The sequence below is a fragment of the Rattus norvegicus genome, chromosome 2 (genome assembly GCF_021556685.1).
Source record: "Rattus norvegicus strain SHRSP/BbbUtx chromosome 2, alternate assembly SHRSP_T2T, whole genome shotgun sequence".
Taxonomy (NCBI): Eukaryota; Metazoa; Chordata; class Mammalia; order Rodentia; family Muridae; genus Rattus; species Rattus norvegicus.
This window is the reverse complement of record NC_141535.1, coordinates 180062501-180130623: the sequence shown is the minus strand read 5'-3', so window position 1 is coordinate 180130623 and position 68123 is coordinate 180062501. Positions and strand designations below refer to the sequence as shown.

At 38.9% G+C, this 68123-nt stretch overlaps 3 protein-coding genes and 1 pseudogene across 3 annotated transcripts; 1 reads left to right on the top strand and 3 right to left on the bottom strand.

The window, feature by feature from the left end:
• Nucleotides 1-1722: 1722 nt before the first annotated feature.
• Sprr2f (small proline rich protein 2F) lies at nucleotides 1723-1953 on the bottom strand. The gene is given in 1 exon segment (NM_001408912.1): nucleotides 1723-1953. A coding segment is annotated over 1 exon segment (231 nt).
• A 25906-nt stretch (nucleotides 1954-27859) lies between these two features.
• Cox11-ps1 (cytochrome c oxidase copper chaperone COX11, pseudogene 1) lies at nucleotides 27860-29435 on the top strand (annotated as a pseudogene).
• A 17151-nt stretch (nucleotides 29436-46586) lies between these two features.
• LOC102552542 (small proline-rich protein 2D-like) lies at nucleotides 46587-47896 on the bottom strand. The gene is given in 2 exon segments (NM_001408875.1): nucleotides 46587-47216; nucleotides 47855-47896. A coding segment is annotated over 1 exon segment (258 nt). The 5' UTR covers nucleotides 47198-47216; nucleotides 47855-47896; the 3' UTR covers nucleotides 46587-46939.
• A 14145-nt stretch (nucleotides 47897-62041) lies between these two features.
• On the bottom strand, nucleotides 62042-63348 carry LOC102550512 (small proline-rich protein 2D-like). The gene is given in 2 exon segments (NM_001408877.1): nucleotides 62042-62647; nucleotides 63307-63348. A coding segment is annotated over 1 exon segment (231 nt). The 5' UTR covers nucleotides 62629-62647; nucleotides 63307-63348; the 3' UTR covers nucleotides 62042-62397.
• Between the last annotated feature and the right edge of the window lie 4775 nt (nucleotides 63349-68123).

The window sequence follows — 68123 nt, the reverse complement described above, 5'->3', positions numbered from 1 at the left end:
TACAATGCTTTAAAATTTATGTAAGTGAAGTGCTTAGCTCTCTCTAATATCTTTCCAGGCATTATCATCTCCAATTTTTCAAATTGCTAGATAAAAACAAAGTACTTCTTCAAAAGGGGAACAAGAATACCCTTGGGAGGGGATAGGGAGGCAAAGTTAAAACAGAGGCTGAAGGAACGCCCATTTAGACCCTGCCCCACATGAGACCAATACATATACAGCCACCAAACTAGATAAGATGGATGAAGAAAAGAAGTGCAAGCTGACAGGAACCAGATGTAGATCTCTCCGGAGAGACTCAGACAGAATATGGCAAATTCATAGGCAAATGCCAGTAGCAAACCACTGAACTGAGAACAGGGTCCCCATTGAAGGAATCAGAGAAAGAGCTGAAAGAGCTGAAGGGACTTGAGACCCAATATGAACAACAATGCCAACCAACCAGAGCTTCCAGGGACTAAGCCACTATCCAAAGACTATACATGGACTGACCCTGGGCTCCAACCTCATAGGTAGCAATGAATAGCCTAGTAAGGCACCAGTGGAAGGGGAAGTCCTTGGGATTCCTGGAGAGAGGGCAGTAATGGTGGTAGGATTGGGAGGGGAACACCCATACAGAAGGGGAGAGGGAGCGATTAGGGGGATGTTGGCTCAGAAACCTGGAAAGGGAATAACATTTGAAATGTAAATAAGAAATAACAAATTTAATAAAGATGGAAAAAAATAAAAAAACCAAAAACCCCCAAAACACAAAAACACAAAGTACTAATTTTTCTATACATCGATATCATCTTCTAATTTTCTAATTTTTGTTTCCTCATCTTAGCAATTCCAAAGCTTCATGTACTCTTCCTATATTATTTATTTCTAAATCATATATATATATATATATATATATATATATATATATATATATATATGAGTTTTTCTATCCATACCTTTTCTTCCTCAGACCATTTTATCTTTCTATCCTTGATGGCCACAAGTTCATCCTGACTAATTAAAATAGTAGTCATTGGACCAGAGGGTACCTGTGTCTCCTAATGATTCCAAATTCAAGGCCAAGTCTGACAATGAATTACTTCTACAAAGGACCATGTAGGCTTTTATGGCCTCTGTGGTTATATTGTCTAGATCCTTTCCCGTGGCTCTAAAGACCTAGCAAAAGGACTGGTCCTTGTCCTCCATAGCCTCATACCACCTCCATACCTCATTCCTGAGAACTACATCTGTTTTATTTCTTATGACCTGATTTGCTCTGAGTATCTCATTACTATATTTCCTGGGAAGAAAGAAAGATTAAGAGCAAAATAATAAAGACAGAAGATCAGCTTCAGGGCCAAGAACTGTGTCATATGCAGCCATGCTGGATCAGGCAGAAAATAAACAAAAAAAAATGCCTTCAACAAGATAATTCTTTATTCAGGAAATAAAACAACAGTGATAACTACCCTGCCCAGGTGACAGAGAGAGTTGAAAAATGTCCTACTGAACCATGGAAGAAGGACAATTCTCAGCAGCCCCTTTGCAACAGCAGGATTATCATCTCAGGTAAATGCTTCTCCAATGAGAGATCATCACTGGCATGTAGAGAGAGGTGATACATGTAGCAAATTCTTCTGCATAGCTGACTGACTTTGAACAGAAGACGTAGGTGTGGCTATGGAGGTACATGGGATGGAGTTCCTTCTCTCCTTTGGGTCTTGATGAATATTGAGGTCTTCACTTGCTCTTGGGTGGGCACTTCTGCTGGCAAGGTGGAGGAGGTTGCACAGGAGGGCATTTCTGCTGGTGTGAGGGAGGGGGACATGGCTCAAAACAAGGCTCAGGACACTTTGGAGGAGGACAAGGCTCAGGGCACTTTGGAGGAGGACAGGGCTCTGGGCACTTTGGAGTTTGGCACACAGGAGGAGGTTGGCAGGGCTGCTTGCACTGCTGCTGTTGGTAAGACATTATGCTGAAGTCTCAGGACCTGAAAGAAATTACATGAAAGTGTTCAGAGGTGATCCCCACCAAGAAGATTAATGGACACTTGAACATCAAGTTCATTTCTCTCTCTGGGAATAAACATGATTTCTCAACTTTTGTTTTACGAGCCCTTGGCTTTTTCCTTTGTCAGTAATTGGTTGCATGTAGCCTTGGAAAATGCTCCTTTGGATCATTCCTTTTTTCAGGAGAAAGTATTTTGTTCCAATGAAACAAGAAATTCTGTTTATACAAAGAAACACTTTCAAAACAGGCAGTCACCCACTGGTGCCCTGAGGAATCTCAAAACCAATTCCTGTCCCCCTCAGTATCTGTATCACACCAACAGGTTTTCTGGGTTTGTACAGTGAAGGACAGTTCAGTAAAGTCTCAGGTTCTGTTACATGCATAAGGTATATGACATTTCAAACACACCAAAAGATGCTTGGGAAGGAAAAATGTACTATGTTCAACTACCGGCCAAATGAAAGGAAAAACCACTTGTCACAGTGGACTATTAGATCCATTGCTAAAGTTCTGACTGCTAGGTAGGTGTGTACTATCCATCTCAGAACAAAAACCTTACACACAACACTTACTTCCTCAAAACTGACGACAGTGCACAGAAGACCATAACAACAGACCAAATCAAGGAATGACACTCACCAGGACCTCCATAGTAGTCCAGAACTTGAATACCAGGTGTCTGCAGTCAAACAGCCAAGGATCTTTTTATACCATTGGCTATCCATCCCAATGGAAGCACAAATGCCAGATAGAGGCAGGTCCAAGAATTTCCCAACAAAATGCAAATTCGTGCATGACTGGCTTGCCTGGGGCTCTACAGAATAGAAATATCCTGTCCCTGAACATCCCCCTTGTTGAGTGCTGTGACTCAGTATCCCTCATGTCCTTCAGATTCAGTGTGACCTCACTAGATGCCTAAGTTGTCTTTCTTGAGTAAAGACAATATTATTTTCTTTAACTTGTGTCCTTTTGTTCTATTTCCACTCATTGGTATTCTATTGTACATTGGCCTATTTACATTTTTGTCTTTTAGGTTTAACTTGCCTATGGGCTTAATGATGGGAATTAAAGGGGACCATAGTCATGATTTCAGCATCACCTTTGACAATTCTGTTCCCTGAGACAGATCAGGTATACATTTATGTCCTCCAGACAGGAGGCTTATGGACTTGGCCCTCTTCAGAACTGCCATATTAAACGATATATTTGGAATGTATATTTGGATTCACACCTGAAAATGACCACAGGACTGCTTACATGACAGTAAAGGAAATAAAATTGTACATATCCTAAACAGTTCTTGCTTAGCATGAAAATTCACAGTCATTCATAGATCAACCGTTTGCGGATTCCTTGTGTTACAGCAATTAAATTTTATCTGAGAACTTCCAAAAGGTATAGTACATGGATCCTTTGAATATTGAAGGCATGAGCATCTCTCTGTCTCTGTCTTTCTCTCTGTCTGTCTCTGTCTCTCTGTCTCTCTCTGCCTCTCTCTATCTGTTTCTGTCTCATACATGCATATACACACACCTGCAAACAGAAACACAAACATGCTCATGCACACACACAAGCCCAGGCACATATACACTCAAAGAAAACCGACAGAGAGAAAGGGGAGAGGTAGGAACCTCAGGTCTTACATTATAACCTGTCATGTACTTATATAAATATTGTTTCCTAATATTCAAAGGTTTATTATTAAATCAATGCTGCATAAAACCTGACATAATTCAAATTTTGGGGTTTTGTAGTTTATCCCTTTTGGGAGGGAGAAGGGTCTTGGCACTTAGAGAATGTGCACACCAGAGTACAACAAACATTTTGTACTGCTCCTTTTGTTAGGAATTCTCTGGATCTAGAATATTATGTAAATTTCTCTACAAAGAGGGAACATTTTGTACATGAAATATTAGAACAACTCATCAATTCCAAACTTCTTCAGAACTTCGTGACTTTTCTTCCATGTCAGCTTTCTATTTGTTACCCTTAGATTTTTTCTTTTTCTTCACATTTCCATTAAGACATGTATTTGCCTAAAGGACAGAGAAATGGTACTTGGAGAAAATATCATCTATAAGACAGGCAGTCTGAAGTTTAAATTCTAAAACACTGAGTAATCTCAGTGATTATACAACTGCTGTCAATATTATCACTTGGTGGGTCTCAGGAATTTGACTAGAGTATAACCAAAAACCCAGAAAATCAAGGATCTAGACCTGCTAATTGGGACAACAAAAGTGTTCAGAAAGAGGGGAGCATTCTATTTAGTCCTGGAAAGGTGCTTTATATTTTGAAGTAAAAGAATAGAATGAAGAAAATGAAAAAGGGCCTTTAACTTCTCTCAGCTTTTGTCTGAGAAGCAGATGGACATTGAGTCAATGTCAGTGAAGCATGTCAGCTTCTTATGACTGTCAAAGCTTTTGACAGTAAGGAAGGGTTCAGCTGAGAATGCCACTAATTCATGTTCCTAAAGGGAAAGAGTCATCACAGTTCAGAACCTGAGGGCAGATGTTCACAAATACACCAGCAGTAGAAGGCTCATAAAGATTCTGCACATACCACCTATCCAGGCTAGTAGGAGACATACTACTCTCCATATTTGCATATAACACTTGAAGGACCATCCTAGGAAAATGACCAACTTTTGTCATGACAATTACACAATTATCTATTGCATTGAGATGCTAGTAGACTCATGCTAACTCAATTGTCCATGAGTCAGAGTCAGGTACACCCACATTCTTCTGAATGTAGCCCATTCAGAACGGTATAAAGGGTAAAAATGGTAAAACTGAAAAATGAAGGTTTAGATTGTGGTAGGAAATATGAAAGCAGAACACATCAGGACATAAGCAGAGGGATGATCAACATTAAAGGTCTGGAAAAAGGTGATGTACAAAGTCTACTACTAAGGGGTTGGGGATTTAGCTCAGTGGTAGAGCGCTTGCCTAGTAAGCACAAGGTCCTGTGTTCGGTCCTCAGCTCCGGAAAAAAAAAAAGAAAGTCTACTACTATGCAAGGTTATATGTGTTCTTATATAAAATATTTCAATACAATTATCTTACAAGTAAACTAGAGAGGGGGTATACTACTACAATAAGACACTATATACTGGGAAACATAAACCTCAGAATTAATAATACCTCTTTTTAGTTAACCAGTGGGGTCTCATAGATGGTCTTAATTATTGCCTATAATCTTGTCTTGACAATCTTGTTGTATCCTTAAAAGTTGAGTCATAGCATCCCGAGTCGTTATCCAGACTGAGGCTCTAAAATTGAGTTTTTTCCACATAATCTCCATGAAGAAACAGCTGCCAGGAACAAGGGAACACAACACACTTTCTTTATGCATGAGCCTTCAAGGCTCGAGAAATAGAACATTCCTGTGAATCCATGTGAATAAAATTGCAGGATCTTTAGTAACTGCCATCTACCATTGCACTAAACTTTCTAGAAATTTTTGGTAAAAACCTACTTGTCTAGTTATAACATGGTTAAGTTGAGAATATGGAGAAATCTAGGAAACCCTCACTTGGATACTTTATCTCTTATGGCTACCCCTATGATACTGGAAGATGCTATGTACTCTGCTGAAGGAGAGAAATAATCACCAGTTATCACAAAGGAATAGATCATGAAAGCTACAACAATGATTGCATTGAAAATGTATGACCAACCACCAGGAAGAATGTAGCACAAATGCATAGGAGAAACCATCCAATTTCTGTTTGGATTTACGATTCTTCTCCATGAAACTAAGTGCATCTATAGCTAGACAGGACATAAACTCTAGGGGATATTCCAAATGCTATTATTCTCATAATTGACAAATCAAGACAAAAATCCCTCAGGACATTGTTATAATTATATCTCTCATTCATGTGTGAAACCTACAATCTACACCGACTAGCCAAATAAGACATGTACACTGGTCCAATAGTGTAACTGACTACTTTCTGATTATATCTAAAGGCTTGGTCAATGAAATGGAACCAATATCTGCTATTGGCACTGTTAATGAAGCTGAGAACCTGAGGCTGGAAAGGGCAGAGTCCTTAGGGGAGAATGAAATATTATTGTATTTTTAAACATATTTAGCCTTAAAATAATTCCCTATGCCCAAGGACTCCCAAGATTGTAATTCTCTGTGCATTGACCAATGGAGATCTCTGTGTTAATTAAGTATACATGAGGAAACTTCTCTGATGAGGAATAAGTGATACATTATTCCATGGGTATAGCAATTTGCGTTTGATAGCTACTGGCAGAAAGAGAGTCAGTTTTCTTTAATTAGGGGACCCTGGCAGGTTAATCACACTGCTGGGTATGGCACACTACCATGACACCTTGAGAATTACAATCTTGGCTTATAGACAGCTGGAGGGAACTTCAAGGTGCTTTAGCAGTTAGGGTGTGACAGTGGACAGAGGCAGTAGAAGAGATAGTGGGTGAGGTGATTAATATAAAAATGTACAGTATGATACTATCAAAGAATTATTAAGTATTATGTTAAAGGTATCATATTAAGAAAAATAAGCAAATATCCAAAAGATAAATGTCATGGTTTTCCTCAGACATTGAATGAGTGTTAATGAAGGATGAATGAAGTTTTGAATGAGGTCTAATATGCTCTATTCTGTCTATTATAAATTAGCATAGTATATATTAAATATTTTTATTCACCTTACAACCCAAATCAGTCCTTTCTCTTCTACAAGTAACCTCCTCACACAAGCCCTTCCCCATTCCACATACCCCTTCTTTCTTGAGAAGGGGAAGCCCACTAAGATCCACCCCTTCACATATCCCCCACACTTCTCAACAAGATGATGTGGTAATAAGTGCATCCTCTCCTACTGAGGCTGGATAAGGTAGTCTATTTGGGTCTCAGGAGCCACAAGCAGGTAGGCAACAAGCTCATGGATTGCCCCTGCCCCAGACGTTTGGGACCAGCATGAAGACAAAGTTGCTCATTTACTACATGTGTCCTGGTACATAGGTCCAGTCCATGCTTGATCTTTTGTTGATGGTTCAGTCCCTACGAGTCCCAAAGGTCCAGGTTTCTGTCAGTCTTTCTGTGGAGTCCCTGTCCTCTTAGAGACACTCAATGCTTCTCACAACTCTTCCTTAGGATTTTTTGAGCTCCATCTATTCTTTGGATGTGAAAATTTGCATCTTTTTCTATTAGAGGCTGGGTGGAGTCTCTCAGAGGACAGTTAATGCTATGTTCCTACCTGAAAGCATAACAGAGTACTATTAATAGTGTCAGGGATTAGCTCTTGCCCATGAAGTGAGTCTCAATTTGGCGCATTCATTGGTTGGCCATTCCCTTGGTCTCTTCTCTATCTTTGTCCTTGAACATCTTTTAGGGAGGACACATTTTTGGTAGAAGGCTTTGTGGGGGTTTCTCTCCTTATTTGTCCACAGGAAGTCTTGCCAGGGTACGAACAGTGGGAGAGGATGAACCTAATCTTATAGAGTTATATAGGGGTTACCATGGTATCACCCTATGAGAGGTAAAGCAGATGTATGATGAAGGGAAGAACCCTGCGAGGAGGAACTGGGAGGCAAGGCAAAATTTTGGATGCAAATAAATAAAGTAATTAATAGTAAAAGAAAAAGCCATATGGAATTCCCTACTATAAAAGTTTTCTAAAACACATAAGATATAAATGGAATTTAAATAGTCATACCATGTAATGTGGAGACAATGTTTCAACTATACTGCTTATGCTCTAAAATAAAACTTCCAGTACATAGAATAAGTCACAATTCTTTTGATTTCTTGATCAAAGTGTGTCCCAGAGACTTTGCTTTCAAACATCATAGGCTATTGTTAATGCTGCTGGATAACTTCCAAAAAGTCTGATAGATGAAGATATTGCACATTTATGTCATTCAACATGTAGTAATAAAGCTTGGAGTCAACATTTTCCATAGAGTTGGAAATTATTATAATACGACTTCACCCAAAAATTTCATATTAAGTCCCACCCATATACAACCTTGAGATCTGCAATACAGACCTGTATGCAATATATAACCTTTAGTGCAGTAGTTACACAAATATTGGGGAAGTAAGTAATCACATTTTGATCAGATTTCAGGACAAAACCCTAATATGAAACCCATATCCAACACAAATGTAAACAAGAACCTGAGAGTTAGACAGTCCATATGGGCTCCAACAGAAATGTTACCATAGTTACTTTGCTAAATGTTCAGACAATAAAATTACACCTAATGATATTTCTATACTCATAGATAAGTGCATCACTCAATTCTTGACAGGGAAACTCCTAACAATAGATGAATGAACACTGAAACCCATGTTGTCCATCATGTAGAGGTTCAGGGTCTTTGGAACATTAAATCTTAATGGAATGTCTTTATCAAACAGATTTCTTCAAGGTTAAGGAACAGGTGAAAAGATTGTAAGAACCAGAAGTGAGAGATGACCCGAAAGAAAGAGCTTCTTACATTCGGAAACACAACAGGGCTGATACACATACAAATTGAGAAACTATGACGTGATGAAGATCTACATGCGTTAAAAGCAGACAAGACAAATAGAAGGGTAAATGGTCACAAAATCCCATGGCTAAGAAGTCATTAGAAATGTAAAGCCTCTTGAAGCACCTCTTGTTTTCCTGTATTTTCATCTCAGGTTTGACTCAGAAAATTACTATGACAGTTCTTTGCCATTGGTATCAAAATGGTGTTCACCTTGTAAAATTAATTGTGAAGCACGGAAATCTGTTGTCTAAAGGATACCACATAGGACTTGTATTATTTCATCCTTGAACTGCTCATGCAATTCTTCACCAAAGGGAGTCTAAAGGGTGGAAGTTTGTCAGGTTCTCCATACTGCTTTGCTTACAATGGATGTGTATGTGTGGGTACATGAAAGTGGGAAGAGTAGGAGACAGCTTCTATTTTTTCTGTGATGTTTCAATGGAGTAGGACAATTACTGCCTGTAAAATTCCCATCTTGTTAAAATGTTCATTTGTCCCATGGCACGAGAGAAAAACATTATGTTTAGATTTGGGGGATCCTTTGAATATTGAAGGCATGAGCATCCCTCTGTCTCTGTCTTTCTCTCTATCTGTCTCTGTCTGTCTCTGTCTCTCTATATTTCTCTGCCTCTCTCTGTCTCTGTCTCACACATGCACGTACACACACCTGCAAACAGAAACACATACATGCACATGTACACACACAAGCCCAGCCACATATACACTCAAAAGAACTGACAGAGAGAAAGGGGGGGTGGCAGGAACTTCAGGTCTTACATTTTAATCTGTCATGTACTTATATAAATATTTTTTCCAAATTTTCTAAGGTTTATTATTAAATCATTGCTGCATAAAACCTGACATAATTCAAATTTTGTGGTTTTGTAGTTTACCAATTTTGGGAGGGAGAACGCTTTTGGCACTTAGAGCATGTGCACACCAAGAGTACAACAAACCACTTTGTACTGATCCTTTTGTTAGAAATTCTCTGGATCTAGAATATTCTGTACGGTTTCTGTACAAAAGGGAACACCTAGTACATGAAATATTAGAACAACTCATCTGTTCCAAACTTCCTCTGAAATTCCTGACTTTTCCTTCCATGTCAGCTTTCTGTTTCATTATCCTTGGATTGTTTTTTTTTCTTTTTCTTCACATTTTCATTAAGAACTGTATTTTTCTAAAGGACAGAGCAATGGTACTTGGAGAAAATGTCATCTATAAGACAGGCAGTCTGAAGTTTAAATTCTAAAACACTGAGGAATCTCAGTGATTATACAACTGCTGTCAATATTATAACTTGGTGGGTCTCAGGAATTTGACTAGAGTATAACCAAAAACCCAGAAAATCAAGGATCTAGAACCTGCTAATCGGGACAACGAAAGTGTTCAGAAAGAGGGGAGGATTCTATTTGGTCCTGGAAAGGAGCTTTACATTTTGAAGAAAAAGAATAGAATGAAGAAAATGAAAAAGAGCCTTTAACTTCTCTCAGCTTTTGTCTGAGAAGCAGATGGACATTGAGTCAATGTCAGTGAAGCATGTCAGCTTCTTATGACTGTCAAAGCTTTTGACAGTAAGGAAGGGTTCAGCTGAGAATGCCACTAATTCATGTTCCTAAAGGGAAAGAGTCATCACAGTTCAGGACCTGAAGGCAGATGTTCACAAATACACCAGCAGTAGAAGGCTCATAAAGATTCTGCACATACCACCTATCCAGGCTAGTAGGAGACATACTACTCTCCATATTTGCATATAACACATTAAGGACCATCCTAGGAAAATGGCTGACTTTTGTCATGAAATATTACACAATTATCTACTGCATTGAGATACTAGTAGACTCATGCTAACTCAATTGTCCATGAGTCAGAGTCAGGTACACCCACATTCTTCTTCTGAATGTAGCCCACTCAGAAGAGTGTAAAGGGTAAAAATGGTAAAAAATGAAAAAGGAAAGTTTACATTGTGGTAGGAGATGTGAGAGTAGAGCACATCAGGACATATGCAGAGGAATGATCAACATTAAAGGTTTTGAAAAGGTGCTGTAGAAAGTATACTACTCTGCAAGTTTACTAAAATGTATTCTTATATAAAATATTTCAATGCAATTATCTTACAAGTGAACCAGAGAGGGTGTACACTACTACAAGAAGACACTATATACTAGGAAACATAAACTTCAGTATTAATAATACCTCTTTTTTGTTAACCAGTGGAATATCATAGATGGTCTTAATTATTGCCTATAATCTTGTCTTGACAATCTTGTTGTAGCCTTAAACGTTGCGTCATAGCATTCCAACTTTTTTTTTAATTAACTTGAGTATTTCTTATATACATTTCGAGTGTTATTCCCTTTCCCGGTTTCCGGGCAAACATCCCCTTCCCTCCTCCCCTTCCTTATGGGTGTTCCCCTCCCCATCTTCCCCCCATTGCCGCCCTCCCCCCACCAGTCTAGTTCACTGGGGGTTCAGTCTTAGCAGGACCCAGGGCTTCCCCTTCCACTGGTGCTCTTACTAGGATATTCATTGCTTCCTATGAGGTCAGAGTCCAGGGTCCGTCCATGTATAGACTTTAGGTAGTAGCTTAGTCCCTGGAAGCTCTGGTTGCTTGACATTATTGTTCATAAGGGGTCCCGAGCCCCTTCGAGCTCTTCCAGTTCTTTCTCTGATTCCTTCAACGGGGGTCCTGTTCTCAGTTCAGTGGTTTGCTGCTGGCATTCGCCTCTGTATTTGCTGTATTCTGGCTGTGTCTCTTAGGAGCGATCTACATCCGGCTCCTGTCGGTCTGCACTTCTTTGCTTCATCCATCTTGTCTAATTGGATGGCTGTATATGTATGGGCCACATGTGGGGCAGGCTCTGAATGGGTGTTCCTTCTGTGTCTGTTTTAATCTTCGCATCTCTATTCCCTGCCAAGGGTATTCTTGTTCCCCTTTTAAAGGAGTGAAGCGTTCACATTTTGATCATCCATCTTGAGTTTCATGTGTTCTATGCATCAAGGTAATTCAAGCATTTGGGCTAATAGCCACTAATCAATGAGTGCATACCATGTGTGTTTTTCTGTGATTGGGTTACCTCACTCAGGATGATACTTTTCAGTTCCAATCATTTGTCTATGAATTTCATAAAGTCATTCTTTTTGATAGCTGGTAAGTGTCAATTAACCTGAACCCTTGGAGGCTCCCAGAGACTGAATTACCAACCAAAGAGCAAGTGTGAGCTGAAGCTAGGCCGCTGAACATATGTAACAGATGTGCAGTTTGGTCTTCATGTACATCCCCTAGTAACTGGAGCCTGGGCTGTCCTTAACTCTGTTATATGCCTTTGGATCCTGTTTCCCTAACTGGACTTCCTTTTCTGGCCTCAGTGGGAAAGGATGCTCTGATTCCTGCAGTAACTTGATGTGCCAGGGTGGTTTGATATCCACAGAAGTGGGAGCTTCCCCTTTTCAGAGGAGAAAAAAAAAGGGAAGCATGGAGAAGAGCTGTGTGATGTCAGAAGCAGACTGGCAGTCCTTGGCTCTATATGTGTTGGGGGCCTCATATCAGCTGGTGTGCGCTGTCTGGTTGGTGGTTCAGTGTCTGAGAGATCTTGGGGGTCCAGGTTAGTTGAGAGTACTGGTCTTCCTACAGGGTCCTCCTCCTCAGCTTCGTCCAGCTCTTCCATAATTCAACCACAGGGATCACCATCTTCTGCCCATTGGTTGGGTGTAAATATCTGCATCTGACTCTTTTAGCTGCTTGTTGGGCCTTTCGGAGGGCATTAATGATGTCTCTGTTTGCTCACTTTCAACAGATGATAAATCAAAGCGAGGGATAATACTTCAAGGTACTAGAAATTAACCCTACCAGAACATATGAGATACAGCAACGGTAGTTATTGCTAAAAGTGCCTACAACATTGAATGAGGGATTAATATCTAAAACAGAAAAACAAAAAAGGTTACGTGACAAGAGAGATAGTTCACTAGTTAAGCATATTTAACTGCTAATAGAGCGGATCCAAGTTCATTTCCCAGCATACACTTCTAACACATCTGAAGTTCCTTGTCTCTATCAAGTGGAATCTGTCACCCACTTCTGGCTTCTATAGAAAACACAATCACATGTCTAAAAACATACAGAGACACATAGAAATATACATAATTAATATAATAATAGATAGGTGGCATCAACTGACAAATAGAAATGGAGATAAACATAGAAGGACAAAACGGGAAGAGGGACCAAAAACGCCAACAGTTTTTGATAAGTTTTTGTACTGTAAACAATGTGTGTATGTATGTATGTATATGTGTGATACTCTAAGAACACAAGACTCTCGTGTCTCCAGTTGGATCTTTTGTACAGTCTAGCTTCCATGGTTCCAGGAGCCAGTGGAAAGAAGCAATTAAAAAGTCCCACAAACCTATGCCACCTGGAAATCATAAAATCACAGGCATAGACAGGCATGCATAAGGATACAATCAGGAATCATTTATGTGGAGCAGCCAAGAACTGCCTAATCAGACTTAGACCTCACTGAACAAGAAGAAATTCATGACTGATACTGGAGAACTAACCAGCTTCCAGGACTGCTGAGATAACTTTTCTAAGAAAAAGAACCTACCCACTGTTACTTTGCTCGACAAGCATAGAGACTTATTACAGACTCATTTCATCTTTACACCTACAGATAAATGTGGCTACTATCTATCACCAATCAAGCCCCGTTTTACAAAAAAATGGAAACCACAAGACACCACAACTGGACAAAATTCAGAGACCATCAAGTAGTGGGGAATCCAACACAAATGGATACCTGTGGATACCTGTATCTATAATTTTGGGAACATCGTCAAAAAGAGGGCTTAAAGACTGTCTAAAGGGAAGTCTTCAATAAATTATATTCTCCTGGAAATGACTCCAAAAACAAGTCTTAACAATAGATGTATCTTTGTAGATATTAAGAAGGGGGCGGGGGTTGGGGATTTAGCTCAGTGGTAGAGTGCTTGCCTAGCAAACGCAAGGCCCTGGGTTCGGTCCCCAGCTCTGGAAAAAAAAAAGAAGGGGGCAATGTTCAATGGAATACTAATCTAAGACAAAGAACTACAGCCAGATAATAACTGCTGGGAGAAGGAAAATTAGCCTGTTGCCTGAATGAACACTCTAATTCATTGTCTGATGCAGGCTCAGACTTGAAACCATATATATAATAATAGCAAAATGAATCTACCTGGATACACTTACAAGTATCTTTATGCACACACACACACACACACACACACACACACACACACACACACACCTACCTTTTTAACTGACTACCAAGATACATGTGTTCTGTGGCCTACACAGGAGTTGTCACTCTAAATCCCTTGGCCAGTGCAAGATAACTCACCTGTTACTAAAATTATTTCATGACAAGGTATACCCACTGGCATGGCAATGATACAATTGTATGGGAGCAACCAGCCTCCTTCTGTTGGGATATCCGGCATTTCTCAATAAAATGAATGTCTACTTGGCACTGGTAAACAGGTCAAGAAACTGGCTAGATAGGTCCTAGGCCTTGTGGCATAAGACAGTCAATATAATTATTCTATTATTCTGCTAAAGGGACAAATCAACAAAACAACTCCTAATGACTTATTGCTATATGAAATATCAATTAACTGGCCATTCCTCATCAAAACAGCTCCTGGTAGTAGTACAGAGACATTCAATTCATCAGTGAAACAGAGGGTAAGAGACTGTGACTACTTAGTATTACCCTCATGGAAGAGTTGGCAGAAGGCTTGTAAGAGATTGGTAGAAAATGCTATTTTCTTCATATAACTTGTCAATTAAACAGTGAGCTCATTATTGAGACAGCGTGCACAAGTCTTGTGAAAGTTCTGTTTCCTTCAGGGTCCGGGGTGTCTCAGGCTGGGGTCCTGCCGCTCCTGGGCCCTCCCCCACGGGAGCCCAGAGGCCTTATACAGTTTCCTCTTGGGCCAGGGATGTGGGCAGGGGTGAGCAGTGTTGGTGGTCTCTTCCGCTCTGCAGCCTCAGGAGTGCCCACCTGACCAGGCGGTTGGGTCTCTCTCTCACCGGGTCTGGGAGCAGAGAGCTGCTGCGGGCCGGGATCCGCGGGTGTGGGACTTCCGGTAAACACAGAACGTGCCCGGTTCTAGAGAAATTCTGCTTCCGTGTGTCCCAAGCTCACCAGGCAGCTTTCTTGCAGCAGAAAATTTGGTCTTACCTGTGGTCCCGAGGCTCAGGTTTGCTCGTGGGGTGCTGTCCAGGGGCTCTCTGCAGCGGCAGCCTGAAAATTTCATACTAAGCATTTCAATGGTATTTACTTCACTGTCCACAATCATCCTTGTATCCACTTACTGTGCCTTCCCTTTTCATCCCAACCAACTTTAAAGTATTTTATTTTTATTGTTTTCTCCTAGCAAGTACAATTTGTATCATTCAACTTTCATCAAGAGTGAGGCCCACCCTGGAGTGCATTAAACCTAGCAAGGGTTACATCATTGAAGAAAAGTGACATCCCTCTCAAAAACTACCCACTGTCACGTATTGCTAAACAGTAGTAGATTTCATACATCCCTTCTTTCCCATGTTAAGTTTTTGCCTGTTTTGAACTTTCAATAAAAATTTTACTTGAGTTCCATAAAAATAATAACAAGTCTTTACAAAAGTTTGAGGAAAGTAAATACAAAATCTCAAACTTTGAGAGAGTAGATTAATTCATCAGTTACATAAATCAATGTGAAGTTTCCTCCAAAGGAATAAAAGCAGAACTAGCATATAATTGAAGGACATCAATTTGTACTTTAAAAATTAAAAGAGATCATACAAGCAACCAACATGTGTCTGATGCCAGAATATAGGTTAATAGGTAGGATTTATATGCAAGGTAGATGTTTAGTATTTTTTAGGAAAACTTTGAAATTAAACTATGTTTTTCAGAGTAGAACTAAGGTGTTTGTTTCTTTCTGTGCACTTCTCATGTGAAAGGAGAGGTTCTCAATATTGTGTTCAGCTCACTCTTGAACTCCCTGATTTTACTTTTGATTATTGCTCTTTTCTCATTTGCTCATGTTTTCCTACAGTGCCATTCGTTATTCACAAGATAAGCCTCTATTTCATGTTTATAAATTCATTATGTCTCACTGCCCTCATTTTTTTCTTGGACAAGGCCATAAATTCATCATGCACATTTTAAGATGAGTAGGTCTAAGCCTACGTTCCTTCACATTTCTTCTGCTATGGATATGTGTAGTAAAACAGGGTTAAAAGTGAGGAAGAACATCACAACTGAATATGTATAATCACTTTATGTACAAAATGAACAAAGCAGCGACATTTTCCCCTGAGGCGATCATAGGAAAAGCTATAAGCCCCAAAGAGCTTTGCTCTCAGCCTTCGTCTTTCTGCGATCAGCCATCATCTTCCTTGGGTAGCTGATGTTATAAACCCTGCCATATGCTTTTCATTTATAAGCATTGTAGAGATAGAACTGAATCTCTGGTTTTACTTTTTGAACAAATTTTCTCTTCAACTTTAAATACACAGTCTAAATTTCTTAGCAATCTCTATGGATGTGTTTGGGGAATACAGAATATTCAGTATGTTCCAACATAAAAAATTCACCTCCCTTTCCTGTTTCTTCAGCATTGATACTCAAGGATGCACTGGACCACCAACAATGTACAGAGGAACTGAGTGTGTTGTTGGGAGTCATCTCATGGTTCCCTTAAAAAAGAATCTCAGTCCTGAGTTATATTTTGGGAAGATGTTTGTAAAGGATGTTCCTTCAGCCTTGTTGCATTAAAAAAATAATACAGTGGACTGCCTGTATCTATATATCAGCATGACTCATACCTCATTAAGTCAAAAAACCAGCTTCTCATGAGTGGATGAATGGACTAAGAAAATATGGCATATATATATATATAATAAAAATATCAGTAATAAAAATGACATCATGTTGTGTTGTTTTCACGCAAATGACTGTAACTTCATATTATCATATTTAGAAAAATAAGAAAAATTTAAAGCAAGATTGGTTGGCATGTTTGTTTTAATTGTCTAAGCAGAAAGAAACATCAGCAACAGATTTTTGTGTGTGTGCAACTAGTAGGACTGAAGAAGGAGACTAGTGAGAATCAAACATGTAGAGTTTAAGAAGAAAATATGACTCAAGTGGCACATGCATATCACAATACCACATAGTCTTAATAAGTTGCTGGGGGCTAAATGAGAGATCGTATTTATGCAGAATGAAATAAGGTATCTCTCAAACAACCAAACACTTAGAAATAAAGGAACATGGGCATATCATAATGGGAATAAAGTGAGTTTTAGAAGAAAGCACACATACATCCAATCAATGTGATTGTAATTTTTATTCAGGAAATAAACAAAAATGACAACTACCATGGCACAATGTCAGACAGATTTGGAAAAATGTCCTCTTTGGGATCAGGGTAGACCAGTGCAACTCTTCCTTCTGTGCGGCTGAGATACTGAAGCATCGAGGAAGGACCATTCTCAGCATCCCCTTGACAGCAGAAGCAGGGAAATTCCTTTGCTCTCAGGAGTCATCACAGGCACATGAAGGTGGAAGGATGAAGTAAATTTTTTGCATCCCTGACAGGTTTTGGAGTGGAGATGGAGGTGTTGCTGTGGAAGTACATTAGGTGGATTCTCTACTCTTCCCCCTTGTCACAATGACTGCTGAAGACCTCACTTGCTCTTGGGTGGACACTTCTACTGGCATGGTGGGAAAGGTTGCACAGAAGGACATTTCTGCTGACATGGGGGTAGAGGACAAGGCTCAGGGCACTTTGTAAGAGGACAAGGCTCAGGGCACTTTGGGGGAGGACAAGGTTCTGGGCACTTTGGAAGAGGACAAGGCGCAGGACACTTTGGAGGAGGACACACTGGAGGAGGCTGGCAGGGCTGCTTGCACTGTTGCTGTTGGTAAGATATTCTACTGAAGTCTCAGGTTCTAAAAGAGATTGAATGATAGTTTTCAGTTAGAAGAGGCGATTCTCATCGAGAAAGCTCAAGTTTATAAAATATTGGACAGTAATTTTCTCATATATACACATTTATGCCCTAATGCTTCTCCTATTAGGATCTCTTGTATGTTCTTTCCAGTTTAGAGATTTGTTTTACTTAACTTTGAGAGTCCTTCTTTGGTTACATACCGCATACTCAGAAATATCTCTGTTTCAGAAAACAAGGTGGCATTGATTACACAAAATAATATATACAGGAATGTCAGACCCACTTTCTGAAACCATAAGTAGTTTCAATGCCAATCATTATTATATTAACACCTGTGAAATCCAAGAGGATGGCTCAAATTAGAGGATTCCTAAGAAAATTAAAAGTCTAATGTTGGCTAAGATGTAAGCCTTTGTAAAGGCAACAAAATGTAAGAAAATGAAAATTTGGTGTTCTGCCATTTTCTTCAAATCAACCCTTCTGATTGCTATGATTCTCCATATGGGCAACCACCTACCTTGAAAAGCAAAAAAAAAAAATCTAATATTGTGTGTCACTTTACTATATAGCTTAATTTCAGGCTGGTAACTAATATTTTTCTTGATATTTGCTTTTTTATTATATATATATATATATATATATATATATGGATTTTCTATCTGTTTAAATGCATGCATATCAGAAGAGGGCATTAGATAGCACTAGCATTGGTTGTAAGCTATCATGTGGTTGCTAGGAATTGAACTCAGAACCTCTGGATGGGTATAGTGCTCTAATCACTGAACCATGTCTCCAGCTCAGTACCTAACATTTAACACTTACTCAAAATTTGGAACCACCATGCTCTCTCCAAATGAAACCACATGAGAAGGCATAAACACAAATCAGTTTTGGAAGTCAGGCTCACCAGGTTATCCTTAGTCCAAAGTTTGAGTACCAAGTGTATTGTGCTCTAGCAGTTAGGATGTGACAGTGGACAGAGTCAGTAGAAGAGATAGTGGGTGAGGTGATTAATATAAAAATGTACAGTATGATACTATAAAAGAATTATTAAGTATTATGTTAAAGGTATCATATTAAGAAAAATAAGCAAATATCCAAAAGATAAATGTCATGGTTTTCCCCATATTTTGAATGAGTGTTAATGAAGGTTGAATGAAGTTTTGAATGAGTGCTAATATTCTCTATTCTGTTTATTTTAAATTAGCATTATATATAATAAATATTTTTATCCACCTTACAACCCGAATCAGTCCTTTCTTTCCTCCTAGTAACCCCCTCAAACAAGCCCTTCCCCATTCTACATACCCCTTCTTTCTTGAGAAGGGGAAGCCCTCTAAGACCCACCCGTCCACACATCCTCCACACTGCTCATCAATATGCTGTGGTAATACATGCATCCTCTCCTACAGAGGCTGGATAAGGTAGTCCATTTGAGTCTCATGAGCCACAAGCAGGTAGACAAGAAGCTCAGGGAGTGCCACTGCTCTAGACATTTGGCACCAGCATGAAGACAAAGATGCTCATCTACTACATGTGTCCTGGTACCTATGTCCAGTCCATGCTTGCTCTATGGTTGATGGTTTAGTCCCTAGGAGTCCCAAAGGTCCAGGATTCTGTCAGTCTTTCTGTGGAGTCCCTGTCCTCTTAGAGACACTCAATGTTTCTCACAACTCTTCCTTAGGTTTTTTTGACCTCCAACTATTATTTGGATGTGAAAATTTTCATCTTTTCATCTTTTTCTATTAGAGGCTGGGTGTAGCCTCTCAGAGTACAGTTAATGCTAGATTCCTATCTGAAACCATAACACAGTATTATTAATAGTATCAGGGGTTAGCTCTTGCCCATGGAATGAGTCTCAATTTGGCGCAGTCATTGGTTGGCCATTCCTTTGGTCTCTTTTCTATCTTTGTCCTTGAACATCTTTTAGGGAGAACACATTTTGGTAGATGGTTTTGTGAGGGGTTGCTGTTTTTATTCGTCCACAGGAAGTCATGCCTGGGTACAAGAAGTGGGAGAGAATGCACCTAATCTTATAGAGGCTTGATGCCCGTGGATGGGGGATACCAGAGTATCAACCTATCAGAGGTGAAGGGGAGGTAAGATGAAGGGAAGGACTTTGCGAGGAGGAACAGGGAGGCGAGGCAAAGTTTTGGATGCAAATAAATAAAATAATTAATAGCAAGAGAAAAAGCCATGTGGTAACCCCTACAATAAAAGTATTCTAAAATACATAAGATAAAAATGGAATTTAAATAGTAATACAATTAAATGGGGAGACAATGTATATCGCTCATGCTATCAAATAAAATTTCTAGTACATAGAATAAGTCACATTCTTTTGATTTCTTGATCAAAGTGTGTCCCAGAGACTTTGCATCGTAGGCTATTGTTAGTGCTTGCTGGAGAACTTCCAAAATGTCTGATAGGTGAAGATATTGCATATTTATGTCATTCAACTTGTAGTAATAAAGCTTGGGCTCAACACTTTCCATAGTGTTGGAAATTATTTTTTTTAAGCATAATTATTTTTTTTTATTAACTTGAGTATTTCTTATATACATTTCAAGTGTTATTCCCTTTCCCGGTTTCCGGGCAAACATCCCCCTCCCCCCTCCCCTTCCTTATGGGTGTTCCCCTCCCAACCCTCCCCCCATTGCTGCCCTCCCCCCATAGTCTATTTCACTGGGGGTTCAGTCTTAGCAGGACCCAGGGCTTCCCCTTCCACTGGTGCTCTTACTAGGATATTCATTGCTACCTATGGGGTCAGAGTCCAGGGTCAGTCCATGTATAGTCTTTAGGTAGTGGCTTAGTCCCTGGAAGCTCTGGTTGCTTGACATTGTTGTACTTTTGGGGTCTCGAGCCCCTTCAAGCTCTTCCAGTTCTTTCTCTGATTCCTTCAACGGGGGTCCTATTCTCAGTTCAGTGGTTTGCTGCTGGCATTCGCCTCTGTATTTGCTGTATTCTGGCTGTGTCTCTCAGGAGCGATCGACATCCGGCTCCTGTCGGTCTGCACTTCTTTGATTCATCCATCTTGTCTAATTGGGTGGCTGTATATGTATGGGCCACATGTGGGGCAGGCTCTGAATGGGTGTTCCTTCAGTCTCTGTTTTAATCTTTGCCTCTCTCTTCCCTGCCAAGGGTATTCTTTTTCCTCATTTAAAGAAGGAGTGAAGCATTCACATTTTGATCATCCGTCTTGAGTTTCGTTTGTTCTAGGGATCTAGGGTAATTCAAGCATTTGGGCTAATAGCCAGTTATCAATGAGTGCATACCATGTATGTCTTTCTGTGATTGGGTTAGCTCACTCAGGATGATATTTTCCAGTTCCAACCATTTGCCTACGAATTTCATAAACTCGTTGTTTTTGATAGCTGAGTAATATTCCATTGTGTAGATGTACCACATTTTCTGTATCCATTCCTCTGTTGAAGGGCATCTGGGTTCTTTCCAGTTTCTGGCTATTATAAATAAGGCTGCGATGAACATAGTGGAGCACGTGTCTCTTTTATATGTTGAGGCATCTTTTGGGTATATGCCCAAGAGAGGTATAGCTGGATCCTCAGGCAGTTCAATGTCCAATTTTCTGAGGAACCTCCAGACTGATTTCCAGAATGGTTTTACCAGTCTGCAATCCCACCAACAATGGAGGAGTGTTCCTCTTTCAGTGCTGGAAATTATTATAATATGACTTCATCCAAAAATTTCGTATTAAGTCCAAACAAGATACAACCTTGAGATCTACAATACAGACCTGTATGCAATATATAACCTTTGGCACAATAGACACACAAATGTTAGGGGAGTAAGTAATCACATTTTGATCAGATTTCAGGACAAAACCCTAATATGAAACCCATATCCAACACAAATGTAAACAAGAACCTGAGAGTTAGACAGTCCATATGGGCTCCCACAGAAATGTTACCATAGTTATTTTGCTAAATGGTCAGACAATAAAATTACACCTAATGATATTGCTATACTCATAGATAAGTGCATGAAACTCCTAACAATAGATGAATGAACACTGAAACCCATGTTGTCCATCATGTAGAGGTTCAGGGTCTTTGGAGCAATATATCATAATGGGATGTCTCTATCAAACAGATTTCTTCAAGGTTAAGGAAGAGGTGAAAAGTTTGTAAGAACCAGAAGTAAGAGATGACTCCAAAGAAAGAGCTTCTTACATTTGCAAACACAACAGGGCTGATGCACATACAAATTGAAGAACTATGACATGATGAAGATGTACATGCGTTAAAAGCAGACAAGACAAATACAAGGGTAAATGGTCACAAAATCCCATGGCTAAGAAGTCATTAGAAATGTAAAGCCTCTTGAAGCACCCACATTCCCTCTTGTTTTCCTGTATTTTCATCTCAGGTTTGACTCAGAAAATTACTATGACAGTTCTTTGCCATTGGTATCAAAATGGTGTTCACCTTGTAAAATTAATTGTGAAGCATGGAAATCTGTGTTCTATAGGGTACCACATAGGACTTGTATTATTTCATCCTTGAACTGCTCATGCAATTCTTCACCAAAGGGAGTCTAAACGGTGGAAGTTTGTCAGGTTCTCCACACTGCTTTGCTTGCAATGGAAGGGTAGGTGTGGGCATAGGAAAGTGGGAAGAGTAGGAGACAGCTTCTATTTTTTCTGTGATGTTTCAATGGAATAGGACAATTGCTGCCTGTAAAATTCCCATCTTGTTAAAATGTTAATTTGTCCTATGAGAAGAGAGAAAAACATTATGTTTATATTTGGGGGATATGTGTCCATCCATTTTTATGCTCTTTTTTTTTTTATTAACTTCAGTATTTCTTATACACATTTCAAGTGTTATTCCCTTTCCCGGTATCCGGGCAAACATCCCCCTCCCCCCTCCAATTCCTTATGGGTGTTCCCCTCCCAACCCTCCCCCCATTGCCGCCCTCCCCCCACCAGTCTTGTTCACTGGGGGTTCAGTCTTAGCAGGACCCAGGGCTTCCCCTTCCACTGGTGCTCTTACTAGGATATGCATTGCTACCTATGAGGTCAGAGTCCAGGGTCAGTCCATGTATAGTCTTTGGGTAGTAGCTTAGTCCCTGGAAGCTCTGGTTGCTTGGCATTGTTGTACATATGGGGTCTCGAGCCCCTTCAAGCTCTTCCAGTTCTTTCTCTGATTCCTTCAACGGGGGTCCTATTCTCAGTTCAGTGGTTTGCTGCTGGCATTCGCCTCTGTATTTGCTGTATTCTGGCTGTGTCTCTCAGGAGCGATCTACATCCGGCTCCTGTCGGTCTGCACTTCTTTGATTCATCCATCTTGTCTAATTGGGTGGCTATATATGTATGGGCCACATGTGGGGCAGACTCTGAACGGGTGTTCCTTCAGTCTCTGTTTTAATCTTTGCCTCTCTCTTCCCTGCCAAGGGTATTCTTGTTCCCCTTTTAAAGAAGGAGTGAAGCATTCACATTTTGATCATCCATCTTGAGTTTCATTTGTTCTAGGCATCTAGGGTAATTCAAGCATTTGGGCTAATAGCCAGTTATCAATGAGTGCATACCATGTATGTCTTTCTGTGATTGGGTTAGCTCACTCAGCATGATGTTTTCCAGTTCCAACCATTTGCCTACGAATTTCATAAACTCGTTGTTTTTGATAGCTGAGTAATATTCCATTGTGTAGATGTACCACATTTTCTGTATCCATTCCTCTGTTGAAGGGCATCTGGGTTCTTTCCAGCTTCTGGCTATTATAAATAAGGCTGCAATGAACATAGTGGAGCACGTGTCTTTTTTATATGTTGGGGCATCTTTTGGGTATATGCCCAAGAGAGGTATAGCTGGATCCTCAGGCAGTTCAATGTCCAATTTTCTGAGGATTCTCCAGACTGATTTCCAGAATGGTTGTACCAGTTTGCAATCCCACCAACAATGGAGGAGTGTTCCTCTTCCTCCACATCCTCGCCACCATCTGTTGTCCCCTGAGTTTTTGATCTTAGCCATTCTCACTGGTGTGAGTTGAAATCTCAGGGTTGTTTTGATTTGCATTTCCCTTATGACTAAAGATGTTGAACATTTCTTTAGGTGTTTCTCAGCCATTCGGCATTCCTCAGCTGTGAATTCTTTGTTTAGCTCTGAACCCCATTTTTTAATAGGGTTATTTGTTTCCCTGCAGTCTAACTTCTTGAGTTCTTTGTATATTTTGGATATAAGGCCTCTATCTGTTGTAGGATTGGTAAAGATCTTTTCCCAATCTGTTGGTTGCCGTTTTGTCCTAACCACAGTGTCCTTTGCCTTACAGAAGCTTTGCAGTTTTATGAGATCCCATTTGTCGATTCTTGATCTTAGAGGATAAGCCATTGGTGTTTTGTTTAGGAAATTTTTTCCAGTGCCCATGTGTTTCAGATGCTTCCCTAGTTTTTCTTCTATTAGTTTGAGTGTGTCTGGTTTGATGTGGATGTCCTTGATCCACTTGGACTTAAGCTTTGTACAGGGTGATAAGCATGGATCGATCTGCATTCTTCTACATATTGACCTCCAGTTGAACCAGCACCATTTGCTGAAAATGCTATCTTTTTTCCATTGGATGGTTTTGGCTCCTTTGTCAAAAATCAAGTGACCATAGGTGTGTGGGTTCATTTCTGGGTCTTCAATTCTATTCCATTGGTCTATCTGTCTGTCTCTGTACCAATACCATGCAGTTTTTATCACTATTGCTCTGTAATACTGCTTGAGTTCAGGGATAGTGATTCCCCCTGAAGTCCTTCTATTGTTGAGGATAGCTTTAGCTATCCTGGGTTTTTTGTTATTCCAGATGAATTTGCAAATTGTTCTGTCTAACTCTTTGAAGAATTGGATTGGTATTTTGATGGGGATTGCATTGAATCTGTAGATTGCTTTTGGTAAAATGGCCATTTTTACTATATTAATCCTGCCAATCCATGAGCATGGGAGATCTTTCCATCTTCTGAGGTCTTCTTCAATTTCCTTCTTCAGTGTCTTGAAGTTCTTATTGTACAGATCTTTTACTTGCTTGGTTAAAGTCACACCGAGGTACTTTATATTATTTAGGTCTATTATGAAGGGTGTCGTTTCCCTAATTTCTTTCTCGGCTTGTTTCTCTTTTGTGTAGAGGAAGGCTACTGATTTATTTGAGTTAATTTTATACCCAGCCACTTTGCTGAAGTTGTTTATCAGCTTTAGTAGTTCTCTGGTGGAACTTTTGGGATCACTTAAATATACTATCATATCATCTGCAAACAGTGATATTTTGACTTCTTCTTTTCTGATCTGTATCCCCTTGACCTCCTTTTGTTGTCTGATTGCTCTGGCTAGAACTTCAAGAACTATATTGAATAAGTAGGGAGAGAGTGGGCAGCCTTGTCTAGTCCCTGATTTTAGTGGGATTGCTTCGAGTTTCTCTCCATTTAGTTTAATGTTAGCAACTGGTTTGCTGTATATGGCTTTTACTATGTTCAGGTATGGGCCTTGAATTCCTATTCTTTCCAGGACTTTTATCATGAAGGGGTGTTGAATTTTGTCAAATGCTTTCTCAGCATCTAATGAAATGATAATGTGGTTTTGTTCTTTCAGTTTGTTTATATAATGGATCACGTTGATGGTTTTCCGTATATTAAACCATCCCTGCATGCCTGGGATGAAGCCTACTTGGTCATGGTGGATGATTGTTTTGATGTGCTCTTGGATTCGGTTTGCCAGAATTTTGTTGAGTATTTTTTGCGTCGATATTCATAAGGGAAATTAGTCTGAAGTTCTCTTTCTTTGTTGTGTCTTTGTGTGGTTTAGGTATAAGAGTAATTGTGGCTTCGTAGAAGGAATTCGGTAGTGCTCCATCTGTTTCAATTTTGTGGAATAGTTTGGATAATATTGGTATGAGGTCTTCTCTGAAGGTTTGGTAGAATTCTGCACTAAACCCGTCTGGACCTGGGCTCTTTTCGGTTGGGAGACCTTTAATGACTGCTCCTATTTCCTTAGGAGTTATGGGGTTGTTTAACTGGTTTATCTGTTCCTGATTTAACTTCGGTACCTGGTATCTGTCTAGGAAATTGTCCATTTCCTGAAGATTTTCAAGTTTTGTTGAATATAGGTTTTTATAGTAAGATCTGTTGATTTTTTGAATTTCCTCTGAATCTGTAGTTATGTCTCCCTTTTCATTTCTAATTTTGTTAATTTGGACGCACTCTCTGTGTCCTCTCGTTAGTCTGGCTAAGGGTTTATCTATCTTGTTGATTTTCTCAAAGAACCAACTTTTGGTTCTGTTGATTCTTTCTATGGTCCTTTTTGTTTCTACTTGGTTGATTTCAGTTCTGAGTTTGATTATTTCCTGCCTTCTACTCCTCCTGGGTGTATTTGCTTCTTTTTGTTCTAGAGCTTTTAGGTGTGCTGTCAAGCTGCTGACCATTTTTATGCTCTTAGTTTCTCCATTTTGGATATCCATAATAAGAAGGAATCCTAGGCACTTGGGTTGAATATCTGTAGTTGTTGTAGAAAATAACACAACACGGGATTCATCTCCAGGCCTGCATAAATAATCCAGAGTGAAGTAAGCCTGCAATTCAGCACTTGAGATGTGAAGTCAGGAAGAAAAAAAATATGATATCCTACTTCAAAATAAAAAGAAATCAACCCAGTGTCCTTCTTCCAATATCACATTCCTAACCTGGACCTTCTTTTAACATGGTTAGCATTTTAACAACTTTAATATATATATATAAAATCCTGTTGTTTGGTGTGGTACTTAACAATATTAATAAAAAATAGTTTCTTCTCCATCTTCCCAGAAATAGAAATTTCTAAGCATTCCCATTGTATCAAAGGAGCAAGAAACTTCTATTACATTACAGGTTGTCAAATGTTCACAAATTCTGCATGCCATAGCATAGTGCAACTACCTTCTAGAGTAAGTGTACTACCAGTAATGATGGCCCTGGGTAGGGTGGTAACCAAACCATATTACATTGGATTTAATCATATGTCAGTTGTAATGGTGAACCATTATATACCAAGGAAAACTCTTGTTATATTCACCGCAGGAAGAAAATGAAGTTGACATATAGGAGTTAAAAGGTCTTATCCCAGGTAGTCATTTGACAATTGAAAGACAGGTAAGAGTTTGAGCCAATGTAGAAAGACTCTTTGTTTTGAGCCTCACAAATCTAGAGACAAGCTACTTGAGAGAGCATTTAATCATAAAACACGAGTAGTATTGAAAACAGAGGCTCCACCAGGAAACATGAACTTCATCTAGGGAAGAAGTGTAAAATAAATTGGTCTAGTCCTGAAACTAGTTTCTTAAGTACAAATAACTAATGAAACACTAATGTTTACTCCCTTAGAAATATTGCCTTTTTTTAAAGTCTCACTGATCTCCAGAGGTCATTTTGTTATTTCCTGGCTCTGAAACACTGGAATGCTAACTCACATCTATAGGAAAAATGAGGGTTTTAGTCCAATTGGCCAAGTTAAGTACACCACAGAGTTGGTCTTTGGATCTGAAGAAGGCATATTTCAATGAAGAAAGCTTCCAAGGCACATATGAGTCTAAACAGTCTGTTTGTGGTGTAGTAACTAGACACTTAGGGAAGCACAGATGTGTGCCTGGAAGGGCTGCTTTTACTGTTGCTGACACTGCAGAAGAGCCCATGACTCAGGATAGTAAGCAAAAGCTTCCATGCAGAACATTTACAGAAGAAGACCCTGCACACTGTGTACACTAAATTCTTCCTAAGGGATAGGCATGCATTTCTTCAATTCAAAACAAACAGACAAGAAAAAATAATGTTTTTTTTTAATCTCAAACATGGTCTGTCAGACACTGGGTCACTTCTCTTTATTATGAATAAATTTCTATTTCCCAAGCTGGATAGACTTTTATTTTTCGTGATACATTCCACAGAAAATGCCATTTCTTTCCACAAGTAGATATGTTGGAGAGTTGTAGAAGACATTGTAAAAGAGTTGTAAAAGATATGCTGTATTAGAAAGGCATAGTTAACTTTATAAATCTGGTAAATCCCTGAAGAGACTTTTTTCCCCAATATTAACTACTTGTGAGTTCTACCAATGAAATGTTTCAGCTTCATGAACAATAACCCAGAAAACTCCAGAAATCAAGGAGCCTCATACCTGTCCTCAAGGCACTGGTAACTGTACAAAGTGTCTTGTTGACTTAGAGGTTCAAACTCCAGCGATTAGAAGTGTACATGCCATCATTCCATTAACACTCTCTTATTTTACATATCTCTGCCCCTAAAACAGGACATATTTGTCATTTGTCACAATTTTAATTGACTGCAGTGTTCAATACTTATAAAGAAAAGCGGCTGCTTTCAGGTGGGGCTGAGGAAAGGGATTATGGAAGGGGTCTGTTGTCCCAGATGGAGGTTTGTGGTTTTGTGTGGCCAGGGCTGGAGCCAATCCAAGTGTTCATTCTGGGCTGTGGAGAACTCAGAATGGGTTCTTAGGCTGTGGTGGAAAGGGCTAGGAGGCAGAGAGCAGAGACTGATATGCCTCAGGACATGGAAATGCCAGAGCAGGTGCAGAGTGGGGGTGGGGGTGCCGCTGTGCCTACACCAAGGCAGCCAAGGATCAACAACCCTTTCCACAAAAAGTGGCAGTTGCAGAATAAGATGGTGCTCCCCTAAGTGGCCGTAACTGCCATGGCCCTGCTGGGGCCTTCTATGCTGTGGTGCCCCTCTATCATATCTACTGCCAGACTGCCAGAGTTGTAGGATCAGCAGTGGCCTGGCACACAGTAGATCAGATTGAAAACATGGTGCATGTTAAGGATCGGGTCATTAAGGTCACCATCATTGCTGACTTTCATGCCAGTCTCTAGTGGAACTTCAAACCAGAAAAGACTGAACTAGCATCTTATTTTATTTTACTTTATTTTATTTTATTGTAATTTTTTATTATATATATTTCTTTACTTACATTGCAAAAGTTATTCCCCTTCCCGCTTTCCTATCTATAAGCCCCCTTCCCGTCCCTTTCCCCTTCCCATAAGGGAATTCCTTCTATACATCCCCCTTGTTGCCCCCCTCCCCATATTCCCCTGTACAGAAGGTCCAACCTTAGCAGGACCAAGGGCTTCCTTCCCCTTCACCTGGTGCCCCAACAAGGCTATTCTCTGCTACATATGCAATTGGAGCCCTGGGTCAGTCCGTGTGTAGTCTTTCGGTAGTGGTTTTAGTCCCTGGAAGCTCTGGTTGGTTGGCATTGTCGTTTTAGTGGGGTTGCCAGCTCCTCCAACCCTTTCAATCCTTCCTCTAATTCCCACCAAGGGGGCCCTGTTCTTAGTTCGGTGGTCTGCTGCTAGCATTGACCTCTGTATTGGACATGCTCTGAATGTGTCTCTCAGGAGAGATCTATACCCGATCCCTTTCAGCATGCATTTTCTAGCTTCATCAATCTTATCTAGTTTTGGTGGCTGTATATTTATGGGCCAAATGTGGGTCAGGCTCTGAATGGCCATTCCTTGAGTCACAGCTCTAAACTTTGCTTCCATATCCCCTCCTATGGATATTACTTCCCCCTTTTAAGAAGGAATGGGAACATCCGCATTTTGGTCATCCTTCTTGTTGTGCTTCCTGTGGTCTGTGGATTGCATCTTTGGTAATTCCAGCTTTTTGACTAATATCCACTTATCAATGAGTGCATATCAAGTGTGTTTTTCTGTGATTGAGTAACCTCATATAGGACAAACCAGTAATTGGAATTTCTACATAAAATGTACCGCTCAAACCTGGATAGAATTTCAATAAAATACAGTGCTTCTGTTTTGTTGTACATATGCCAGTGTTTTTTCTATATTGTTCCTGAATTGGCAGAAGATCCAAGAATGTAGAATGTTGAACTCATCAATCTTTCTTACACTTTTTTTGAAGTGAAGGAAGGGCACAAGTTGCTGGTCACAGGCTATAATTGAAGTAGTTCCCAACACCTGCTTCGGATATGTGATTTTTGGAAAATCATGAAGTGGTCAGGCCGGAGCTTTCTCAGAAGAGAAATATTTTACAGTAGTGTGTTTTGAAACCTTGTATTCTAAAATGGTTTTACTTTTCTTTGTTTGTAAATTCATTTATCCCACTTAAGACTGAGAAAAATGTTCAGAATTCTGTCTGTGATGGTGCTTAAGGAGAGGAAATGGACATTGCACTGTTTTAAGCAATAGAATATGAATGATGCTCACACTCCAAGCTGGGAGAGTATATGACTGTCCTATGTAGCACAAGTGTGACTTAAAAACAGCATCATGCGCCAGGGAGGTGAATCAGTGGCTTAAACTGTTTGCCACATAGGCCTGACAACTTGAGTTCTAGTTCCTAGAATCTGCCTTAAAAGAATGAATCTAGAGAGCAGGACATCTGTGTAAGTGACTTAACATTTGTGGTGTTGACCAACCCAGACCGCATTTAAAATGGGTGATGTTGAAAAAGGCAAGAAGGTTTTTTGTTGAGAAGGGTGCCCAGTGTCACATGATGGAAAAATGAGGCAAGCATGAGACTGAAACAAACCTCTAGGGTCTGTTTGGGCAGAAGACAGGGCAAGCTGCTGGATTCTCTTACACAGATGAGAGCAAGAACAAAGGCGTCACCTCTGGGGGAGAGAATGCACTGATGGAGTATTTGGAAAATCCCTAAAAGTAAATCCATGGAACAAAAATGATCTTTGCTGGAATTAAGAAGAAGTAAGAAGCTTATCTTAAAAAGGATACTTATGAGTAATTCTACTTTCTTGTTTATTACACAACAAATGTCTCATGGCTTTTAATGTAAGTGATAATTTAATTCATACACCAAATTCAGATCATGAATGGCTAACAATGTTTTTTGTTGGACAGCCCTGATTTAAGTAAAACTTACTTGTCATGAGGTGGATATGATCTTTTTTAAAATAACACTTTCTGTTGTATACATGCTATCCCTGCTCTCCATTTCTTAAGGTAAGATTGGATTTAATTAGTAATGTTATACTTTCCATAAATATGTGGGTGTTGCCCCAAACCTAGTGACTGGTTACTTAGATTTATATAAATGGGTATATGGATATGTTTAAACACTGGGAAAATTCTCTCACTGTCTCAGAAACAAAAAGACTCCCCCATGCTTCAGTGTGTGCTCACAGGCCTCTTACAGGCAATGCTAAACTCCAGGAAGGAACTATTCTTGACAATGCTGTTTTAACTAGTATTCCCTACATCAATGATGCTGCCTTTTACCACTGAAAGGCATTTAACGTGGTTTATGTATGATATCAAGAAAAGAGTATTTAACACTTACAAAAATACAAAAGTGAATGCAGTAGCTCATATCTGTAATCCCAGAGTTTTCAAAGTGAGGTAGGAGGTTGAGCCAGGAGATCAGTGTTGCCTGTATATGTATGCTCTGGCTGTCCACACACACACAGGTATAAACAGCTTTAATAGTTAAATAGTCCTGAAGTATTAGCCCTTCATACCTGTAATAATGTAGCTGAAAACTTCAAAAAAGAGTCTATGCGCAACTATTTTAGTTCATAGGCTGCTGGCTGCAGTTTTCTGGCATGTGGGGAAGATGAGTGGTACCCAGGCTGCAGCAGACAATGTAGTAGTGAGTGGGCAAGCTGGGAGAGACCATTTTCTCTTACTATGAGGGTTTCAGAATCAGACAAAGTACTAAATACCCTCACTGAGCTTTCTTTAGCTGAACCAACAGTTAAAAACTCTGTGTGGAAGAGGAATCCCTTGCTCCCAAGTTTGTGTTCCTAGTTCAAGCATGTCTTTTTCAGATCAGCTGAAAGGCCATTTTATTCAGAGTACTGAAGTGATAGTGACTTGGAAATGATGATGTCAAGATCTAACAGAAGAATTATGCCTGCGAGTCTAAGCTAGTGTTTGCCACCATAATTCCAAATTCATTAATTTTATGATGGAAGGGTGAAAGATTTACTGACATAAAGGCTCATAAACTAAAAGACAAAACAAAATTCCAGCAAAGAAATGGTCCACCTTAGCTTTCCCCATTGGCAGGTCTTGTCTTCCAGGCCTTAGTTGATCAGGGACTACTTTATAGAGCTGACCCTTTATGATGCTCAGTTCGTTATCTGAAATAAAAGGAAGATATTGGCCTATCTGCCCTTCCTGAAGGACTGGAAGGCCACAGTTAAGTAGGAGAAAGGCTGGAATGGACTTCCTCCACAGTTACAGATGAGAAGGAAATAAAAAGGGAACAGGTCAATGGCTCAGGATCAGCTTTCCCATAGTGTGTAAATAGGATAACTGGTGCAGGAGCACTAATGATGGTTTCGATTGGTGCAGATATGAACTGCACACCAGAGCCATAAGGGCTGCATTAAAGTGACAAGGAATTTCTACTAGTCATCTGGTTTTTTAGCATTAATACTACATACCCAAAGCCAACTTTTTAATTTCCATGCCTCATTTCTAGATAAGAGAGCAGAGATTATACTTAATTAGTGAGCACTGCTCATCACTAAGTAATTCAGAGGAACTTGGTATTGTAGTAAAACACATGTCAGACTTGTGTGGTTCTTATAGAATTTCATACAGGATGTGATAATTCCACTGAAATTAGATGGAAGTTAGATGAAATTCGGTGCATAAAAGCTGATGTCACTATATGACTCAGCAGTCACTATGACTTTGAGCTCTCTTCTGGTGACAAATATCAATTTCTTCATAAACAGCTCTGAAAAAAATTCAACAAGGCAGAAGAATTACATATCAGTTTCAAAGTACCGTATTACTACCACCAGAACTAAAAATACAGGCTTTGGGGGAGAGGGGATCAGGAATCATAAATGAATTAAAACTAATCTGGAGCTTATTCTAGCATAAAACATCTAATGTTAGAGTCTTTTCAACATCTTTTAAAACCCAATATATTTTTACTTTTGATTTAAACTAGGATTTGAAATTGGGCGGTTTTTTTTACTTCAAATATAAAGCTCTGAGTTTTAAAATACTTTAAAAAATTAAGTCTGCTTTGTTTAACATTGTATTATAGTCTAGACCTGGGGAAATCCTGTAGCTTGTATTGTGCATCTTTGTACATTTAATAAATTACTATTTTTATGAAAAAAAGAACAGCTGTATCTTTAAATTAGTAACAGTGCTAAACAAACATAGGAAAGAGCAATTCAAACTCACATAGAATGAGATCAACTCACAAAATAATTATAGCAATAAAGCACAAGGAGAATTTATTTAAATGTTGTAGACAGTTAAGGGAGGCCAGTAGCAAAGGTGGAAAGGGGCCAAATATTTAAAACCCATGTTTGTTTTAAGTATGATGATCCTCTGATTTTTCCATTATGGTTCATATTACATAAAACATAAACATATTTTGTAAACAATATAGAAGGAAAGTGAAAATAGAATATAAAGAATAATAACTGTTTTTTCTTTTTTTTTTCTTTTTTCCGGTGCTGGGGACCGAACCCAGGGCCTTGTGCTTCCTGGGCAAGTGCTCTACCACTGAGCTAAATCCCCAACCCCTAAGAATAATAACTTTTAAAATTATATTTCCTCTACAAGTTTGATATGTCTAAGCCACTCTCTACTTTGGTACTATAATTGTGGTTATGTCCTAATGTTGTTCAAGGTGGAGGCAGCAGTGATGAACTTGTGGTTACTGTGGTGGAGATGACTGTCCTGGGTACAGTGGTATAAGTGGAACTGAGGGTCATAGTATAGACAAAGAGGGTGGTAGGTGATGATAGATGTGCTATTGGTGATACTGATGACCATGATAGTTAAGGAGGTAAAAAATGAAGATGATCAGCATCTACCAGGCCCTGACACACATCTAATTCTAAGTTGTCAGAGAATGGACCAAAAAATGACTCACATTTATTCTAGTTTGGCAAAGACAAGTCGTTGATCTATTTAAGTGTTTCAATGACTAATAGTAGAAATAAAGCAGCCTGTACCCTGAAATTTCAGGAAAATGCAAATGGACAGTGGAATCCCATTGCTCCAAGTTACGAATGAATACTCTCAAAATAATAAGCCTTATCCAGAATATAGATAAGGAGAACCCACTCTGCCAAACGGAAGGGAGATCAATCGGTCCAGGATGAAAATCAATATGGAGTTTCTTTCTATCAAACAAGAAAAGTTGTACTAATATAAGATTGATAGGCAGTGTTTATATATTCCTAAAAAGTTGTCAAATAGAAAATACTCAAGAGATATTTGCATGTCCTTCTTTATCATATCACAACTCATAATATGCAAGTTAAATAATCAGGATTGATGCCCATCGTTGGAAGATTCTATTAAGAAAGTATGATATATATATATATATATATATATATATATATATGTAGCAAAGTAATATTTAGTCATAAAGAACAATAGCATCATATTGTGTTCATGATAATTGATATAACTGAATATCTTATTAAAAACAATAAAACTATACTCTGAGGAGAAGGGGAGGAGAGCTATATGATCGTGGGAGTGAAAAAAAGAGGACAAGGAGGACTAAAATCTGGATGTAATGTGAATGAATAAATGAAAAGTAAAAAGACCAAGGATCATTCTAAAAGACATGGTGAGCATGTTTGTTTTAGATGTAAAAACAGAATAATTTAACAAGGTTACATTAATGTACATGTACAAATATTAGGGGACAAATGAGAACAAAATATTTGAGACATAGGTGCAAATATGATCTGAGTCATAAATACATGACTGAAAAATGACATCTTCTTAAGTTAGTATATTATAATAAAAGAGATTATAGTTTTGTGAAATGAAATAATGTGTCATTCATGCAATCAAACACTAAGTAATCTTTGTCATGACTCAAAATTCATTCAAAATGCAAATGCTAAAGATTGACATGTGCACCAAAGTTTAAAAATTAAGGAAAACGAGGATGTCGCAAGGATAGGAAACTTTGTGTATATAAAAAAAACACATGAATACCATCAAAAAGATTATAATTTATTCAGCAAATGGAACAACAGTGGTATGCAGATTTGGAAACGATACTGTGAATGCACTGAGGGGACATGTACTACTCTTTCCTCTGAGTATCTGGGACATGAAACTATTGAAGGAGAGTCTTTCTGAGCATTCAGTTGAAAAAAAATGCAGGAATAAAGTTTCAGAGAAGCACCTTCCCTATTATGAGACAAATAGGCACATGGAGGGTGAAGGGTAGAGAAGATTCTTTTGTTTTCAAGATGTCCTTTGAATGGAAGCTGGAGGTATTGCTGTGGAAAGACAATAGATGGATGCTTTTCTCTTCCCCTTGTCCTGACGACTGCTGATGTGCTCACTTGTTCTCGGGTTGGCACTTCTGCTGACATGGTGGAGGAGTTTGCACAGGAGGGCATTTCTGCTGGCATGAAGAAGGGAGGCATGGCTCAGGACACTGCTCAGGACACTTTGGAGGAAGACAAGGCTCAGGGCACTTTGGGGGAAGACAAGGCTCAGGGCATGTGGGAGGAGGACAAGACTCAGGGCACTGTGTAGGTGGGCACACAGGAGGAGGACAAGGCTCAGGGCACTGTGTAGATGGGCACACAGGAGGAGGACAAGGCTCAGGGCACTGTGTAGATGGGCACACAGGAGGAGGACAAGGCTCAGAGCACGGTGTAGGTGGGCACACAGGAGGAGGACAAGGCTCAGGGCACTGTGTAGATGGGCACACAGGAGGAGGACAAGGCTCAGGGCACTGTGTAGATGGGCACACAGGAGGAGGACAAGGCTCAGAGCACGGTGTAGGTGGGCACACAGGAGGAGGACTAGGCTCAGAGCACGGTGTAGGTGGGCACACAGGAGGAGGACAAGGCTCAGCGCACTGTGTAGGTGGGCACACAGGAGGAGGACAAGGCTCAGGGCACTGTGTAGGTGGGCACACAGGAGGAGGACAAGGCTCAGCGCACTGTGTAGGTGGGGATGCAGGAGGAGGACAAGGTTCAGGGCACTTGGGTGTTGGGCACACAGGAGGAGGCTGGCAGGGCTGCTTGCACTGCTGTTCTTGGTAAGACATGGTGCTGAAGGCTTAGGATCTGAAAGACATTAATGAGTGTGCTCAGGGGTGATCCAGAACAGAGAAAATAGATCGACATGTGGAATATCATATTCATTTCTATCTGAAGTGATGGACATTATTCCCCAACTCCTGTTTTAGGACTTCTTGCATTTTCCCTTTCCTGTCAGCACTCTGTTGCACAAACCTTGGGAAATCCTCCTTTGTTTGATATTCTTTTCCAGGAGAAAGTATTTTGTTTCAGTAAAACAAATAAAGCTATTTTATATAGCAACACCTTCAAGAATAGCAATCTCAAGTTCTCTCATCCTGAGAATTTTCGAATGAATTCCTGTATCCAACATTACTTGCATCACCATAACAAGCTATCTGGGTTTGGACAATAAAAGACAGCTCAGGAAAATCTCAGATTATCATACCTGCTATGGTACATGGCCTTTCAAAGAACAGCGAAGTATACACATCAATGAGGAATATTCTCTATTCAAGCACCTACCAAAGGAAAAGGAAAGCCACTTCTCATAATGATCTGTGGTATTCACTGATAAGTTTCTGACTGCTAGGTAGATATCATTCATGCCATGATTAAAATGGGACTCAATATACTTATCATCTCAAAACTAACAACAGCACATAAGAAGACCAGAGAGACCGAAAAATTCAAGAAATGACACTCACTCACCAGCTTCTCCAAAGTAGTGTAGGACCTGAGTATCAGGAGTCTGCAGTCAGTCAGCCAAGGATCTCTTTATAGGACTGGCTTCTCAGCCTAGTGGATGTAGAACTAACTGAGATTTGACAAGCCCAAGAATTTCTCAACCAAAATGCAAATCCATGCATGACTGGCTTTACCAGAACTCTACAAAGTAATCTATGTCCTGTTCCTTGACATCATCACTAGTTCAGTGCTGTGACTCAGAGAGCACTTTTGACTTTTAAGTTTCAAAAGATTTGATAGCTGCAGAAATGGAGGGTTTTTTTCCTCTGATTGTCTAAGTTCTATTTCTTGATTCAAGACTATTTTTTCCTCTGCTACAATTGTCTTATTTATTTTACTTCAGCTCATTGGTATTATGTGGTACACAAGCCTATTTACATTTCTCTTTTTTAGACTAAATTTTCCTAATTGCTGAAAGAAGGGAATTGAGGGACCTTAGTTATAATTTCAGCATCATCATCAATAACTCTGTTACAAGAGACTGTTCATGTCTCCTGCCTAACCTACACACTTTTCTGTGAAAAATAGAAAAAAGTATATGCCCTTCAGAGTAAAGGCTGATGATCTTTGACAATATTGTGACTATTTACAAGACTGCCATGTCAAATGATATATGTGGGGTATATATATTTGGACTAACCTATGAATATGACTGCAAGACTTTATTATGACAGGAAAGGAACTAGAATCCCACCTGTCCTAAGTATGTTATGCTTATGTGTCTATCATGAAGGTGCACAATCACTTGCAACTTACTTATGTGAATTATTATTGAGAACAAATATAGTACACAGCCTCTAAGGTGTCTATGAGAACTTCCACAGGAAATACAACACTACAAACACACTCACCCCCCCACACACAAACACACACACATAAAAGAGAGAGAGTATACCAGTCTTATATTTTAATTGCTATATATTTCTTGATTTTCTAACATTCATATTAAAACATTGCTTCATAAAAATGACAAAGTGAATTTAAAATTTGGATGCTTTATAATGTTTGACTGTTTTAAACACTTTTGGGGAAGACAGGTCTCTGGGATCTTCAAATGTGACATATAGGAGGAGGTTGGCAGGGTTGCTAGCATTGGTGCTGTTTGTAATGCATATACTGCAGTATCAGGATCTGAAAGAAATTATGTGATAGTTCTCTCACAAATGATCCTAGCAGAGAATGAATGTTACATTTATAGGCTATCAGAACTACTCATCAATCCCTATTCTTCCTCAGGACTTCTTGTCACCATTTTCAATCTTTTGCCTAGGTAACCCTCCTTTTTCCTCACATTTTCCATGAAAAATGAATGATTTTATTCAAAATGGCAGTGCAATAGTGCTAGGAGAAAAAACTATCTTTAGGATAGTCCTTCTGACATTTAAATCCTAAAAACAAGTTATCTCAGTAATGACAGTAACTACTGCCATTATTAACACTTGTATGTACCAGGAAATTGACTAGGTATTAAAGAAAAATCAGAATTCCAGGGTCTAGACCTGGGACAACAAAAGAATTCTGAAAAAAGAAAACTATTCTATTTGGTCCTAGAAAGTTGCTTTATTTTTGGAGGAGAATGAATAGAATGAGGAAGATGAAACTAGCTTTCATTTACTTACAGCTTTGCTCTGAGAATCACATGTACACTGAATCATCATCAGTGAAGCATTGTCAGCTTCTATGACTGTCAGTACTTTTGACAGTAAGGAAGGGTTCAGCTGAGAATGCCACTGTCAACTCCCCTAAGGGGAAAGAGTCATCACAGTTCAGCACTGGAGGTAAGATAATAGGAAATGTATCACCAGTGGATGGCCCAGAAAAGCTAGTTCAGGTGCCTCACATTCAGGTCAGTAGACTTATAACTCTCCATGTTTGCATAAAACACATAGAGCATCATCATAGGCAATATGTCTGCCCTGGCATATTACAAATTTGGCTGCTGAGTTTCAGTGCCAGTGTAAGACAGAGTCAGTTTAACCTGAGGATATTCTTATTTTTATTAATATAGCCCACTAAAGAGGGTACAAAACAGTAAAGGGAAATAATGAAAATGAAAGAGAGCAGAATATATCAGGGCATATGGAGATGGATAATTAACTTTTTAAACCATAAGGAAATCTACTACTCTAAATGTTTACAAATATATATATATATATATATATATACATATGTAAAATGTTTAAATTAAATTACCTTACAACTAGAGTGATGGTTAGGGGCCTTACCTCCCCAAGTAGATACCACATACAAGGAAATACAAACCTCAGTGACAATAACAGCTTACCAGTATTTAGTTAGTCAGTGGGGTCCCGTAGTTTGACCCTAATATCTTTCAGACTAACTGTTTTAATCTTGTCTACCTTCTAGAAATTATGGTACGATCCTATTTCTATAGAAATAACATTCTTAAGATAGAGACCATAGAGAGGCCTAGGAGATGCTCATCTGGACATTCATCACTTCTGGGTATTATGGTCATAGAAGACTTGGCAGAAAGATTGTGGGAGCCAGAGTTAGAAACTCTTTTCTTCATTCAACCAGAACATTAAACAGCTGAAATCACAACTATTGAGATGGTGTGCACAAGTCTTATGAAAGATCAAGTCAGACAAAACTCAGCATGGAAGAGAAAACAAGTGTGAAATCCCATGACCAACTGAGGACCTATTAATAGCTGTTAACTTCTGGGAAAAAATGTGTTAGTTTTCTACAATGACGTGATACATGGTACACCTGAGTAGACCCTACTGTCTAGAATATTTGAACTACACAAAATGAAATTTATGAGGTCAAGAAGAGGCAAATGTAAAATAACCCATATTTGAGTGGGAAGTGATAAAAAGGCATGGTGGATTAAAAAGGACCAATTTTGTTAAGCACCTGAGTGAATACTATTAAATTGTATTGGATAAAATGAAGCTAAGTAACAAATAGGGCCCAAGGGTGAATCTCACCAAGTTGGACATAAGTTAGATATTGGGGTTGAATAGAGGGAGAGTATATGGTGGTGGATGATTCAGGATAAGAATGTAAGAAATGGGGAGAGGATAAAGGGAGAGAGAACTGAAAGCGAGAAATTAAATCAGAGGAGAGGCATTTTTGAGAACAGCTAGAAACCTATAACAAGGGAAACTTTCAAGCGTCTTTGAGGGTGACCCTAGCTAAGACCCTTAGCAACCAAGGACATAAAACATGAAACAGCCATCACCTATAACCAGGCAAGACTCCAATGCAAAGGTGTATACACCAAAGCACTTACTAAACCTTTGGCTAAAAATTTTTCCTGTCTATAGGTTGCAAAGGAGTGGAGATGCAACAGAAATTGAGGGAATGTCCAACCAATGACTGGCTCATTTTGAGACCCATCACATGGGACAGAGAGCCTACACTGACTTTGATAATGACATTCTGCTATAAGTCCAGACAGGTGCCTAGCGTAACTGTCCTCTGAAGGCTTCACCAGCATCTGATAGAAATAGATGCAGAGACCTACAGTCAAACAGCAGGCAGCATTCAGGGAATCTTGTACAAGAGAGAAAAGAAATGAAAGAGCCATTAAGGTTAAGGACACCATCAGGAAACCTACAGAATCAACTAGCATGGACCCATAGGGGCTCACAAAGACTGAACCATCAACCAAAGCATCTGCATGTGATACACCTATGTATCCTATGTAGGTAAGAGATGAATAAATTGTTCTTCATGTGGTACCTATAAAAACTAGACCCCTGACTCTGTTCCCTGACTGAAATATTACCCCTTACTTGTTTGCCTTTTCTAGCCTCAGTAGGAGGATATCAGCCTAGTCCTACTTCAGCTTAATATACCAAGCTGGGTTGATAACCATAGGGTCTCCCCTTCTGTGAGGAGAATGGAAGTGGAGGAGGGGGAGGGAAGGGAGAGTGTGGTATTGGAAGAGGAGTGAGGGGATAAAAAGTAAATAAATTAACTAATTAAAATTCTCAAAGAAGTAATAATGATGTTACGTTAAAGAAGGCATCATGTTAAATGCATAAGCAAATCTCCAACAAGTTTCATTTCTTTGCTCTTGTACATTGAAGTCAGTGGATGAGGGTGAATTCACTCTATATATGCACGTATTGAAATGTATTTATAGTTTTTTGGCTGACAGGGATAGTTTATTGAGCATACACCCCAGGACTGGCCAGTCAAAGCCATGTTCTAGATTTGAACTGAATCATGACCCAGAGTTAAAATTATACAGAATTTTTAAAGCACCAAATCCACAAACATCTGTGCCATGTTATTTTACCAATCAGAATTTAGGGATAAGGGGTTTTCTTAGTAATGTGTCTTTGTTGTACATTTATCCTGCCCCCATTGTTTGGGGTATTCAGCTGTGGCAGGGGACTTGCCTTGTCTTATATCGATGTCCTAGGTGCCAACCAGGATGGGACTTGTCTAACATTCATGTCTAACTTGCCAACTAGGATGTCAGTTCCCAGGGAGGTCTTGGAATCTTAAATTTTACTGGACAACTACTCTGTAGGCATAGGTACCTAATTGTCTCTTGGTTGAGTAAATAAAGACAGCCGAACCCAATGGCTTAGGGAAGGATAAAGTGGAATTTCCAGGCTGAACAGGAAGAAAGGGGGATGCAGGGAGGATTGAGGATTTGGACCAGGCTGTGGAACAGAGAGGAGGCAACAGACTTGTAGTTTGTGGCCTTTGCTGTGGCATCCAAGGAGGATGGGGCAGGATATTCTCCATCCAGGCTTTTCAGTCATTTTATTTTATTTTTTAAATGGATTTTTAAAGTTTTTTTCTTTTTTTTTAGTATATTTTTTTCTCGATCTCTATTAAATTGTGTGTGTGTATTTCTCATTTACATTTCAATTGTTATTAGCTTCACCTGGTTTCCAGGCCAACATCCCCCTAAACCCTTCCCCCTCCCTTCTAAATGGGTGTTCCCCTCTCAATCCTTCCCCCATTGCCGCCCTCCCCCCAAAAATTCCGTTCGATGGGGTTTCAGTCTTGGCAGGACCCAGGGCTTCCCCTTCCACTGGTGCTCTTACTAGGCTATTCATTGCTACCTATGAGGTTGGAGCCCAGGGTCAGTCCATGTATAGTCTTTGGGTAGCGGCTTAGTCTCTGGAAGCTCTGGTTGGTTGTCATTGTTGTTCATATGGAGTCGCAAGCCCCTTCAAGCTCTTCCAGTTCTTTCTCTGATTCCTTCAACGGCGTTCCCGTTCTCAGTTCAGTGGATTAATGATGGCATTCGCCTATGTATTTGCTGTATTCTAGGTGTGTCTCTCAGGAGAGATCTACATCCAGTTCCTGTCGGCCTGCACTTCTTTGCTTCATCCATCTTATCTAGTTTGGTGGCTGTATATGTATGGGCCACATGTGGGGCAGGCTCTGAATGGGTGTTCCTTCTGCCTCTGTTCTAAACTTTGCCTCCCAATTCCCACCCAAGGGTATTCTTGTTCCCCTTTTAAGAAGGAGTGATGTATTTGCATTTTGGTTATCTTGAGTTTCATTCATTGTGTGCATCTAGGGTAATTCGAGCATTTGGGCTAATATCCACTTATCAATGAGTGCATACCATGTGTGTTTTTCTGTGATTGGGTTACCTCACTCAGGAAGATATTTTTCCAGTTCCATCAATTTGCCTATGAATTTCATAAAGTCGTTGTTTTTGATAGCAGAACAGTATCCCATTGTGTAGATGTACCACATTTCTGTGTCCATTCCTCTGTTGAAGGGCACCTGTGTACTTTCCAGCTTCTGGCTATTATAAATAAGGCTGCTATGAACAGTGTGGAGCAGGTGTCTTTGTTATTTCCTGGGGCATGTTTTGGGTATATGCCCAATAGAGGTATAGCTGGGTCCTCAGGTAGTTCAATGTCCAAATGTCTGAGGAACCTCCAGACTGATTTCCAGAATGGTTGTACCAGTCTGCAATCCCACAAACAACAGAGGAGTGTTCCTCATTCTCCATATCCTCGCCAGCATTGCTGTTGCCAGAGTTTTTGATCTTAGCCATTCTCACTGGTGTGAGGTGGAATATCAGGGTTGTTTTGGTTTGCATTTCCCTTATGACTAAAGATGTAGAACATTTCTTTAGGTGCTGATCAGACATTCTATATTTCTCAGCTGTGAATTCTTTGTTTAGCTCTGAACTCCATTTTTTAATACTGTTATTTGTCTCCCTGCACTCTAACTTCGTGAGTTTTTTTTTTTTTTTTTTTTTTTTTAGATTTTGAATATGATCCCTCTATCAGTTGAAGGATTGGTAAAGATCTTTTCCCAAACTATTCATTGCCATTTTGTCCTAACAACAGTGTCCTTTGCCTTACAGAAGCTTTGCAGTTTTATGAGATCCCATTTGTCAATTCTTGATCTTAGAGCATAAGCCATTGGCATTTTGTTCAGGAAATTTTCTTTAGTACCCATGTGTTCGAGAATCTTCCCCACTAATCTTCTATTAGTTTGAGTGTATCTAGTTTGATGTGGAGGTCCTTGATCCACTTGGACTTAAGCTTTGTACAGGGTGATAAGAATGGATCGATCTGCATTCTTCTACATACTGACCTCCAATTGAACCAGCACCAGTTGCTGAAAATGCTATTTTTTTTCCATTGGATGGTTCTGGCTCCTTTGTCAAAAATCAAGTGACAATAGGTTTGTGGGTTGATTTTTGGGTCTTCAATTCTATTCCACTGGTCTATCTGCCTGTCTCTGTACCAATACCATGCAGTTTTTATCACAGTTGCTCTGTAATACAGCTTGAGTTCAGGGATAGTGATTGCCCCAGAAGTCCTTTGATTTGTTCAGGAGAGTTTTAGCTATCCTGGGTTTTTTGGTTATTCCAGATGAATTTGCAATTTTTTCAGGCTAACTCTCTGAAGAATTGGATTGGTATTTTGATGGGGATTGCATTGAATCTGTAGATCGCTTTTGGTAAATGGGCATTTTTACTATATTAATCCTGCCAATCCATGAACATGGGAGATCTTTCCATCTTCTGAGATCTTTTTCAATTTCTTTCTTCAGAGGCTTGAAGTTATCATACAGATCTTTCACTTGCTTGGTTAAAGTCATACTGAGGTATTTTATATTATTTGGGTCTATTATGAAGGTTTTCATTTCCCTAATATCTTTTTCGGCTTGTTTCTCTTTTGTGTACAGGAAGGTTACTAATTTATTTGAGTTAATTTTATACTCAGCCACTTTGCTGAGGTGTTTATCTGGTTTAGTAGTTCTCTGGTGGAAATTTTGGGATAACATAAATATACTATCGTATCATTGGCAAAGAGTGATATTTTGACTTCTTACTTTCCAAGCTGTATCCCTTTGATCTCCTTTTCTTGTCTGATTGCTCTGACTAGGAATTCGAGAACTATATTGAATAAGTATGGAGAGAGTGGCCAGCCTTGTCTAGTTCCTGATTTTAGTGGGATTGCTTCAAGTTTCTCTCCATTTAGTTTAATATTAGCTACTGGTATGCCATATATGTCTTTTACTATGTTTAGTTATGGGCCTTGAATTCCTGTTCTTTCTAGTACTTTTATCATGAAGGGGTGTTGAATTTTGTCAAATGCTTTCTCAGCATCTAATGAAATGATCATGTGGATTTTATCTTTCAGTTTGTTTATATAGTGAATTATACCGATGTTTTTCTATATGTTAAACCATCCCTGCATACCTGGGATGAAGCCTACTTGATCATGATGGATGATTGTTTTGACCTGCTCTTGGATGTGGTTTGTAAGAATTTTATTGAGTATTTTTGTGTCGATATTCATAAGGGAAATTGGTCCGAAGTTCTCTTTTTGTGTTGGGTTTTTGTGTGGTTTAGGTATGAGCGTAATTGTGGCTTCATAGAAGGAATTCGAAAGTGCTCCATCTGTTTCAATTTTGTGGAATATTTTGGATAGTATTGCTTTGAGATCTTCAATAAAGGTCTGATAGAATTCTGCACTGAACCCATCTGGACCTCCTCTGTTTTTGGTTGGGAAACTTTTAATGACTGCTTCTATTTCTCTAGGAGTTATGGGGTTGTTTAAATGGTTTATCTGTTCCTGAGTTAAATTTGGTACCTGGTATCTTTCTAGGATATTGTCCATTTTCCTCCAGATTTTCAAGTTTTAATGAATATATGCTTTTGCAGTAGGATCTGATGATTTTTGGAATTTCCTCTGATTCTGTTGTTCTGTCTCCATTTTCATTTCTGATTTTGTTAATTTGGACACACTCTCTGTCTCCTCTTGTTAGTCTGGCTAAGGTTTTCTCTATCTCATTGATTTTCTCAAAGAACCAGCTTTTGGTTCTGTTAATTCTTTGTATAGTCCTTTCTGTTTCTACTTGGTTGATTTCAGCTCTGAGTTTGATTATTTCCTGCCTTCTACTCCTCCCAGGTGTATTTCCTTTTTTTGTTCTAGTGCTTTTAGGTGTGCTGTCAAGCTGTTAAGGTGTGCTCTCTCCTGTTTCTTTCTGCAGGCCCTCAGAGGTATGACGTTTTCCTCTTAGCACAGCTTTCATTGTGTCCCATAAGTTTGGATATGTAGTACCTTCATTTTCATTAAATTCTAAGAAGTCTTTAATTTCTTTCTTTATTTCTTCCTTGACCAGGTTATCATTGAGTAGAGCATTGTTCAGCTTCCATGTTCATATGGGCGTTCTTTCCTTATTGTTATTGAAGACCAGCTTTAGCCCGTGGTGGTCTGATAGGAATCATGGGATTATTTCTATTTTCTTTATCTTAATAGTACATCTGTCTTTCTGCATCAGAGAAGCTTCTGCTTGCAGGAGATTATTTGCACAGAGAATTTCAACTGATCCATGATGTTTAGGACAAGTGAATTGTATGTGTTAGAATTACCCTCATAGAAGAGGTAAATAGAAAGTTTGTGAGAGCCATAAGTAGAAATTGTGTTCTTTCCACAACTAGATCATTAAACATGTAACTAGTGATAGACATGGATATGATGCTCTTAATAGGGATGAGAAGAGTAAGGATGGCAATGGTAGTAAAGGTAGGTAGTAGTGGATATTGTGATAGCCTGTACTGTTTATAATAATAATGGTAGAATTGGCGATGTACATGGTGATCTTGCAGATGGTAATGGGGTGGTAGTAAGGGTAGTAGAAACAATGTGAACCAGCAGTTTCTAAAGCTATCAGTTACATACATCTAATTAGTGTTGTAGACTGTGTAAATGAAAAGGCATGAAATAGTTCAATTGTTACTAACACAAGTTTGGGTTATAATTAACAGTTTTCACAACTAACAACAAGAAGAAAATGTTCAATATTTCTAGTTATTGAAGAAACAAAATCCAAAATTGCACCAGAACCATTTTTACCTGTATAAGAATTAGTACCATTGACATAATAACAGGACCTGGCAGAACAGTGAAGCAAAAAGAACACAAACACTCAGATTGTAAAAGAAGAGATTAATGAAACAAATATTGAAATCACTGTGGGGTATTCCAAAGAAATAAAATTAAACAAACCAATCATATAATTGAGCAGCATCACTTATGTTCATTATATTTTTTAAAAAAAATCCAAGACATGAAATACAGATGGTTGCATAACTATCTATATTTCAGCACTACTCCTACTATTCTAAATAATCAACTTAGCTGATTACCAGAGAATGAATGAATTAATAAATATGACACACAGATATACTGGAGTAATTGTCAATGATAATGAATAATGATGTCATATCATTTTGAGAAGGGTGAATGAAATTGCATATAATTATATTAAGACAGACAGACCTTTTAAAATCTAAAGTTAGCTTAGTTGTATCAATTATAAAAGCACAAAAACATAACTATGATAGTTGATGTAAATGTATTACTATCTGGTCCATGGAAGGAGTCAAGGGAGAGCAAAATACATGGTGGTATTAGATGAATATAGGAGTGTGTCCTAAATGTAACCTTCATATCTAAAGATTAGTCTGCCTTAATTAGCATGTGCAAAAGACAACTCTTTGTTATGCAGAGTGAAATAATGTGTCTCTTAAGGAAACCAAAACAAATAATCTTTGTTATGACAAAAAGTTAGTCAACACCTGATTACAACCAGATGACTTGGGAGTCAATGAATAAAATTACTGAACTACAGGATGTAGGAAGCACAAAAAGTAGGACCAACTCTAGAAAAAGCAGACTCACAAGGGTCTTCAATGTATTCCAGAACCTGAGTACCAAAAGTCTGCAATCATGGATTCAAGGACCAATTTATAGGACTAGCTGGCCAGCCTAGTAGGAGCAGAGAAAACTGAGAGTGGTCCTAAATTTAGACACCAAAATGCACATCCCTGCATAAATTGTAATAGAGTACATATTAGAAGAAAAGAACATATGAATCCCATTCATCAGATTGTGATTTATTCAGGAAATGGAATTTCAATTGCAGCATTACAATTAAGGTGACTAACATCTTGAGAAACATCTTCTGAGTGCACAGGATAGATAACAGCTACACTTCCCACTGAGCATCTGGGACACCAAATCACTAAGGACAGACATTGTCAGCAGGCTCTTGATACCAAAAGCAGGGAAACTTCTGTGTAAGGGATCATCACAGGAACATGGAGATGGAAAAGTTTAGAAGATTCCTGTGCATTCATGAAATGTTTTGGAGGGAAAGGAAGGTGTTACTTTGCAAGTACATGAGACAGATTCTCTTCTCTTTTCCTTGTCCTGATGAGTGCTGAAGGTCTCACTTGCTCTTGGGTGGGCACTTCTGCTGGCAGGGTGGAGGAGGTTGCACAGGAGGGCATTTCTGCTGGTATGAGGGAGGGGGACATGGCTCAGGGCAAGGCTCTGGACAGTTTGGAGGAGGACAAGGCTCAGGGCACTTTGGAGGAGGACAAGGCTCAGGGTACTTTGGAGGAGGACAAGGCTCTGGGCACTTTGGAGGTGGGCACACAGGAGGAGGCTGGCAGAGTTGCTTGCACTGCTGCTGTTGGTAAGACATAGTGCTGGAGTTTCAGGATCTGAAAGAGATTACATGAGGGTGTTTAGGCATGATCAATTCAGAGAAGAGGGATGAAGCTCTGGAGCATCAAGTTCATTTTTTCTCTCTGGACATCATTATTTCCCAAGTTCTGTCTTAGAGCTGGTTGGATTTTTCCTTTCCTGTAAGCACTATGTCCCAGCAGACTTGGATAATGATCCCTTGTTTCAGTCCTTTTCTCCAGAGAAAGTATTTTGATCCGAAGAAACAAGTAATGGTGTTTACATAAGAAAACACATTCAAGACAGGCTGTCACTAGTATTGGTACTCTGAGAAAGAACAATTCCATGTCCTGTCCCCTTCATTGCATGTGTTATCCCAGCAGGTTGTCTGGGGCTTGAGAGTAAAAGACAGCTAAGGAAAGACTGGGGTTCTAATACATACTTAAGTGTGTAGCTTTTCAAAGAACACTTAAAGATGTATAAGAAAAAAATCCTGTGTTCTATGAGTTATTAAATGTAAGGAAAAGTCACTTATCACTCTTGAGTATTCTAGCCTCTGCTATGTTTCTGACTACTAGATCACATCCCATGATTAAAAATGATTTTTAGAGATATACACCATCAAGGACTGTACACAAGAAGAAAAAGACAGACCAAGTAAAGAAAAGACACTCACCAGGTTCTCCAATACAGTCTAGGACTTGATTACCAGGAGTCTGCAGTCACGCTGTTCAGGACCAATTTATAGAACTAGCTGGACAGCTCAATGGGAGCCGAGGAGACTGAGAGTGGGCAGTTCCAAAAATTTCCCAACCAAAATGCAAATCCATGCATGACTGTCTTGCCTGGGACTCTACAAAGTTGGAAATCCATTTCTGTTCCTGAGCATCATCACTGTGACTCACTGGACATTTCCCTCTTTACAGTTTCAGTAAGATCTGACTGGCCACCTAAGCTCTTTTTTGTGATTGAAGGCAATGTTTGTTTTCTTTGTTACAACACTTTTTTTGTCCTAAATTATGGGTTTTATTTGTTCTACTTCAGTTTCTTAATATTCTTTGATGCCTTGGCTCATTTAAATTCATTTTCTAAGGATAATTTCCCTATAGAGCAAAAGAAAGAAAATATCAAAGATTTTAATAGTGGTTTCCTCTTTATCTATGAAAACCCTATGCCTGGAATCAGTCATGTCTCCTTCCTACAATACTAATTTTTCTGAGATTTAGGGTCTTTGGTCTTGACATCCTTCAGGACAGCATGCCACATGACACTTTTGGTGTATATATTTGAACTCACCTCTAAATATGAACACAAGACTGTGTATCAAGACAGTACCCTAACTAAAAATCACATGTTCTTTATTAGGTGTTCAGGGCACTTTGAAGGAGGACTTCAGAGTTGAGTACACAGGAGGAGACTGGCAAGGCTGCTTACACTGCTACTCTTGGTAAAACATAACAAACATATGGGGCAGTGGAGAGGCAGGAGCTGAGACAGGCAATGACTCAAACAGAGAAAAAGAGACAAATACACAGAAAGACAGAGAGTCTTACAGTTTAACCTCCCTACCATGTAGCTACAAGTACCACTTTTTTATTATTATTAGATATATTTCTTTACTTACATTTCAAATGTTATTCCCCTTCCCGGATTCCTGTCCATAAGCACCAATCCCCTCCCCTTCCACTCCCCCTCCCCCATAAAGGTATTCCCCCAATACATCCCCCTTACCGCATCCCCACATTCCCCTGCACTGGGGGTCCAACATTGGCAGGAGAAAGGGCTTCCCCTTCCACTGGTGCCCCTTCCACTGGTGCTAGTCTCAGCTACATATGCAGCTGGAGCCCTGGGTCAGTCCATGTATAGGCTTTTCGTAGTGGTTTAGTCTCTGGAAGCTCTGGTTGGTTGGCATTGTTGTTTTTATGGGGTTGTAAGCTCTTTAAATAGTTCCTCTATTTCCCCCCAAGAATGTCCTGTTCTCAGTTAGTTGGTTTGGTGGTAGAATTGACCTCTGTATTGGACATGCTCTGGATGTGTCTCTCAGGAGAAATCTATATCCGGTCCCTCTCAGCATGCACTTTTTAGCTTCATCAATCTTCTCTAGTTTTGGTGACTGTGTGTGTGTGTGTGTGTGTGTGTGTGTGTGTGTGTGTGTGTGTATGGGCCACATGTGGGGCAGGCTCTGACTGGCCATTCCTTGAGTTGCTGCCCTAAACTTTGCTTCCATATCCCCTCCTATAGGTATTTTCCACCTTATAAGAAGGAGTAGGAATATCCACATTTTGGTCATCCTTGTCCTTACTGTGGTTTGTGGATTGCATCTTGGGTAATTTGAGCTTTTTAGCTAATATCCAATTATCAATGAGTGAACACCAATTGTGTTTTTCTGTGATTGAGTTACCTACCTCACTCAGGATAATATTTTCTAGTTCATTCCGTTTGCCTATGAATTTCAGGAAGTCATTGTTTTTGATAGCTGAGCAGTACACCATTGTGTAGATGAACCACATTTTTTTAATCCATTCCTCTCTTGAAGGGCATCTGGGTTCTTTCCAGCTTCTGGCTATTATAAATAAGGCTGCTCTGAACATAGTGGAGCATGTGTCTTTGTTATATGTTGGAACATCTTTTGGGTATATGCCAAAGAAAGATATAGCTGGGTCCTCAAGTAGTGGAATGTCCAATTTTTTGAGAAACTTCTGGACTAATTTCCAGAGTGGCTGTCCCAGTTTCCAATCCCACCAACAATGGAGGAGTGTTCCTCTTTCTCCACATCCTTGCCAGCATTTGCTGTCACCTGAGTTTTTAATCTTAGCCATTCTGACTGGTATGAGGTGGAATGTCAGGGTTGATTTGATTTGCACTTCCCTGATGGCTAAGGATGTTGAAAAATTCTTATGGTGCTTTTTTGGCCATTTGATAATCCTCAGCTGAGAATGATTTGCTTAGCTCTGTACCCCATTTTTAATAGGGTTATTTAGCTCTCTGGAGTCTAACTTCTTGAGTTCTTTGTATATTTTGAATATTAGCCATTTATCAGATGTAGGATTGATAAAGATCTTTTCCCAATCTGTTAGTTGCCATTTTGTCTAAATGACAGTGTCTTTTGCTTTACAGAGGTTAGTAGATTTATGAGGTCACAGTTGTCAATACTTGATCTTAGAGAATAAGCAGTTGGTGTTTTCTTGAGGAAAATTTCCCCAGTGCCCATGTGTTTGAGACTGTTCCCCACTTTTTCTTCTATTACTTTGAATGTATCTGGTTTGATACGGAGGTCCTTGATGCACTTAGACTTAAGCTTTGTACATGGTGATGTCCATTGTTCAATTTGCATTCTTCTACATGCTGACCTCCAGTTGAACCAGCACCATTTGTTGAAAATGCTATCTTTCTTCCATTGGATGGTTTTAACTCCTTTGTCAAACATCAAGTGACCATAGGTGTGTGCGTTAATTTCTGGGTCTTTGATTCTGTTGCACTGATCTATCTGCCTGTCTCTGTACAAATACCATATGGTTTTCATGACTACTGCTCTGTAATACTGCTTGAAGTCAGGGATGGTGATTCCCCCAGAAGTCTTCTTATTGTTGAGTATAGTTTTTGCTATCCTGGGTTTTTTGTTATTCCAAATGAATTTGCAAATTGCTCTTCCTATTTCTATAAAGAATTAAGCAGGAATTTTGATGGAGATTGAATTCAATCTGTATATTGCTTTTGGCAAAATGGCCATTTTACTATATTAATCCTGCCATTCCATGAGCATGGGAGATCTTTCCATCTTCTGAGATCTTCCTCAATTTCTTTCTTCAAAGACTTGAAGTTTTTGTCATAGAGATCTTTCACTTGCTTGGTTAAAGTCACACCAAGGTATTTTATGTAATTTGGGACTATTGTGAAGGGTGTCATTTCCCAAATTTCTTTCTCAGCCTATTTATCATTTGAGTAGAGGAAGATTACTGAGTTGTTTAAACCCCAACATGTTGTTTAAGTTGTGTATCAGGTTAGGTAGTTCTCTGGTGGAACTTTTGGGATCACTTAAGGACACTATCATATCATCTGCAAATAGTGATGTTTTTATTTATTCCCTTCCAATTTGTATCCATTTGACCTCCTTTCATTGTCTGATTGCTCTGGCTAGGACTTTGAGTAATATATTGACTAAGTAGAGAGAGAGTGGGCAGCCTTGTCTAGTCCCTCATTTTAGTGGGATTCCTTTAAGTTTCTCTCCATTTAGTTTGATGTTAGCTACTGGTTTGCTGTATATGGCTTTTACTACATTTAGATATGGACTTAGAATTCCTGATTTTTCCAGGAATTTTATCATGAAGGGGTATTGAATTTTGTCAAATGCTTTCTCAGCATCTAATGAAATGATCATCTGGTTCTTATCTTTGACTTTGTTTATATAGTGAATTACATTGATGGATTATTTTTATATTAAAACATCCCTGCATCTCTGGAATGAACCATCCTTGATCATGATGGATAATCATTTGGATGTGTTCTTGGATTCATTTTGCAAGAATTTTATTGAGCAATTTGGGTCAATATTCAGAAGGGAAATTGGTCTGAAGTTCTCTTTCTTTGTTGGGACTTTATGTGGTTTTGCTGTAAGAGTAATTGTGGTTTCATAGAAGGAATTTGGTCGTGCTCCAGATGTTTCTGCTTTAAATTTTTTTCTTTTCTTTTTTTTTCAGAGCTGGGGACCGAACCCAGGGCCTTGCGCTTGTTAGGCAAGAGCTCTACCACTGAGCTAAATCCCCAAACCCGCTCCAGATGTTTCTATTTAGTGGAATACTTTGGACAGTATTGGTATGAGGTCTTCTATGAAGATATGATAGAATTTTGCACTAAACCCATTTCCTCCAGATTTTCCAGTTTTGTTTAATATAGGCTTTTGTAGTAGGATCTGATTTTTTTTTTACTTTCTTCAGATTCTTTTGTTATGTCTCCCTTTTCATTTCTGATTTTCTTAATTTGCTGATTTGTCTGGCTAACGGTTTATCTATCTTGTTGATTTTCTCAAGGAAAAACTCCTGCTTTTGTTCATTCTTTGTATATTCCTTTTTGTTTCTACTTGGTGGAATACAGTCTTGAGTTTGGTTATTTCATGCCTTCTACTCCTCTAGGATTTATTTATTTCTTTTTGTTCTAGAGCTTTTAGGTGTGCTGTCAAGCTGCTGACATATGTTCTCTCCTGTTTCTTTTTGAAGGCACTCAGAGCTATGAGTTTTCCTTTTAGCACTGCTTTCATTGTGTCCCATGAGTTTGGAAATGTTGTATTATCATTTTCATTAAATTCTATATGTCTTTAATTTCTTCCTTTATTTCTTCCTTGATCAAGTTGTCATTGAGTAGAGTATTGTTCAAATTCCATGTATATGTAGGCTTTCTGTCATTATTATTGTTATTGAAGGCCAGTGTTAGTCTGTGGTGATCTGATAGGATGCGTGGTATTATTTCTATCTTACTGTATCTGTTGAGGCCTGTTTTGTGACAGATTATGTGGTCAATTTTGGATAAGGTGCCAAGAGGTGCTGAGAAGAAGGTGTATCCTTTTGATTTAGGATGGAATGTTCTATAAATATCTGTTAAATCCTACAGAACTCAAAATAGATAGGACCAGAAAAGAAATTCTTCACCTCACACAATAGTTAAATCACCAAATGCACAAAACAAAGAAAGATTATTAAAAACAGTAAGGGGAAAAGGTCAAATAACATATAAAAGCAGACCTATAAGAATTATACCAGACTTCTCACAAGAGACTATGAAAGCCAGAAGATCCTGGACAGATATCATACAGAGCCAAAGAGAACACAAATGCCAGCCCAAATTACTGTATCAGCAAAACTCTCAATTAACATAGATGGAGAAACCAAGATATTACATGACAAAACCAAATTCAGTTTACACAATATCTTCTACAAATCCAGTCCTACAAAGAATAATAGATGGAAAATTCCAACACAAGGAGAGAAATTACACTGTACAGAAAACAATAATATAATTTCCTTGCAATGAAAACAAAAGGGAGATACACAAACATAATTCTTCCTCTAACCACAATAATAACTGGAAGTGAAAATCACTAATCCTTAATATCTCTCAACATGAACAGACTTAATTCACCAATAAAAAGACATAGACTAACAGACTGAATATGTAAAGAGGACCCAGCATTTTGCTGCATACAGGAAACATATCTCAGAGACAAAGACAGACACTACCTCAGAGTAAATGGCTGGAAAACAATTTTCCAAGCAAATGGCCTGAAGAAACAAGGTGGAGTTGTCATTCTAGTATCAAGTAAAATTGATGTTAAACCAAAAGTCATTAAAAAAGAAAAGGAAGAACGCTTCATATTCATCAAAGGAAAAATCCACCAAGATGAAGTCTCAATCCTAAATATCTATGCTCCAAATGCAAATGCACTTACATTCATAAAAAAACTTACTAAAGCACAAAACACACACTGCACCTCACATGATAATAGTAGGAGATTTCAGCACCCTACTCTCAATAACTGACAGATCATGGAAAGAGAAATTTAAACAGAAACATAGAGAAGCTAACAGAAGTTATGAACCAAATGGACTTAACAGATATTTATAAAACATTCCATCATAAATCAAAAGAATATACCTTCTTCTCAGTAAGTATCACTTTCTAATTTCAATGGCTTTACTTAAGTTACTGACATATTAAAACTGTCAAAATGAATTAATATTATTTTTGTAAGTTTAATTTGTTCGTTAGACTATTAGAAAAAGCCAATTTTGATTATACAAATTATTGAATCAATATTAGGTAAATATATATGTTTTTAAAATCATTGTTGAAATGTCTGGATTTTATAAAATACCGTCAAAATTTTCCAATAACAATTGAATTTATTTCAGAATCTTGCATACTTAATCATATATTATATTGCTAAAAGAATAGGAAATGTACACATTAATATTATAAATGTTTCTCCTGGCTTCTAGTTTCTGTCCTAAATACAGTCCATGTCCAAGTGACAGATGACCTAGGTAAAAAGCACATAATAGTGTAAAATGCTTACCACATAATAGTGTAAGGGCATGTAAAAGAAAAAGTATACTCTGTAATAACTAAGGACGAAACTAAAATTCCTGTTACTCAGGAAAAGGAAAACAAATACTGTGTGATTTCTTTCAAATTTCAGATCACAGAGTCTTATAGGATGATGTTGGCTTCCATGAGAACAGTATAGGTGAGAGATGGACATAAAAAGTTATATGAAAGGGATATAAGCTGCAAACAATGCAAACATAATCGATGGTATTGTAAGTGTGGATTTAAGAAAATCAGAAATGAAAAGGGAGACATAACAACAGAATCTGAAGAAGTTAAAAAAACATCAGATCCTACCACAAAAGTCTATATTCAGCAAAACTGGAAAATCTGGAGGAAATGGACAATTTTCTAGACAGATACCAGGTACCAAAGTTAAATCAGGAACAAATAAATCATCTAAACAACCCCATAACTCTGAAAGAAATAGAGGGAGTTATTAAGTCTCCCAACCAAAAGGAGCCCAGATCCAGTTAAAGTTGAGTTAAAAATAACTCAAACAAATGAATAGCCTTCCTCTACTCAAAGGATAAACAGGCTGAGAAGGAAATTTGGCGAATGACACCCTTCACAATAGTCCCAAATTATATAAAATATCTTGGTGTGACTTTAACAAAGCAAGTAAAAGATCTGTATGACAAGAATGTCAAATCTCTGAAGAAAGAAATTGAGGAAGATCTCAGAAGTCGGAAAGATATTCCATGCTCATGGATTGGCAGGATTAATATAGTAAAATGGCCATTTTCTCAAATAATAATAATAATAGCCTGAAGCTGGAAAGAACACAGATGTCCTTCAACAGAGGAATAGATACAGAAAATGTGGTACATCTATATAATGGAATATTACTCAGCTATCAAAAACAATGACTTTATGAAATTCGTAGGCAAATGGATGGAACTGGAAAATATCATCCTGAGTGAGGTAACCCAATCACAGAAAAACACACATGGTATGCACTCATTGATAAGTGGCTATTAGCCCCAAAGCCTTAAATTACCCTAGATGCACAGAACACATGAAACACAAGATGGATGATGAAAATGCAAATGCTTCACTCCTTCTTTTTTTTTTAATTTTTTTTTTATTAACTTGAGTATTTCTTATATACATTTCGAGTGTTATTCCCTTTCCCGGTTTCCGGGCAAACATCCCCCTCCCCCCTCTCCTTCCTTATGGGTGTTCCCCTCCCAACCCTCCCCCCATTGCCGCCCTCCCCCCACCAGTCTAGTTCACTGGGGGTTCAGTCTTAGCAGGACCCAGGGCTTCCCCTTCCACTGGTGCTCTTACTAGGATATTCATTGCTACCTATGGGGTCAGAGTCCAGAGTCAGTCCATGTAAAAGGGGAACAAGAATACCCTTGGCAGGGAGACCAGAGGCAGAAGGAACACCCATTCAGAGTCTGCCCCACATGTGGCCCACACATATACAGCCACCCAATTATGTAAGATGGATGAAGCAAAGAAGTGTAGGCCAAAAGGAACCAGATGTAGATCTCTCCTGAGAGACACAGCCAGAATAAGGCATATACATAGGCGAATGCCTGCAGCAATCCACTGAACTAGAACGGGACACCTGTTGAAGGAATCAGAGAAAGGACTTGGAAGAGGTTGAAGGGACTTGTGACTCCATATGAACAACAATGCCAAGCAACAAGAGCTTCCAGGGACTAAGCCACTACCCAAAGACTATATATGGACTGACCCTGGGCTCCAATCTCATAGGTAGCAATGAATAGCCTAGTAAGAGCAGCAGTGGAAGGGGAAGCCCTTGGTTCTGCCAAGCATGAACCCCCAGTGAACGTGATTACTGGGGGGAGGGTGGTAATGGGGGGAGGATGGGGAGGGGAACACCCATATAGAAGGGGAAGGGAGTGGTTAGGGGGATATTGGCCTGGAATCCGGGAAGGGGAATAACAATCGAAATGTAAATACGAAATACTCAAGTTAATAAAGATAAAACAAAATAAAATAAAACAAAATACTCAGGTGACAGCAGATGGTGGCAAGGATGTGGAGAAAGAGGAACACTCCTCCTTTGTTGGTGGGATTGTAAACTGGTACAACCACTCTGGAAATCAGTCTGGAGGTTCCTCAGAAAATTGGATATTCCATTACCTGAGGACCAAGCTATACTTCTCTTGGGCGTATACCCAAAAGATGCTCCAACATAAAACAATGACACATTCTCCACTATGTTCATAGCAGCCTTATTTATAATAGCCAGAAGCTGGAAAGAACCCAGATGCCCTTCAACAGAGGAATGGATACAAAAAATGTGGTACATCTACAGAATGGAGTACTACTCAGATATCAAAAACAATGACTTCATGAAATTCATAGGCAAACGGAATGAACAAGAAAATATCATTCTGAGTTAGGTTGCTCAATCACAGAAAAACACACTTGTTATAAACTCATTGATAATTGGATATGAGCCCAAGAGCTCAAATTACCCAAGATGCAATCTACAAAGCACAGGAAGCTCAAGAAGAAGGATGACCAAAATGCTGATGTTCCCACTCCTTCTTAAAATGGGGAAAAATATTCATAGGAGGGGATATGGAGAAAAGTTTAGGTCAGTGACTCAAGGAATGACCATTTAGAGCCTGACACACATGTGGCCCATATATAGAGAGCTACCAAAACTAGATAAGATTGATGAAGTTAAAACTTGCCTGCAGAAAGGGACTGGATACAGATCTCTCCTGAGAAATACATCCAGAGCATGTCCAATACAGTGTTCAATGCTAGCAGCAATCCACAGAACTGAGAACAGGACCCTCTTTGGGGGAGAATTAGAGGAAGTATTGAAAGAGTTGAATGAGCTTGAAGCCCCATAAAAACAACAATGCCAACCAACCAGAGCTTCCAGGGATGAAACCACTACCAAAATACTATACATGGACTGACCCAGGGCTCCAAATGCATATGTAGCAGAGAATAGCATTGTTTGGATATCAGTGGAAGGGAAAGCCCTGTGTGTTGCCAAGGTTGGACCCCCAATGCAAGGGAATATGGGGGAGAACAATAAGGGGGATGTATAGGGAGAATACCTTTATGGGGGAGGGAGAGGGGTAGGAATGTGGGTTTATGGAAAGGAAACCAGAAAGTGGAATAACCTTTGAAATGTAAGTAAAGAAATATATAATAAAAAATTAAAAAGGAAGAGGAGGAACTTAAAAGTACCACTACATGTAAAAAAGGAAACAATCCACTGGGAAGGTAGAACTTTTGATATACATGCTGAGTTCACAAAAGTTAATTAAATAATCACTGATTGACATGAAGAGAGATATTCATAAGGGAAAAAATGAATAACCTCCTATTTATACCACCATCATCCATAGATACTCTTCCTTAACCCAGCTGCAAAAGTTTGACCCCAGGGTATTAATATCTAGAAGAGGGCAAGGGACAAGCATGGAGCAGAAACTGAACAGATGGCTGAGCAGTAACCTGCCCAACTTGTCATCCTTCCCTTGTGCAGGCACTAAACCCTGACACTAATGGTATGTTATGCCTGCAGATGGGGTCCAAGCATGGCTTTCCTCAGAGAGGCTCTACCAGCAGCTGACTGACAGAGATGCAGATGCTCACAGCTAAGTACTGGACAGAAGTTGAGGCCTCTATGGAAGTGTTGGAGGAAAGATTGAAGGAACTGAAGAGGATGGTAACCCCACACTTACCTGGACCCCTGGGAGCTCCCAAAGTCTGAGCCACCAAACATGGAACAAGCATGAGCTGCTCTGCGGCCCTAGGCACATATGTAGCAGAGTATTGCTTTGTTTGGGCAGTACAGGAGGATGTCCCTAGTCCTATAAACATTTAGTGGCCTAAGAAGAAACATGCCAGGGAAGGGAACACACTCAGGGTCTAGCAGGAAGAGGAAATTAGGGGATGAATTCCATAGGGGTGGGAAAGGGAGGTGACAGTTTTTGGAATGTAGATAAATAAAATAATTAATAAATAATAATTTAAAAAGAGGCAATAAATAAATAAGTAAGGAAAGAAAGGAAGAAAGGAAGGAAGGAAGAAAGAAAACAGAAAAAGCATTTTAAAGCACCAGGCATAAAATAATAATAGACTTTAATATGTGGAACAAATTATAGTCATTATATCCTGATGTTTGGTTACATATCAGCAACAGTTCATCATATATAAAATACAGAAATAGCAAATGGTAACACCAAAGAAATCTACACTGAGTAGAAAAGTAAACAGTAATAGTAATATTTTCATTGAACAAGAATGAATTAAAATATTATAATCAAATATTTTAGAAGGGATCAATTATTTAAATTCAAAAATAGAAAATATTAAATAAAAATACAGTACAGTAAACACATACTGGTATCCTAGAAGTAAGCTTGCACACTTTTTAAACATGCGTTTTACTAACCCATGCCTTGGGAAACACAGCACAAACTTCTCCTAACAGTTTTCACCAGAGAGGCTTCTTTGCACTTTATGTAAGTATGTACTTTGATAAAGAAGTGGGCAGGCAGCTTGTCAGTTACCTACAATATTTTTGTCTCAAGAAGGGACATGGGAGATTGGATGGCTTTTTCTCATTTTGGTATTCTGAATATTTTTCTTTGTTGGCAAGACTCGTGGCATTCACTACATGCTATTTCAGAAAGATATGCTAGAATGTTTCTGAGGCATCATTAGGGAAAGAAAGAGAACTATATGGTTTTAGTAGTCTTCATAAACCTTTCACTCAACATTATCTTTTGGGAAGCCATCTTGAAGAATTTGACTGTGCTTTGAGGGAGTGAACCAAAAAAGACTCCTAAAAATCATGGAGACTCACGAAAGTTCTGTTCTCAAGAAAGTTGTAATTGGACAGAAAATCCTGATGGTTGCAGGGGAAACAAGAATAAATCTTCACTTATTAAAAGATAGTAGCCCTTAATTTTATTGTCCAGTGTATAGAAAGGACTCAGTTAGTACTTGCCATAACTTTAACTAACCAGTGTGTTCAGTACTTAAGAAGAAATGTTGTAAATCTGCAGTAATTTCCAATTCTAAATTAAAAGGGAAATCACAAATGTATCCGGATATTCAATTGAGGAAATTATTTAATTTCATAAATAAAATTTTATTTTTATCTATACATTTATGCGTGTATACTGTAGCTATCTTCAAACACACCACAAGAGGGCATCAGATGCAATTATAGGTGGTTATTAGCCACTATATGTTTGCTGTGAATTGAACTCAGGATCTCTGGAAGAGTACTCACTGTTCTTAACCACTGGACCCCCAAATTAACTTTTAAAATATCTCTTTTAAAATAACTCCAGCCCCTAGATTAAACTTTAAAATATCTGTAGAAGTGTGGCCCCATGAGAGAATGCTTCTTAAATTTTATGGAGTGTAAAAGGAAGTTGATAGCAAAAGAGAAGGAAAGACCATTTTAACTTTTAGAAACAATGTTAACTTTCTGAAACATCCATGTTTTAAAGGATACTAATTTGAGCAGAGCCTCCATCTGACTGTGTTGCCTGCCATTGAATCCCCTTCCCTGGACAGGGCTTCTTGGTTGGATCTCGATGGAAAAGGATGCACTTTCTCTTATGGTGATTGGATTCTGAGGATGGAGTACAACCCAAGGGGATGGGAGGGCTTCCACTTCTCTGAGGAGAAGAAAGGGGAGTAGTGGAGAAGGGATTAATAACAGTAGGAAAGGGAGAGACAGCAGGCACAATCCAGATGTAAAGTGAACAAATTTATATGCAGCTTGGTCTTCATGTGGAGTCCAAACAATTAGAAAAGTGACTAGCCCAAAAACTATTGCCCCTGTGTGGAATATATTCTTTTAGATGAGCTGCCTTGTATGTGGCTTCATTGGAGAAGATTCACTTAGCATCAGAGATACTATATGTGCCAAGATGGGGAAATTCCAAGGAGAGGAACCCATCTTCCCTTAAGAAAAAGTGATGGATGATGGGGAAAAAAACTATGGAAGAGGTTGACCAGGAGCACGGGCTATGAAAGGGATATAAAATTAATATGTAACATAATAATGATAATAGTAAGTAGAAGAATTCTAATAGAAACATGAAAATATTTCGGTTCATACATAAAACTCCTCCTGAAAAACAAAGAAGATACCCAATTACATTCACCTATTATCTGCAATATTATGGATAAAATAAATATCAGAAGAAAATAAAGCGAAGATGAAATATAACATGTGTTGGAACATGATACCTACGCTAATTATGTGCAAGCCACATCCTTACTGGACCAACTGTAATATAGTCATTGAGCTACTGATGGTGGTTGTACAAGTGATGCTGTTGTTGCTGGAGTCAATGAGCATGTAACTAGGGATGTACATGAATATGATGTCCTTAATGGGATGAGAAGAGTGAGGATGGAAATGGAGAAGGTTTGTAGAAGTGGATACTGTGATAGTCTGTGCTGTTTGTGATAATAATGGTGGAATTAGTGATGTACATCCTGCAGATGAAAATGGGATGGTAGTAAGGGTAGTGGAAAGAATGTGGACCAGCAGCTTCTAAAATTATCAGTTACAAACAACTAATGAAGTGCTATAGACTGTGCAAATGAAAAGGCACGACATAGTTCAATAGTTACTAAAGACAAGTTTGAGGTATAATTAACAGTTTCAACAAATAATAGTAACAAGAAAATGTTCAATATTTCAAGTTATTAAAGAAACAAAACCCCAAATTACACCAAAATCATTTGCCTGTGTAAGATTGAGTATCATTGACGTAATAACAGGACGTGGCCAAACAGTGGAGCAGAAGGAGCACAAATACTCAGATTGGAAAAGAGTAGATTAACCAATCAAATATTGAAATCACTGTGGGGTCTTCCAAAGAAATAACACTAAAGCAAAACTATCATATAATTCAGCAGCATCATTTAGGTTCATTATATTATTAAATAAATATCCTAGAGGACATACAACAGAGATGCCTGCATAACCATCTATGTTTCAGCACTAATTCTAACATACAAAATAATCAATCTAGCTGCTTACCAGAGAATGAATGAATTAAGAAATCATGACACACAGATATACTGGAGTAATAGTCAATGATAATGAATAATGATGTCATATAATTTTGAGAAAACTGAATGAAATTGTATATAATTATATTAAGAAAAATACAGACCTTATAAATTCCATAGTTGGCATAGTGGTGCCAATTATAAAAGAACAAAAACATAATTATGATAGCTGATATAAATGTGTTACTATTTGTCCATGGAATGAGTCAATGAAGAACAAAATACATGGTGGTATTAGGGGAAAGTAGGAATATATTCTAAATGGCACTCCATATCTGAAGATAAGATAGTGCTCCTGAATTAGTATATGCTAAAGGAGACACTATAGTTATGCAGAGTTAAATAATGTGTCTCCTAAAGAAACCAACACAAAACAATCTTTGTTATGACAAAAAATCAGTCAAAACCTGATTACAGCCAGATGACTTGAGAGTCAATGATTAAAAGTACAGAACTACAGGACATAGGAAGCACAAAAAGTAAGACCAATTCAAGAAAAAGAAAGCACACCAAGTTTTTCCAATGTATTCCAGGACCTGAGTACCAAAAGTCTGCATTCATGCATTCAAGGACCAATTATAGGACTAGCTGGCCAGCCCAGCAGGAGCAGAACTGACTGTGAGTGGTCAGGTCCTAAAATTTTGAAACAAAAATGCAAATCCCTGCATAACTTGTAATAGTGTTCATATCAAAAGAAAAGGACATACTAATCCCATTCATCAGATTGTGATTTATTCAGGAAATGGAATTTCAATTGCAGCACTACAACTAAGGTAACAGAAATTTGGAGAAACATCTCCTGAGTGCAGAGGATAGATAACAGCTAAACTTCACACTGACTGTCTGGAATGCCAAATCATTGAGGACAGATCATTGTCAGCAGGCTCAAGATAGCAAAAACAGGAAAACTTCTGTATAAGCGGTCATCACAGGCACATGCAGAGGGAAAAGTGGAGAAGATTCCTGTGCATTCATGAAAGGCTTTGGAGGGAAAAGGAAGGTATTTCTTTGCAGTTACATGAAATAGATTCTCTTCTCTTCCCCTTATCCTCATGACTGCTGAAGTCCTCACTTGCTCTTGCGTGGACACTTTTGCTGGCAGGGGGGAGGAGTTTGCACCGGAGGGCATTTCTGCTGGCATGAGGGAGGGGGACATGGCACAAAACAAGGCTCTGGACACTTTGCAGGAGGACAAGGTTCAGGGCACTTTGGAGGAGGACAAGGCTCTGGGCACTTCGGAGGTGGGCACACAGGTGGAGGCTGGCAAGGCTGCTTGCACTGCTGCTGTTGGTAAGACATAGTGCTGGAGTCTCAGGATCTGAAAGAGATTACATGAGAGTGTTGAGTGGTGATCAATTCTGAGAAGAGAGATGGAGTTATGGAGTATCAACTCAATTTGTCTCTCTGAACATCAACATTATTTCCTAACTCCTATTTTAGGCTTGCTTGCTTTTCTCTTTCCTGTCTGCACTCATTTACTGCAGCCTTGGAAAATGATCCTGTGTTTCAGTCCTTTTCTGCAGAGAAAGTATTTTGTTCCAATGAAACAAGTAATTCTCTTTATACAAGAAAACACTTTCAAGAAAGGGTGTCACAAGTACTTTCGCTCTGAGAAATAACAACACCAGTGCCTGTCCTTTTCTTTACATGTATTATTTTAGCAGGTTGTCTGGGGCAAAAGAGTAAAGGACAGTTAAGGAAAGACTTGGGTTCTAATACATAGTTAAGTATGTAGCCTAACAAAGAACACCGAAATGTACACATGAAATAGAAATATCCTGTGCACTGCAGGTATTTTATGTAAAGAAAAGCTACTTATCACTCTTGAGTATTGTATCCACTGTGAATTTTCTGAATGCTAGTTAGATCTCATTCATCCCATGACCAAAACTGAACTCAAGACACTTGCTCTGTTAAAATTGACTATAGCACATAGAACGAACAAAATAGCAGACCAACTTAAAAAGAGACACTCACCAGGTTCTCCAAAGAAGTCTAGGATGTGAATATCAGGAGTCTGCAATCATACAGTCAAGTACCAATTTATAGAACTGGCTGGCTAGCACAGTGGAGGCAGAGATGACTGAGAGTGGGCAGGTCCCAAAACTTCCAAACCAAAATGCAAATCCATGCATGACTGGCTTGAATGGGACTCTACAAAATGGGAAACATCCTGTTCCCGGACATCATCATTGTTGAGAGCTGTGACTCAGTGAGTTCTTCCCTGTTTTAAGTTTCAGTAAGATCTAACTGGTTGCCCAAGTTCTCTTTTGTGATTGAAGCAAATATTTCTTTCTGTGTTTCAGTTCTCTTATGGCTTAACTTATGTATTTTATTTGTTTTGCTTAAGCTTATTAAAATCTGTTGTGCTTTGGCCTATTTTTATTTCAGGTTTCTAGACTGCGTATGCAGAGAAAAAGAATTAATGACTTTAGCTGTGGTTTCACCTTATTTTTTGACAATCCTGTGCCTTGAGTTAGTTCATGTGTCCTTCCTGAAAATGTTGCTTTGTGTGAATATTGGAAAATAGAGTATATCCTTCAGTAGAGAGGATTGTAGCCTTAGGTCTTACCCTGACATTCTTCAAGACTGCATGTTAAATGACATATGTGAAATATGTATTAGAACTCAACTCTAAAAGTAACCACAAGAGCGCTTATCATGACAGTACCAAAACAAAAATTGTACCTGTCCTGAACAAGTTTTCTCTTAGGTGTTTAACACAGAGAGACACACGCACACACACACAAATCTGACACAGAGAGGAGTGTGAAATGAGAAGAGCTAGATAAACAGTCACAGAAACAAATACACAGAATAAAAACCATTCTTATAGTTCAACCTCCGATGTAGGTAGATGTATCATTTTCTGATTTTCTAAGACTTTACTTAAGTAAGGTCATATTAAAACTGACAAAATGAATTAAAAGTTTATTGTTTGTAATTTTAATTAATTTATTAGATATTATTAAAAAGGCCATTTCTGATTATTGGAAAATTTGAATCAATAGCAGATAAATATGTATTGTTTCAAAGACATTGTTGAAAATGTCTGAATTTTTCTTAAATAAAATCAAAATTTTCAAACTGTAATTAAATATATTTCAGCATGATAAATATTTTATTTTCTTGTATATTGCTAAAAGAATAAGAAATATGCACAGTCATTTTCTAAAAGTTCCTTCTGGCTTCTCATCTCTCTCCTAATTACAGTACAAGTCCGTGTGTTTCAGCATCTTGTGGGGGAGAGATCTGGACCCTCAGAAGTGAGAATACTCCTGAGAAATCAGAGGAAACCACTCTCAGCCCACATTCCCGATCCAAGAGGAAATGGCCTACTGCCATCTGTGTCCCCTGGGCACAGGTACCTAGGAACAGACAGGGGCAGGACCCTTCCAGTTCCTTCCTGTTCCAAGTGCAGAAAGCCAGTTGAAACGAGCACCTACACACTTGAGAGCAGAGGTAAGACAAACTTTTCTGCTCTAAGTGACTGCCTGGTGGACTCAGGACACACAAAGGCAAAAGTTCCTTGGGACAAGACACTTCTTTTTTCTTGCTTTGCCCGGAACTTAACTAAACAGATCCCACAGCTCCCTGCTCCCAAATCCAGAGCTGAATACGCAGAAGTGTGGACACTCCTGAGAACACAGGACAGACTGAAACTTCTGCCCACCTTTGCCCACATCTCTGGCCCAAGAGGAAATTGCCTCATGCCACTGGACAAAGGAATATAGGAGCAGTCAGCAGCAGGAACCTGAGGTTCTAGTCTGCACATGGAACGTGAAGCAGTCAAACAGCTCCCTGCACCCAAATCCCATGGGGGAGAGAGTTAGACCCTCAGAAGTGCTGACACTCCCGAGAAATCAGAGGAGACTATTCTCTGCTCACATTCTAGACTCAAGAGTTAATTGCCTAGTGCCATCTGTGCGCTCTGAGCACAGGGGCCTAGGAGCAGTCAGGGACAGGACCCTTCCAGTTTTTGCATGCACCTAGAGCTGAAAGTCAGTCACCAGGAGCACCTACACACCTGACAGCAGAGGTCTCTGTTCGCAGATCCGACTGAAAGAAAACAGGTCTACAGGAGTGCTGACACACAGACTTAGAATAGGGTCAAGCCACTTCAGAAACAGCAAGACAAGCTAACACCAGAGACAAACTGCTGACTAGAGGCAAGCGCAGGAACCTAGGCAACAGAAACTAGCACTACTTGGCATCATCAGAACCCAGTTCTGCCACAAAAGCAAATACTGCATATCCAAACACACTGGAAAAGAAAGATTTAGATTTAAATTCACATTTTATGTTGATGATGGAGGACTTTAAGAAGGACATAAATAACTCCCTTAAAGAAATACAGGACAACACAAGTAAACAGGTAGAAACCCTTAAAGAAGAAACACAAAAATCCCTGAAAGAATCACTGGAAAGTACAGGCAAACAGGTGAAGGAATTGAACAAAACCATCCAGGAGTCAAAAATGGAAATAGAAACAATAAAGAAAGCACAAAGGGAGACAACCCTGGAGATAGAAAACCTAGGGAAGAGATCAGGAGTCATAGATGTAAGAATCACCAATATAATATAAGGAATAGAAGAACATGGAAGCTGAACAATGCTCTACTCAATGATAACCTGGTCAAGGAAGAAATAAAGAAAGAAATTAAGGACTTTTTAGAATTTAATGAAAATGAAGGTACAACATACCCAAACTTATAGGACACAATGAAATCAGTGCTAAGAGGAAAACACATAGCTCTGAGTGCCTGCAAAAAGAAACAGGAGAGAACATACATCAGCAGTTTGACAGCACAATTAAAAGTTTTAGAACAAAAAGAAACAAATACACCCAAGAGGACTAGTAGTCAGGAAATAATCAAACTAAGGACTGAATTCTACAAAATAAAAACGAAAAGGACTATGCAAAGAATCAAAAAAAAAAAAAAAAACAGGAGCTGGTTCTTAGAGAAAATCAACAAGATAGACAACCCTTAGCCAGACTAACCAGATGGGCACAGAGAGTGGGTCCATATTAGCAAAATCAGAAATGAAAAAGGAGACATAACAAAAGAATCTGAGGAAATTGCAGATGATATGATGGTGTACTTAGTGACCCCAAAAATTCCACCAGAGAACTACTTAACCTGATAAACAGCTTCAGCAAAGTGTCAGGGTATAAAATTAACTCAGACAAATCAGTAGTCTTCCTCTACTCAAAAGAAAAAACAGGCTGAGAAAGAAATTAGGGAAATGACACCCTTCACAATAGTCCAAAATAATATAAAATATCTTGGTATGACTTTAACCAAGCAATGAAAGATCTGTATGACATGAACTTCGAGTGTCTGAAGAAAGAAATTGAGGAAGATCTCAGAAGATGGAAAGATCTGCCACGCTCATGGATTGCAGGATTAATATAGTAACGATGGCCATTTTGTCAAAAGCAATCTACTGATTCAATGCAATCCCCATCAAAATTCCTGCTCAATTCTTTATGGAGTTAGAAAGAACATTTTGCAAATTCATTTGGAATAACAAAAAGCCCCAAGATAGCCAAAACTATACTGAACAATAGAAGAACTTCTAGGGGAATCACTATCCCTGACTTCAAGCAGTATTACAGAGCGAAGTGATAAAAAACTGTATGGTATTGGTATAGAGACAAGCAGCTAGATCAGTGGAATAGTAATGAAGAACCAGAAATGAACCAACTCACCTATGAGGACTTGATCTTTCACAAAGGAGCTAAAACCATCCAATGGAAAAAAATAGAATTTTCAACAAATGGTGCTAGGTCAACTGGAGGTCTGTATGTAAAAGAATGCAAATTGATTCATTCTTATTGCCCTATACAAAACTTGAGTCCAAGTGGATCAAGGACCTCCATATCAAACCAGAAACACTCAAACTGACGAACGAAAAAGTGGGGAAGAGTCTTGAACACATGGACACTGGGGGAATTTTTCTGAACAAAACACCCATGACTTATTCTCTAAGATCAAGAATCGACAACTGGGACCTCATAAAACTGCAAACCTTCTGTAAGGCAAAGGACACTGTCATTAGGACAAAACGGCAACCAACAGATTGGGAAAAGATCTTAACCAATCCTACACCTGCTAGAGGGCTAATATCCATACTATAGAAGAACTCAACAAGTTAGACTCTAGACAGCCAAATAACCCCATTAAAAATGGAGTACAGAACTAAACAAACAATTCTCAGCTTAGGAATATCAAACTGCTGAGAAGTATCTAAAAAAATGTTCAACATCCTTAGTCATCTGGGAAATGCAAATCAAAACGACCCATAGATTCCACCTCATACCACTCAGAATGACCAAGATAAAAAACTCAGACAACAGTAGATGCTGGATAGGATTTGGAGAAAGAGGAACATGCCTCCATTGTTGGTGGGATTGCAAACTGGTACGACCAGATCTCTCTGCAAATCAGTCTGGATGATCCACAGAAAATTGGACATTCCACTACCTGAGGATCCAGCTATACTTTTCCTTAGCATATACCCATATGATGTTACAACATGCAACAAAGACATATGCTTCACTATGTTCATACTATTTATAATAGCCTGAAGCTGGAAAGAATCCCGATGCCCTTCAACATAGGAATGGATATTGAAAATGTGCTACATCTACACAATGGATTACTACCCAGCTATCAAAAACAATGACTTCATGAAATTCATAGGCAAATGGATGGAACTAGTAAATATCTTCCTGAGTGAGGTAAACCAATCACAGAAAAAAATCACATGTTATGCACTCACTGATAAGT